Source organism: Zingiber officinale, chromosome 9B (assembly GCF_018446385.1).
Source record: "Zingiber officinale cultivar Zhangliang chromosome 9B, Zo_v1.1, whole genome shotgun sequence".
NCBI lineage: Eukaryota > Viridiplantae > Streptophyta > Magnoliopsida > Zingiberales > Zingiberaceae > Zingiber > Zingiber officinale.
Genome location: NC_056003.1, coordinates 51,373,665 through 51,445,753, shown reverse-complemented (window position 1 = coordinate 51,445,753; position 72,089 = coordinate 51,373,665). Strand labels below are relative to the sequence as shown.

The 72,089-nt window shown below is 38.5% G+C and overlaps 3 protein-coding genes across 4 annotated transcripts; 2 read left to right on the top strand and 1 right to left on the bottom strand.

The window, feature by feature from the left end:
- Positions 1 to 41,848: 41,848 nt before the first annotated feature.
- LOC122025053 (ribonuclease 3-like protein 2) lies at positions 41,849 to 43,028 on the top strand. The gene is made up of 3 exons (XM_042583807.1): positions 41,849 to 42,430; positions 42,520 to 42,687; positions 42,753 to 43,028. The coding sequence occupies exons 1-3, from the start codon at positions 42,053 to 42,055 to the stop codon at positions 43,026 to 43,028; spliced, it is 822 nt and encodes a 273-aa protein (XP_042439741.1). The 5' UTR covers positions 41,849 to 42,052.
- LOC122025052 (uncharacterized protein At2g34460, chloroplastic-like) lies at positions 42,915 to 46,485 on the top strand. Its single transcript, XM_042583806.1, has 6 exons — positions 42,915 to 43,053; positions 44,340 to 44,479; positions 44,547 to 44,735; positions 44,981 to 45,097; positions 45,721 to 45,993; positions 46,067 to 46,485. Exons 2-6 carry the CDS (start codon positions 44,363 to 44,365, stop codon positions 46,229 to 46,231), a joined length of 861 nt encoding a protein of 286 aa, XP_042439740.1. The 5' UTR covers positions 42,915 to 43,053; positions 44,340 to 44,362; the 3' UTR covers positions 46,232 to 46,485.
- Positions 46,486 to 48,296: 1,811 nt separating this feature from the next.
- Positions 48,297 to 54,262, bottom strand: LOC122025761 (DNA replication licensing factor MCM3-like). Of its 2 annotated transcripts, XM_042584635.1 has the most exons (17): positions 54,119 to 54,262; positions 53,919 to 54,022; positions 53,622 to 53,827; positions 52,514 to 52,644; positions 52,201 to 52,439; positions 51,885 to 52,121; positions 51,644 to 51,798; positions 51,359 to 51,567; positions 51,119 to 51,281; positions 50,838 to 51,046; positions 50,621 to 50,680; positions 49,470 to 49,562; positions 49,091 to 49,251; positions 48,951 to 49,016; positions 48,714 to 48,855; positions 48,542 to 48,630; positions 48,297 to 48,472 (listed from the first exon to the last, which is right to left on the bottom strand). In XM_042584635.1, exons 1-16 carry the CDS (start codon positions 54,182 to 54,184, stop codon positions 48,574 to 48,576), a joined length of 2,298 nt encoding a protein of 765 aa, XP_042440569.1. In that variant the 5' UTR covers positions 54,185 to 54,262; the 3' UTR covers positions 48,297 to 48,472; positions 48,542 to 48,573. The 2 variants fall into 2 exon arrangements, with proteins under 2 accessions (XP_042440569.1, XP_042440568.1); XM_042584634.1 differs by having other exon boundaries at positions 48,297 to 48,630.
- Positions 54,263 to 72,089: the final 17,827 nt, after the last annotated feature.

Sequence of the window (72,089 nt, the reverse complement as noted above, 5' to 3'; positions counted from 1 at the left end):
GCAACCTCATTAGCATATTGGCATGAGCCTAAGTAACAAATAAAGATCTAGTAGGATACTTCATACCCTACACTATGATATGATTTTACTGAAGTATAGGTTATGAGTCTACAAAATCAACAAGGTCTAAAAGGATACTCGATATCCTACCCTACCGTATCACTACGATAAAGGCACAAGTATAAATAGCATGGATATCAATGAGACTGCATGAATATCAAATAGATCAAACTAAGTTCAAGCAGTTAAGTATCAACTCAAAAATAACTAGAGTGGAGTCAATGTAAGCAAGCAAATGCTACCTAATCAATATATAGGTAAATATACTCATGTACTAAGATCAAAGATCTAAAGAATACAAAGTAAGAAGTACCCGCCTTCATTAGTAAATCGTCCAACCATCTTCAAGTCTGTGAGATCCCATCAAGTTCGAATCCCACAGCTTCTTCTCTAGTAATAGCCCACAACAGTTGGCAATAGTTGGATGGAAGCGGTAGAAATAACTAGATTGGGTGTGGCAGCAGTTGCTATTTGCAGGTGATTAGTCGGTCATCGATGATGGCAGTGGAAATCGGCTGGTGAATCCTTGCTCTTGACTAAAAAAAGGGAAAGCAGCAATGGCTCTCGCAATAGCAGCGTCTTACCTCACACGAAGAAGGGCAGCAACGATAGATTCGGTGATGAGAGGGTTGGTGGCATCAACTGTTGCTTCGGCACCTAGCTACGGCGTCGCTGAACTTTCCTCACGTGAAGAGAAGGGCAACAAGAAGGGAAATGGATGGTGGCATCCTGCACGCAACCACGTGACCATGGCTACTCCCCTATGCTCCGATGGTGAAAGAGGCAGCAGACGACAATCGCCATGGCGACGACCGGCGACAACCGATGATGGGCAATCAGTGTGGCATAGCAACAACATCAAGATCGGGTGAGGGGCGAAGCAGCAATGGGTTGATCAAGAGAAGAAAAGGGATTCAGCATAATAGGGGAGGAAACCTAGTTTCCTTATTTATATAGCTAGGTTAATTTGCCTTAATCTTAGGTTGATCAAATTAATTAACTCCCAACTTAAATGATATTCTTAAAAGGCTTTTAAACGTGTCATACGAACTCCGTTTAAATCTCAAAAAATTTATTTAAATTCTTAAAAAATTCTATAAGATTAATTCTCGAATATCACTTATATCAGAGGTCCCTTCATATAATTCTAGGAACTTCTCCCAAAGTTATTTCACCAAGTCGTAGGTACCAATCCGATTGACTTCTTATGGTGATAGAACACTCAACATATAAAACTCTGCTTTGTCATTTGCTACGAAATTAGCTTGCTCCTTTTTGTTCCATAAGTGTTTTTCTTTTTCAGCTCTGTGTTGATCTATGGGTGCTACAAAATCATATTATAGTGAGCAAAATATCAAAATCTGTTTTAAAGAATATCTCCATTTTCTTTTTCCAATATGTGAAATCTCCCTCGAACTTTGGTAGATGAATGATTGCTCCGACCATCTCTTTGTTGCTTCAGTTAGCTGTTAGTCCTTCTAATGTAGTTGGACTCTTATACCAATTGTTGGTCTGTGTTAGGACGACAAGAGGGAGGTGAATTACCTACAATAGAAGGTTGCACCTTTCTTGATCTTTGGACTTTAGTTAACACAGGCTAATTAAGCATAAATAATAACATAAAATGTAAAGGGGATAAAACGAGTTCTTGATTTGTAATCGGGGAGGTTGCTAATCCAAGGCAATAGAAAGCGCACTATCAAACTCCTTCAACAATGTCAAAGGAAGAGTAGCCCCTTACAATAATTAAGCGCAAGAACAGAGAAAGACAGAATTGAAATCAAAAGTACAGAGTGTGTTGTTCAAACTACAAGGATTAGGGTATTATTTATAACCCACTGATCAAAATAACAATTTGCTAACGTGGTAGCTCCCAGGCGCTTGGACCCGGTCTGGGCACCTAGATGTGGTCACACTGAACCACTCTGCAATGGCTCTTGGTCAACGGAGTTATCGGTGTCTTGATGAATGGACCTGGTCCAGGCGCCAGGAGTCTTGCCAACGTGGACTCTAAAGTTGATCCTCGCACAACAGCTTGAATAGGTGCCTAACTTGGCCTGAGCTGATCTCGGCCCCTGGACCTAGTTCGGGCGCCTGGATTTCAAGCGTCTGGACCTAGTCCGAGCACCTAGATTCTGAGCACCTAGATCTAGTCTAGGCGCTTGGACAAAATCAACTTCACGTTGACTTGTCCGGTTGCTTCTTTGGTCGCTTGGGTCATTCTACGGTTATCCAAAGTTCAACTCATCATAACCCAACTCTAGCATTCTTCTCGAGCAATCTTCTTCCCTGATTTCTTGTCCCTTGGAAGAATTGTGCGTGTCCTTCTTATCCGTCGGTATACTCTTCTGCAGCACCTTGTTCCTTGGGTACATCGAGCCCGTCGACTCTCTTTCCATGTCATTCTTCTCGCTAGCTGTGTCTTCTACTCGACTTATTGTATTCAAAGTCCTTGCACAGTTAGACACAAGATATCAAATACATAGAATCTAATCTAACATGGTTAATCGCATCAAAACCAACTCGGGATACTTACAGAAAGAGCACAATGGAACAGTTACATCTTCTCATGACCTAAGCCCTCTTTTATATACCTCAAAATTGAATCGTTTCTCTACTTTTTATTGCCAACAATTAATTGGTAGAAACACACCAATCAATTACTAACTATTTGACTATCCATTGAATAGTCACTAATTCTATATCAATGGCTGAGATTATTCCAGTTTAAATCACAATTGATTGGTGGGCAATGCTTAATCAATTGGATAATTGATTCAACATCATTCTGTTTCCTCGCAAAACTTCTATCAATCGATTGGTCAATAAACTTAGCAATCTTCTGTTTCCTCGTTAAACTTTTGTCAATCAATTGGTCCAATCGATTGACAATATTGAATTTATTAGTCAATCGATTTGGCAAGCTTCTGTTCACTCGAAAAACCTCTACCAATCGATCTGGCTAATCAATTTCGAAAGCTTCTGTATGCTCGGAATTGGTTATCAATCGATTAGCCATTTGTGCCAATTATTTAATACAACATTTGCTTAAACCCGAATTTCTAGGTTTACACCAATTGATTGGTGTTGTAAAATCCGAAATGGAGGTTTAGGTTTTCAAGTTTTAGCTCACCAATCGATTGGTATAACTCACCATTTGATTGGTGAACCCTATAATAGGATTTTTCATCCCTAAATCCTTAAGTTCACACTTTCCATCAATGTACTAATCGATCTCAATTACCTCATGCCAGATGAACCTCTTGTTGTCTGAACTTTGTGTCTATAGCTTCCTCATCTCCGGGTCTTATCTACCCTTGCATCCTATTTTGTAATTTGCTCGAGTTTGTTAGTGTAAGGAGCACAAGATGATCGAACCTGAGTTTTGATATTAGCAAAGGGTTCAAAGTTAAGTCTTACTATTGTACTAATAAGTTTGACTAAGTGTGCAGGAAAGTCCTAAGTGATCTTAGGCAAGATGAAAGTCCTAGTTGAGGTTAGGCAAAGAAGTCCTAGTGGACACTAGGTAGGTGAAAGTCCTAGTTACGGCTAGGCAAGAAGTCTTAGTCCATGGGACTGGGTAAAGTCTTGACAAGTCGAGAACGTCAAGCAAAACTCCTAGGGTCGAGGACACTAGGTGAAAGCTCTGGGGGTCACGAACACTAAGCAGAAGACTGGACGGGTCGAGGTACGGAGGTCCAGTAGAAAGTCCTAAAGTCTTATATGCTGAGAAAAAGTCCAAATGGTCTAGAGGACCAATTTGGCAAAAGGTAAACTCTCCTAAGAGAAGTAGGTGAGCCTTGTAGAGGGGACAGTAAGCATCAGTTCGACCTGGGGTTTCATAAAAAATCTAAAAATCAAAATTGGATAGTCTGAAGACTGTCAAATATTACTATGCTTTACATATTATTACTTGTTGGTGTCACGCTCCAGGGGAGTCATTGCTAGAGGAAATTCCGACAGCATCTCCCCTGTACGGATGATAATCTGAAACTTATCTATAAGCCCTCAGGGCCCCTCAATCCTCGACCAACACGGTCGGAACATATATAATAAAATAAACAAACATCCACGCAGTTTATATAGTACAACCTCCGGCTGATAATCACAACCACGTAGTTTAATAAAAACGTACACCACTATAATGAAAAACCTTAGCAATGGAAAATATGGGCAGCATACCTGAATCACGATATAAAATCCAAGAGTGCAAAACACACACATCACAAGTATGTAGTTCACTAACAAGGAAACACAAGTCCGAAAATAGATAACCATCTTGACTCCTAGTGGGGACTAGCGACTAGAACCTCCTGACAGCTTCAACCTAAACTAGGAAAATAAAGCAACGGTGTGAGTTCAACAACTCAGCGAGTATCAAGCTGATATGCATAGTAAAATATAACCAATAGTAACAATCATGCAGTACAGCCTCCTGGACAATAACTGGAAATGCAAAACTGAAAGACAGTAGAATAATTGTACTCATTTGGGCCTCCTATCCTGACATAAAGGTCGTCAGACCAAACCCATCATGCTTCCTATATGCATGGCAATCATATGCAACGACAGAAATACAGCATCCAATATGCAGCAATCATAAGCAATAAATGCAATCTATGCATATGATGCAAATGACATGGTCATCCCTGACGCCAATCAGTCATCTTACACACGATGGTGAGACCGAATGGGTAGGGCTATAACAACTGTGCACTCTACCATCACTACTCCTGAGTGACTGAGTAGATAGGATGTTGTCAGAGTACACCTATCCTCCTACCCCAAACATAGTAGGGGAGCTTAAGCTCTCATCTCCCTGTATCATAGTCAAGGGGAGGGATCCCTTCCCATTACACGCTGCAGTCATCGCTACCCATGAGCAGACAAGCGGAGCCCTGACAGAGCAAACTACACACACTCTGCTTGATGTACCATTAACCCATGAGTGGTTGTCTGTGCAGATCATGTAACTGGCGGCGCGCTCAACAATAATGGAGTCGACAATCGCTCAACATGTAATCATGCAAGATGGTGCATGACACTAAGCATGTAGATCCGACAGTATACATCTCCATATAATATGTACCAAAAAGGAAATAAATCCATAAAATGATCTAGGTATCATAAATCTAGGTACACAAATCAGATATGTCAAATAACTAGTCTATTCCACAGTAGGACAATATATGTCACTTCTATGAACAAGAGTACACATGGCAACAATCAAGAGTATATAAGTATGAATGCATAACAGATAACAATAAAGGCAGACTACAAGTACTAAGTAGTGACATACCAAAGCAGATGCAAACATAATCATTACTACTAGCTATAACCTTCTATGCATATCAAAATGACAATATCAAAAGAGATAAGTCAAAGGTACCTGCCTCAAAAATGGAAATCGTATCCAACAATCTCCAACGTCGAGACTCTCGTCTTGAATCAAAGTCTTGTGAATCAAACGTATAATTTAGCTACTCTAACATGTATCAAATAACTAAATCAAAATCCTAATTCAATTAAGAACCGCTCATTATTGATCAACCTTAACTAATCATCAATTAACTCTAAACTTACTAGATTAGGACTTACCACATATAAAATTTTGCCCATAAAATTGTAATGGAATGGTTTCAAGTTGGCATACGATAATCTCTTTGTAAGAAACTATCCCATCCACCTCCACCATTCCTTCCACTGTTCAAATTTCTACATGACTTAGCATCACCAACAGATCTACTCTACACAATTTGTAACTTGCATTGTTTTAACACTTAACCTACATATTCCCTTACCTCTACGGCATGTCGGTTGGCTTCCTCTTTGGAAAATTGTGAATCTGACCAACAACACTCAACACCAAAGGGATCGTCGGCTGCTGTGGTCGAAACCAAATATGTTTGCTCTTTTATCAGCCCTCTGCTGGAAACAAAGTTGGAGCTACTACTGGAAACAAGAAATGCCACTGCCCAACTATGTTTTTGACTATCCAATTCATCAACACAACACCCAAACATCTAAAATTAGATCTAGGAGGAAAACCTACCTCAATCTGGCCACCGGAAACCCTAGGTCAGCGTTGGCGGAGATAAAGACACGAGGGAGAAGGGTTCGGCAAGTCGGCCCAGAGATGATGCGGCATTTATGAAGAGAAGAGGATTAAGGTTTGGCAGATGTAATGGGAGGCTCGGCCGGAGGTGGATTGCACAGCGTCGGCGCGATGCAAAATCGGGAGGTCGGTGGCTGGAAATCAAGGAGAAGAGATGAGAGATTAGGAGAGGAAGAGGGGTGTTAGGGATTGGGGAAACGAAGAGGAGGTCAGTGGTTTTGTACCCGCAGGAGAAGAAGCACCGCGAGGGGAAGACGATCGGGTGGCGGTCGGAGGCTCGGCGTTGCGAGAGGGGAGAAGGAAATAGCGTCGGGTGAGGCTTAGGGCACGGATAAGAAACGCAAGGAAAATAAAAATGAAAGAAAAGAAATATTTAAAGAAATTAAACATTTCCTCGTTCAAATAGGGTAGTTTAAACAGGCTTTTTCTTGGCCCAATAATTTATCCCCTTAACATATGTCATATAAGCTCCGATTAAATCCCAAAAGATTTTTAAAAATTCCTAAAAAATTTGTTAAAGTTATTCCTCAAATAACCTTATTATTTAATTAGTATTTGGGTACCGTATTTTACATTCTCCCCTACTAATAAAAATTTGATCCCCAAATTTTGTTATTTACCATCAGCAAGTACTAGCAATCAATAAATCATATAAATACTGAACAAAAAACTAACCCACATACCTCAAGTTAAAAAATGGAGGTATCAAACTCGGATCGTATCCTCGAGCTCCCAGGTAGCCTCCTTGTCAGAATGATGCTGTCATCCGACTTTAACCAGTTGGATAGTCTTATTCCGCAGCTAACACTCTTTGTGGTCCAGAATCTGTATTGGAACCTCCTCGTAGGCTGAATAGGAACTGATATATCTGATAGAATATGTGTTGGGTCAGATACATATCTCCTCAGCATGGACATATGAAATACATCGTGAATGCCTGCAAGATCTAGAGGTAGCGCCAGATGGTAAGCTACCGCTCCAATCCTCTCCGAGATCTGGAAATACCCAATGTATTGTGGAGCTAGTTTACCTCGGAGACTAAATATCTTCACCCCTTTCATGAGTGAGACTCTCAAAAATACATGGTCGACTGTAAAGAACTCTAGGGATCTCCATCTCCGATCAACATAACTCTTCTGGCGGTCCTGCGCCTCTGACATCCTCCGTCCGATAGTATGGACCAACTCTGTCTCCTGCTGAGCTCTCTGAGGTCCTAGGAACTGGGCCTCCCCAACCTCCTCCCAAAGAGTGGGTGTCCGACAAGGCCTACCATACAACGCTTCAAACAGTGCCATCTGGATAGCCGAATGATAACTGTTGTTGTAAGCAAACTCTAATAATGGCAGGTGGTCCTCCCAGCTACCTACAAAATCCATAACGCAAGACCTCAACAAGTCCGCTAATGTCTGGATGGTCCGCTCTGACTGTCCATCTGTCTGCGGATGGAATGCTGTACTGAAACGAAGCTGTGTGCCCAAGGCCTGCTGCAAACTCTGCAGAACTAGGACGTGGACCCACACTATTCGATATAATGCCCAAAGGAACACCATGCAATCTAATGATCTCCCGACAATACAACTTTACCAATAGATCCAAAGAATCGATTTTCCGGATCACTAAGAAATGCGTAGATTTGGTTAATCGATCAACGATTACCCAAATCGCGTCATGGTCTCATCGTGTCCTAAGCAATCCCACCACAAAATCCATGGTAATGTGCTCCTATTTCCACTCTGAAATAGGAATCCTCTGAAGTAAACCAGCAGGTCTCTGGTGCTCAGCCTTCACCTGCTGACAAACTAGACATCTAGCTGCAAACTCCGCGACATCTTTCTTCATGTCGTTCCACCATAAAACACCTCAAATCTCGATACATGCGAGTCCCACCTGGGTGGATAGCAAATCGGGAGCGATGAGCCTCCTGAAGTAGCTCCTCCAAGACAGGGTGAGACTAAGGTACGCATAACCTACCTCAGAAATAAATAACACCCTCGTCATCTCGGGTGAACTCCATCTGCTGCCAGGAAGCTATTTGGCTGCCAATGAACTGTATGCGTTGATCACCGGCTTGGCCCTCTTGGATCCTCGTCTTGATCTACGACTGAGCAACCATGATAACCAGAATACCCTGCTCTATCTGTCCCTGCTCCTCAAGGCCCAACTCGGAGAAATCCTGAATCAAGTCCGTGACTAAAACTCGGTGGCAAGCTAAAGTCCCTCTGGACTTCCGGCTAAGTGAATCAGCAACCACATTAGCTTTCCCCGGGTGGTAGCTAATAATACAGTCATAATCCTTCAGGAACTTCATCCATCTCCTCTGTCGGAGATTGAGTTCCTTCTGAGTGAAAAGATATTTGAAACTCTTATGATCAGTGAGAATCTCAAATGTAATACCATAAAGATGATGCCGTCAAATATTCAAAGCAAAGATAATAGCGGCTAGCTCCAAATCATATACTGGGTTGTTCTTCTCATGCTCTTTCAACTGACGAAAAACATAGGAGACTACCCTGCCGTGCTGCATCAAAATAACATACAAATCCTGTAGAGAAGGTCGGTGTTGAGCATGAATCCGTCCTCTCCGGAGGGCAAAATCAGAACTGGTGCGGACACTAATCTCTGCTTCAGCTCCTGGAAGCTGGTCTCGCAGGCTTCTGACCACATAAACTTTACGCCTTTCCTGGTCAGGCGTGTCAGCGTCATAGCAATGTGAGAGAAACCCTCAACGAACCGTCTGTAATATACGGCTAATCCCAATAAACTGCGGATCTCCTGAACTGATTTCGGCTGCTCCTAATTGGTGACCGCCTCGATCTTCTGAGGGTCCATGGAAATACCTCGGCTAGAAACCACGTGTTCTAGAAAACCAACTGAGGATAACCAAAAAGCACACTTGCTTAACTTCGCATATGGACGATGTTGTCGAAGAGTCTCCAAGACTATGCGAAGATGCTGTGCATGTTCCTCCTCAGAACGCAAGTAGATCAAAATGTCGTCGATGAAAATAATAACAAACTGATCTAAATGCTCCAGAAAGATGTGGTTCATTAAATCCATAAATACCGTTGGAGCATTGGTAAGCCCAAATGGCATTAGCAAAAACTCATAATGTCCGTATCGGGTGCGGAATGATATATTCTGAATATCAGAGTCTTTTACTCTCAACTGATGATATCCGGGCCGCAGATCAATCTTAGAATACACTGATGTACCTCTTAGCTAATCAAACAAATCCTCGATCCATGGTCAGGGGTACTTATTTCTGATTGTCACTGCATTCAGCTGTCTATAATCGATGCACAACCTCAAAGTTGTTAGAGTGTATACTAAAAGCCTAGCTTTTGGTATAAACATTTATCTAGAAATAAGAATCACATTGGTCAAATGTCTACATTTATGATAAATGTAGTTGTTCAATTAATTTATATTGTAGATAACATGGTGTGTGGTGTCACACACAGAGGATCATGTTATCAGTACCTTATAAATTATAAACAGTAACTCACGACCATAATGGAAAGGAACAAACCATTGGAAGGTCGTAGTGTAATTAGGTATTAGTTTATCTTAACTATATAATTACACTAGTACACTTAGAGTGTATTGAGTAGGACCATTTGAGGTCGTTCCTTTTATACTGACTTTATGAAGGAACAAAGACCTCAGTTATTATGGAAGTGTGTGCTCTTAATCCTAATATAATAACAAGCACATATATTTGATATTTATTTCTTTAATTTATCAATGGGTGAGATTTAGTTCGATGAATCAATAAACCCGATAAGTTGGGAAATGATATCACTTATAGTGTGTGTTGTTGATTATAGAAGGAAACTGTGTCCTAGTAATCTAGGTTGAGAATGTCCCCAAGAGGAGCTCATAAGGATTGTCATGTTAAACCCTGCAGGTGGACTTAGTCCGACATGATGATGAAGTTGAGTGGTACTACTTTTGGAGCTAGATATTAATTAAGTGAGTTGTCAGTAACTTACTTAATTAGTGGACATTTGTTATCTTAAACACAGGGAGACTAACACACTCATAATAAGAAGGAGCCCAAAATGTAATTTGGGATTGGTGCGGTAGTTCAATAATAGTTCTCTAGTGGAATGAATTATTATTGATAAAATTAAGTTGTGTGTTCGGGGCGAACACGGGATGCTTAATTTTATCGGGAGACCAAAACCAATTCCTCCTCTCGGTCCCTATCGTAGCCTCTTATTTATAGAGTACTATACCCACCTATACCCACCTTCATACCCATATTATAGGGGCCGGCCAAGCTAGCTTGTGGATCAAGCTAGGCCGGCCAAACCTTGGGTCGGCCCTAGCTTGAACCCAAGCTTAGGTGGGCGGCCCTATTTAATTTAAAGGAATTTTAATTTTAAAATTTTCTTATGTGAAAGATATAATTTATTGAAGAGATTAAAAATTAAATGATCTCTATTATAAGTCTCTACAAAAGATTAAAGAAAGAGATTAAATCTCTTTCCTTATTTGTAGATTGGAAGGATATTTTATATTTCTTCTTTATAAATTATTCACATGTTGAAAAATTAAAATTATAGAAATTTCTTTTTATAAACCAATCATAAAAGGGATAAAAATTATTGGAGAAATTTTTTATAAAATTTCTGGAGACAAATTAGGAAGTTTTAATTAATTAAAACTCTCCTTGTTTTGTTTTTTAAAGTGGTCGGCCATTGTTTTTAAAAGAAGAAAATTGTTTTAATTAAAATAATTTTTCTTTACATGGCAAAAAAATTAAGGAAATTTTTTAATTAAATTTCCTTATTTGCCGAGACCAAGGATTATAAAAGAGGGAGTAGAGGTGCCTTCATGGGAGGGACTCTATTCTTTTTCTTCCTCTCTTTTCTTCTTAGGTGTGGCTGGCCCTTCCCTTTCTTTTCTTCTCCATCTTGTGGCCGAACCTCTTCATGCTCTTGGAGTTTTAATTGGTGGCCGGATTCTAGCTTGGAGAAGAAGGAGAGAAAGTTTGCATCCCTTGGAGCTTGATTGGTGGAAAAAGTTCTTCATCCTTTGGAAGTTTTTGCTTGGCCGAAACTTGAAGGAAGAAGAAGAAGGTGCTAGGTGGTTCTCGTCTCGGAAGATCATTGCCCACACAATGTCCGAGATTAGAAGAGGAATACGGTAGAAGATCAAGAGGTTTTTCTACAAGGTATAACTAGTAATTTTTCTTTCCGCATCATGCTAGTTATTTATGGAAATAATACCAAATACAAGAGGCTTACGTTCTAGAATTTCGAATATGTTTTTCGATGTTGTGTTCTTTTGTTTTTTTCTTTTCCTTGTGATTTGATTGTTCTTTTTGGTTAACCTAAAGTTATTTTAGGAAATTAAATATTAGATTTCTATAAAAGGTTTTGTCTAGTCGGTGGTGGTTGCTCCCATATCCAAGAAGGTCGTGTGCCTCGCCACGTCAGTACTGGGAACCAATTATGGAAATTAATATTTAATGGAATTAATAACTTAAGGTGATTTGGGTCGAACGTGTTAAGTTCCGCAGGAGATCCAAGTCAAAACCTAAAAGAACAAATAGATTAAGTTTTGGATCAAACGTGTTAAGTTCCGCAGGCGATCCAAAATTTAATTTAAAAGAACACATGGTAGCTAGGAAAAGGTTCAGACCTTTGTACAAAATTTTGTACAGTGGAACCTCTAGGTTTTCCGAGTAGCAACCAACAATGAGCTCGGATTTTGCCTCTGTGTATTTGGTATTAGTTTAATTATGCACATGTCATACATAATTTAGGCAGGTTAATAGTAGGATGTGCTAACTTTGTGGATGCAGGATCCAACTATTATGGCTTTTAGTTATTATGTGTGTGATTGGACCCTTGGACATGTCAAGGGCATTTATATGTGTAAAATACAGCAGGAGTGTATTTAGTTTTATTAGGATTTTATTTTGATCTAGATACATGTACATTCCTTTTATGGAATATAGGATTAAAATGTAAAATTCTATTTATGTCATGGATCGAATCTTGCAAAGCGTGGAACCTTCTAAGGACCAGAGGCGCAATGGAACTAGGAGCAAGATAGACCCGGTAGCGGTGGCCAAATATGGCAGCAGCTTGGGATGACAACACACGGAGGATAACTAGAGATAAAAGCCATAATAGTTGAAAATTAGATTTTCTATTTATTGCTTTTATATCGTGCTGTGTGCATGTTAGTATACATGACTAGTAGGCTAGCATAGTTAAAATTCCTCGCTTATAAATAACTAAGTGGGAGAGGGATTTTAAATAAATCCCATGGTCTCCATTACTGGTTGTAAGTGATGCAAACAAGCTTGCGCGTTGGCTCGAGTGCCTTCCTCCATAACGGATGAGCTTGTTTGTGGATCACTAGAACGGACTTCCATTTTGGATGACTATAGGAAGTTAATTAAGAGCGTGTGATCTTCCCCAACCAAGGGGCATAATCTTATTAATGGACTTAGTGTCAAGTAATGGTATACACTTAGACACATCTAATAGTATCCTCCCATCGGAGTCACTGCTATTATTTGTGTGACCAAATGAAACCAACTATTAATTTGTCATAAAACTAGGTTGACAAGATAATAAAATTAAAGGGTTAAAACCCTCTTACAAATGATTGATTTTACGTCCACACTAACGCGGCATACAAAATTAACGGTGTTGAGATAATTTTATTTGTCATAAAGATACGTTGACAAGATAGTTAATGGGTAAAACCTCCTTTACAAATGTTGAATTTGTATACGCCCACACTAATGTGGCATGCAAAATTCACGTGTTTGAGGTGTTGGTGAATTTAAATAATATTGTTTGAGGAATCAATATTTTATTTTAAATTCAAAAGTTTTGACCAAATATTTGATCAAAGACGATCAACTATTAATTTTATTCATAAAGTAAAGTTGACAAGATAATAAAATTAATGGATAAAATCTCCTCTTTGATTTTGTATACGTCCACACTATCGTGGCATACAAAATTCATGGGATTTTAAAGAATTGATCTTGACCAAATATTTTTGTGATTCTTAGGATTTAAAATGTTTGTCAATCCCCTAGTTGTTATACTATAGAAAAGACTTAGTAGTCCCAATTGTAATGATTGGAAATAGGACTTGGACATTAAGGTAGACTGTCTTCTTAGAACTAAGAACAATATAGGTGTATTTAATTCATTAGTTGAAACATGTTTAGTGGTGTTATCTACCAGAACCTGGAGTGTAGATACAGATGCCATCAATCATGTCCGCAATTCATTGCAGGGTTCCAGGAAATCCGGCAACTAAATGAAAATTAAAACACCGTCCATATGGGCACTATTGTAAAAATGGTAGTTGTTGCAGTGGGAGATGTTTATCTTTTGATAAGAATAAAACATGGATTTTTGAGTAATTGTCTTTACGCACCAAGTTTAGAAAGAACTAGTTTTCAGTTTCTAAACTATTCAAAGAACTTGATATTCTGCCTCTTTTAATAACAAAGTTGTTATTAAGAAAAAGAGGGAAATTATCTGTTCTGGTACGTTGGTTGGCAATTTATAAATCCAATAACTTCCACGATGCAACAAATGGAAATTAGTAACACATCTTCTAATTTTAAGAGAAAGCAACCTTCGGAAATGAACCATTAATATCTTTGGCATCTAAGGCTAGGTTATATTAACTTGAGTAGGATTCATTGGTAGCTGATGAACTTTTGGGTTCATTGGTAGTGGAAATCTTTCCAACCTGTGAGTCTTACTTGGAAGAAAAAATAACCAAGAAGCTTTTAAGTTTAAGGGGTATGGAGTCAAAGATATATTGAAATTGGTTCATTCTGATTTGTGTGATCCTATGACTATCCAGACAAGAGGTAGTATTGAATATTTCGTCTATTTTATAGACAACTATTCAAGATATAAATAAATTTACTTAATGTACCGCAAGACTAAGTACTTTGATTAGTTCAAATAGTACAAGGCTGATGCGGAGAAATGTTAAAGTAAAAGTCATTATGGTTAGAACATAGTGGCAAGTACCTCTTGGGAGAATTTAGGAGTCACTTATCGAAGTAGGATTCAATTCCAACTAATCGCACCGTACACCCCAATGTAATGGTGTATAAAAGGAAGGTATAGGACTCTTATGGAAATAAGTAGATTGATGAGTTATTTAGAATATTACCAAAATCATTTTAGGATATACTGAAACGGAAATGAATATAGTACCTTCCAAAGTCGAACTCTCTACTCATATAGAATTCTTGAATAGTAAGCCTATTTCAAGCATATTCGGATTCGGGTAGTCCAACATATATATGTCAAGAGAGACAATGATAAGTTGGACAGAATTCACTTGTTTGTGGGTTATCCTAGAGAAATGAAAGTAGGTTTATAGTCTTAAAAATCAGAAGGACATTGTTAGCATCAATGACCGATTTTTAGAAAAGGACTATGTAATAAACCACGTGCCCATAAGAAAATTTGTTCTTAAGAAAATAATAAAAGACATGTCTAATCTAGTACCAATTGTACAAGATGAGATACCACAAGGAAACTGCAACACGTATCACAAATGATACACAATTACAGAAAGTGCCTTGTCGTAGTGGGAGGGTTGTTAGGCAACCTAAAAAGATTCATGTTTTGGGAGAGTTTTTGGACTCGATCCCTGGAGGACATGAACCTGATCTCCGGACATATGACGAAGCACTCCAAGATAAAGATGCAATATCTTGGCAAAGAGTAATGAATAACAGAATTAGAATATATGTATTCTAATAAAATCTGGAAGCTTGTAGAATCACCAAAAGGTATAAAAGCCGTTGGGTGTAAAAGGTCTATAAAAGGGAAAGAGGGATAGACAGGAAGGTAGTAACTTTCAAAGCAAGGCTTGATGAAAAAGGAAACTTTTTCACTGGTAGCCATGCTTAAATCTATCCGGATTCTTTTATCTATTTGGCAAGTGGATGTCAAGACAGCATTCCTTAATGGAAGTCTTGAAGAAAGCATCCAAATAAAGCAACCAGAAGGGTTCATTGCAAAGGGCTAAGAGCATCTTGTGTGCAAGCTCAATCAGTCTATGGACTGAGGTAAAGCTTCAAGGTCTTGGAACATCCGGTTTATCAAAGTAATCCAGATCTATGGATTTAGTAACCGGATAAGTCTTGTGTATACAAAAGGTGTGATGAAAGCGTGGTGGTATTTTTTTTGTACTATACGTAGATAACATTTTTGGTAGTTGGAAACAATATCAAAATGTTGTCAGAAATAAGGGTATGGTTGTTCAAACAATTCGATATAAAGGACTTGGGAGAATGTATATATTCTTAAGATCAAAGTAATAAGTGATCGCAAGAAAAGAATATTTTACTTATCCCAAGCTTCATATATCAGAAAAATCCTTGCTCGTTTTAAGCATGACTCCAAGAAAGGTTTCTTACCTTTTCAGGATGGAGTAACTTTATCTAAAGATATGTCTCTATAGACATCAAAGGAGATAAAGGAAAAAAAGGCAGTTCTTTATGCTTCGACTGTCGGAAGCCTAATGTATGCTATGTACGAGATAAGAAATCTGTTTTGCCAAGGGCATAGTTAGCAGATATCAAAGTAACCCTGGACAAGGACAGTGGATTGCAGTAAAGCATATATTGAAGTACCTTAGAGGTACTAGAGATTATATGATAGCTTACAAGGCAGTTAATTTGGTCCTTGTGGGTTGCATGGATTTTGACTTCCAATCGGATAGGGACAATAATAAGTCAACCTCGGGGTTTTGTGTTTATTTTAGGAGGTAAAGTCATAACTATGGAAGAGTGATAAGCATAGGTGTTTTTCCGACTCCACCATAGAAGCTTAGTATATGACAAGCCAGTAGGAGTAAAAGTTTTATTAGTACATGATACTCGATTCAACATAGAGAAAGATATATGATTATTAGGTTGATATGAATGCTAATTTAGGCATCACTTACTTAAGCCAATTAATATGACTATACGTGATTTAGTAAAACATATTCAAATTCACATCCAAGCAAAAGGATACGGACAATTTCAGGGGATGACCTGCAATTAGATATTATTTCCTTAGGAAGAGCAATGAATCATATGCATAATCACTTTAAAATCTCGATTATAGACATGATTGTAGCCTTAGCAACAAAAGGGATATACTTTTTGTTAGAGTGTATACTAAAAGCCTAGCTTTTGTATAAATATTTATCTAGAAATAAGAATCACATTGGTCAAATGTCTACATTTATGATAAATGTAGTTGCTCAATTAATTTATATTGTAGATAACATGGTGTGTGGTGTCACACACAGAGGATCATGTTATCGCACCTTATAAATTATAAACAGTAACTCACGACCATAATGGAAAGGAACAAACCATTGGAAGGTCGTAGTGTAATTAGGTATTAGTTTATCTTAACTATATAATTACACTAGTACACTTAGAGTGTATTGAGTAGGACCATTTGAGGTCGTTCCTTTTATACTGACTTTATGAAGGAACAAAGACCTCAGTTATTATGGAAGTGTGTGCTCTTAATCCTAATATAATAACAAGCACATATATTTGATATTTATTTCTTTAATTTATCAATGGGTGAGATTTAGTTCGATGAATCAATAAACCCGATAAGTTGGGAAATGATATCACTTATAGTGTGTGTTGTTGATTAAAGAAGGAAACTGTGTCCTAGTAATCTAGGTTGAGAATGTCCCCAAGAGGAACTCATAAGGATTGTCATGTTAAACCCTGCAGGTGGACTTAGTCCGACATGATGATGAAGTTGAGTGGTACTACTCTTGGAGCTAGATATTAATTAAGTGAGTTGTCAGTGACTTACTTAATTAGTGGACATTTGATATCTTAAACATGTTAGGATCCTTCGTACGGCTAGAGAGGGGGGGTGTGAATAGCCGACCCCAAATCTTTGCTCGTTTCTTTCTACAAATTATGTTAGCAGCGGAAATAACAAAAGGAAACGAAAACAAAACAAACCAAACCTCAACTCGTCGATGTAACGAGGTTCGGAGATGAAACTCCTACTCCTCGGCGTGTCCGTAAGGTGGACGAAGCCTATCAATCCGTCGGTGGATGAGTCCCCGGAAAACCAGCTAATACAATATACTCCTTGTGGGTGGAGAAACCTCGCCACTATATTCTTGCAACAGCAAGAAAGGAATACAACAAGAAATACAAGAAGACAAGAACAATAAATGTAAAAACACAGGTTTTCTTGCCTCCTCGCCGACTGGATTCGTTGAAGCAGCAGCTCCTCAGAACACCTCCAACAGCAGGATATCCCAGTCGAGAAGCTCACGCGAAGCTTGTGAAGAAGAGCTCAACAAAGCTCAAGCACCAGAACAGCAGCTCTGTAGCAGAAGAGAAGAGGAAGAAGAAGTAGTGCAGCAGCAGCCCTCGACCCCTTTATACCTGCGAAGAAGACAGCGAAGAAACTAGCCGTTGCGTCGCAACGGCTAGAACTCGATCGGCCCGCACCGATCAGCCCAGCGCGAAGCTCGCGTCACCGACGTCTTCCGCATCGATCAGGTGTCGCGATCAAGCTCGCACGCGGCGTCGACCGATCAGGAACCTCCTCGACGGCCCAGACCGATCACCGTTCGGCCTCACGCCATCGATCTACGCCGATCGCCGATCGATCAAAGATGGGTGGATCGGCCGCAGACCGATCCACGGCTTTTTCTCGCAAGTTGCGTTGCCCCGATCGGTCTCCGCATCGATCGACACAACCGTGAGCCATCGATTGATTCGACGGTCACCGCACCGATCAGGCAACGCACATCACCGGATCGGCCACCATCCGATCCAACTCCTAGGTTTAGAGTGCCCTCTCTAACCTAGTTCGAGAACGAGCCACCGAGCCCTCTCCGACTCCATACGCCAAGCTTCACCACTGGACTTCTCAACACCGGATGTCCGATCACCCTTGATCCATCTGGATTTTCCTCGCCCGCTTTTACTCACGGGACTTTCCACCGCTTCACTCACTGTGATTTACACCGCCAACATCCCGCTAGGACTTTCCCACCGCCTCGCTTCACTCACCAGACTTTCCAACCGCCTAACATCCCAGTTAGGACTTTCCCACTGCCCGGCTTCACTCACGGGACTTTCCGTGCCAAGTCTCCATACTTGACTTTTCCCGTGCCAAGTCTCCATACTTGACTTTTGCCAAGTCTCCATACTTGACTTTTCGCGTGCCAAGCCCTGCTTGGACTTTTCCGTGCCAAGTCTCCATACTTGACTTTTCCCGAGCCAGGTCAACCAGGTCAACCCTGACCTATGGTTGCACCAATAATCTCCCAAACATCTATTCTTGTCCCACATCAAGAATAGAACTCTCTCACGAGTGTCAAACATCAACATGCAACATAACTAGGTCAACCTTGACCTAAGGTTGCACCGACAATCTTCCCAAGTCAAACATCAAAATACAACTCGAGTCACGTCAACTCGAGTCGGGTCAACCAGGTCAACCTTGACCTAAGGTTGCACCAACAATCTCCCCCTTTTTGATGTTTGACAAAACCATAATCAAGTTAGGTTAACCCGATAACCTAACTTAGGTTTTCAATCATCTTCCAATGTCCAATGTTCCTTCCTTGAACATTCTCTGGACATTCTCCCCTTAGGTTAACCTGATAACCTAACTTAGGTTTTCAATCATCTTCCAATGTCCAATGTTCCTTCCTTGAACATTCTCTGGACATTCTCCCCTTAGGTTAACCCGATAACCTAACTTGGGTTCTCCAATAATTCTCCCCCTTTTTGACACACATCAAAAAGAATTCCAATGTTCTTCCTTGAACATTCCTAGACATTCTTCCCCTAGCTTAGGTTAACCCGATAACCTAACTTGGGTTCTCCAATAATTCTCCAATGAACACTCTCCCCTTTTTGACACACATCAAAAAGAAAAAGGAGGGTATCAAGGTCAAGATTTTCTTCCTAATGAAAGTCCCATACCTTCCATTGAAACTCTTAATTTCCTCCTTGATACTAAACTCAACAATCAACTTAGTGATAATCCCATATCACTAATCCTCAAAAGTCTTAAGGAGTAAAAACTCCCCCTAAAAGTCAACTCCCCCTTGACCATTGCACCAACAATGTCTTTGAGAGTTCCAAACCTTTAGAAATCCGAAACACCACTTCCATAACTGAAATTTCGGACAACAACTGAGAAATCAGAAATTCGGCACGCCCTGATCGGTCCCCAGACCGATCAGCCCTTTGTTGCACTGTATACTGAGAGTCTATGCTCGATCCACAATACTCTGGATCAGTCCGCAGACCGATCAGATCTTCCCTGGATCGGTCCCCGGACCGATCCAGCTACTGAAATCAGAACTTCTGATTTTCTCCCCGGGAGAAGTTCAGAAACTCACAGAAAATTACAGAAAATTCTAAAAATTACGAAACTTTGAGGATACATTCCTCATATCATACACTATCATGGAAAAATAGTTTTAGATGAAAATAACTTCCATTTTCAAATCTTGATACAAAGTTCGAAAAGTTTTGAAATAGCTCAAAGTTTCAAAAACTTTGTATCACTTTGTTCAATGATGAATGCAATCACTAAGATGGCTTCATCAAGGTTTTCCAAATCAATTTTAAAATGATTTTAAACCTTTTAATTTAGGACCATAATCTTAGGGCTAGATGTACATGACTTGTACACAAGCTTTCCCTATGATCCTTAATTTCTTGAATTAGGGTCATCTAGGTACAAGGACTATGCACCTTGATCCTAACTCATGATCCTAATATCTCACACACATCTAAGGTGTATCAAACCACATTCAAGTCAATTTGATGTGAGACATGGATTAAGGTCAACTTAGGCTAAGTTCTCATGCATTTTCTAAACTACACTTTGATCTCAATATCAAAATGTGTTTTTATCCTTAAATCAATTTCATTGATTATTAATGCAAGAGATGATGACATGGCATAAAATGGTATCATAAATGAAAACATGTGCCAATGTCATGATGTCATGGCATAAAGTTTGAAACTTAAATAAACATGACATAAAAACTAGCCTAAGCATTATCATGACATTTCAAATGATAATAAAATAAATATGATGTCATGGCATGTCATATGGCAACCAATCATGGCAAGTTAGCACAAATAAAATACCTAAATTCCCTATCTAAGTATCCTTAGCCTTAGCTAACTTAAAATCTAACCCTAGACTGCCCATATATCCCTAAGAGAAAACCAAAATCCCAATTATGGTATTTCTCTAGGTTTTCTTAAATTGTGCCAAATAAGATTAAAATCGATATTTTCCAATTATGACACAATTTACTCTTCAAGGAGTAAATGATAATTCCATTTCATTTTCAAAAGTTCTCAAAACCTTGAAAATGCTCCTTGAGTGTCAATTTCCTGAAAGTTGGGTTAACTACCCTTCTAATTGGAGTTGACACTCTCTAACCCATCTATGGGGTAGAGAAGATGCTCCTAGGAACCCAATACCTATTTGAGCTCATTGGGTTCACTAAAAATTCACTAGGGATAACTTCCCTAGCAACTCTCCTAATGACCCTCTTAGGCTTTAAAGCCTTGGCCATTTGGGACTCATCAAGATCAACTCTAGGGGTGACTCCCCTTGTGACCTTGGCAATGGTCTTCCTAGCCCTAGGTTTTGTTCCATAATCGAATGGAACATTATGATAAGTGGGCTTGACCATTTGGGACTTAGGTTTGTGACCCAAACCTTTCTTGTCCTTGGACTTGGGTTTTTGACTCTTAAACCCTAGAGATGACTTCTCCATGTTTTTAAGAGCCTTTTCTAAATTATCAATTCTTGACCTCAAGACTTGATTTTCCCTCTCTAATACCTCAAGTTTTAATTTGTCATTTTCTCTTGAGATATTCCTAGGCATGTGTCTTGTTTTCTTGGGATTTCTACCTAGGTTTTCCTTAACTTTAGAAGCGTTAATCCTAGGGTTGGTATTTCTAGTGTTATCCTTACCTAGGCTAACATGTTTAGCTCCTAAGCACATGTATTGGTTCCTAAAGTTAACATGCTTATCATTATTAACAATTGCAACAAAACTACTAGCATGAGTTTTATTAGAATTGCAATAATGAACCTTAGAGATTACCTTAGGGTTTGCCTTAGCTCCCCCTATCGATGTGCTCGGTCTCTTGTCCTTGTGAGATTGCCTCCCCCTCGGACATTGGCTCCTATAGTGTCCCCTTCGCTTGCATTGGAAACACACCACGTGCTCCTTGCCCTTGCGTGTCGGGACTCCGGCTTCCTTGACTTTTGGCGCCGGTGGAGTCTTTCTAACCCTCTTTGGACACTTACTCTTGTAGTGCCCAAATTCCCTACACTCAAAACACATTATATGCAATTTACTTGAACTTAAAGTGTTTGAGTTACCTAGGGTTGAGGATGAATGGATGCTCTCTTCTTCATCCCTCCCGGAGGTAGAAGCTTCTTCTTCGTGCTCCGATCTTGAAGAAGAACTCACTTCCTCTTCTTCTTTAGATGTTGAGTAACCCTCAACTTCCAATTTGCTCCCTTCATGATGTGAGCTACTTGGCTCACTAGGCTCCTCTTCATGGCTTGAAGTGGAGCTCTCTTCATGGTACTTGGCCAAGTTATCCCATAATTCCTTGGCATTGTTGTAACCTATCTTACACAAGATGTTAGTAGGCAATGAAAATTCAATTATTTTCGTTACCTCTTCGTTGATTTCGGATTTGTGAATTTGTTCTCTTGTCCACTCCTTCTTCTCAAGTGGTTTTCCTTCCTTATCCACCGGAGGAGTAAATCCTTCTTGTACACAAAACCAATTCATTATGTTAGTCATAAGAAAATACTTCATCCTTACCTTCCAATACGCGAAGTCGCCGCATTCGTAGAAGGGTGGAATGGTGACGTCTTCTCCATAGAGATCCATTCTCTAGCTTTGCTCCCACGGGTGTTGATCCGATGAAGAGCGAACCTTCGCTCTGATACCACTTGTTAGGATCCTTCGTACGGCTAGAGAGGGGGGTGTGAATAGCCGACCCCAAATCTTTGCTCGTTTCTTTCTACAAATTAGGTTAGCAGCGGAAATAACAAAAGGAAACGAAAACAAAACAAACCAAACCTCAACTCGTCGATGTAACGAGGTTCGGAGATGAAACTCCTACTCCTCGGCGTGTCCGTAAGGTGGACGAAGCCTATCAATCCGTCGGTGGATGAGTCCCCGGAAAACCGGCTAATACAATATACTCCTTGTGGGTGGAGAAACCTCGCCACAATATTCTTGCAACAGCAAGAAAGGAATACAACAAGAAATACAAGAAGACAAGAACAATAAATGTAAAAACACAGGTTTTCTTGCCTCCTCGCCGACTGGATTCGTTGAAGCAGCAGCTCCTCAGAACACCTCCAACAGCAGGATATCCCAGTCGAGAAGCTCACGCGAAGCTTGTGAAGAAGAGCTCAACAAAGCTCAAGCACCAGAACAGCAGCTCTGTAGAAGAAGAGAAGAGGAAGAAGAAGTAGTGCAGCTACAGCTCTCGACCCCTTTATACCTGCGAAGAAGACAGCGAAGAAACTAGCCGTTGCGTCGCAACGGCTAGAACCCTGATCGGTCTGCAGACCGATCAGCCTAGGCGCGTGAAGCTTCTGTTTGTCACCTGATCGGTCCCCAGACCGATCAGGTGTCGCGATCGAAGCCCTGATCGGTCTGTGGACCGATCAGAACCTCCCTGATCGGTCCATGGACCGATCAGCTCGCTCCTCACGCCATCGATCTATGCCGATCGGTCCACCGATCGATCGACATGGGTGGATCGGTCGTGCCAGACCGATCCACGACTTCTTCGCAGTTGCGTTGCCCCGATCGATCTCCGCATCGATCGACACAATCGATGAGCCATCGATCGATTCGACGGTCACTGCACCGATCAGCAACGCATATCACCGGATCGGCCACGGTCCGATCCAACTCCTAGGTTTAGAGTGCCCTCTCTAACCTGGTTCTGAGAACGAGCCACCGAGCCCTCTCCGACTCCATATCCCTTCACCCACTTGACTTCTCAACACCGGATGTCCGATCACCCTTGATCCATCCTGGATTTTCCCTTGCCCGCTTTACTCACAGACTTTCCACCGGCTTCACTCACTGTGATTTCCACCGCCTAACATCCCGCTTAGGACTTTCCCACCGCCTGGCTTCACTCACCGGGACTTTCCAACCGCCTAACATCCCAGTTAGGACTTTCCCACGCTTCCTCACTGGGACTTTCCCCGTGCCAAGTCTCCATACTTGGACTTTTCCAGTGCCAAGTCTCCATACTTGGACTTTTCCAGTGCCAAGTCTCCATACTTGGACTTTTCGCGTGCCAAGCTCCCTGCTTGGACTTTTTCGTGCCAAGTCTCCATACTTGGACTTTTCCCGAATCAGGTCAACCAGGTCAACCCTGACCTATGGTTGCACCAATAATCTCCCAAACATCTATTCTTGTCCCACATCAAGAATAGAACTCTCTCACGAGTGTCAAACATCAACATGCAACATAACTAGGTCAACCTTGACCTAAGGTTGCACCGACAATCTTCCCAAGTCAAACATCAAAATACAACTCGAGTCACGTCAACTCGAGTCGGGTCAACCAGGTCAACCTTGACCTAAGGTTGCACCAACAAAACACAGGGAGACTAACATACTCATAATAAGAAGGAGCCCAAAATGTAATTTGGGATTGGTGCGGTAGTTCAATAATAGTTCTCTAGTGGAATGAATTATTATTGATAAAATTAAGTTGTGTGTTCGGGGCGAACACGGGATGCTTAATTTTATCGGGAGACCAAAACCAATTCCTCCTCTCGGTCCCTATCGTAGCCTCTTATTTATAGAGTACTATACCCACCTATACCCACCTTCATACCCATGTTATAGGGGTCGGCCAAGCTAGCTTGTGGATCAAGCTAGGGCCGGCCAAACCATTGGTTCATGGGTGGCCGGCCCTAGCTTGAACCCAAGCTTAGGTGGCCGGCCCTATTTAATTTAAAAGGAATTTTAATTTTAAAATTTTCTTATGTGAAAGATATAATTTATTGAAGAGATTAAAAATTAAATTATCTCTTTTATAAGTCTCTACAAAAGATTAAAGAAAGAGATTAAATCTCTTTCCTTATTTGTAGATTGGAAAGGATATTTTATTTCTCTTCTTTATAAATTATTCACATGTTGAAAAATTAAAATTATAGAAATTTCTTTTTATAAACCAATCATGGGATAAAAATTATTGGAGAAATTTTTTATAAAATTTCTGGAGACAAATTAGGAAGTTTTAATTAATTAAAACTCTCCTTGTTTTGTTTTTTAAAGTGGCCGGCCATTGTTTTTAAAAGAAGAAAAATTGTTTTAATTAAAATAATTTTTCTTTACATGGCAAAAGAATTAAGGAAATTTTTTAATTAAATTTCCTTATTTGCCGAGACCAAGGATTATAAAAGAGGGGGTAGAGGTGCCTTCAAGGGAACAACTCTATTCTTTTTCTTCCTCTCTTTTCTTCCTAGGTATGGCCGGCCCTTCCCTTTCTTTTCTTCTCCATCTTGTGGCCGAACCTCTTCATGCTCTTGGAGTTTTAATTGGTGGCCGGATTCTAGCTTGGAGAAGAAGGAGAGAAAGTTTGCATCCCTTGGAGCTTGATTGGTGGAAAAAGTTCTTCATCCTTTGGAAGTTTTTGCTTGGCCGAAACTTGAAGGAAGAAGAAGAAGGTGCTAGGTGGTTCTCGTCTCGGAAGATCATTGCCCACACAATGTCCGAGATTAGAAGAGGAATACGGTAGAAGATCAAGAGGTTTTTCTACAAGGTATAACTAGTAATTTTTTTTTCCGCATCATGCTAGTTATTTATGAAAATAATACCAAATACAAGAGGCTTACGTTCTAGAATTTCGAATATGTTTTTCGATGTTGTGTTCTTTTATTTTTTTTTCTTTTCCTTGTGATTTGATTGTTCTTTTTGGTTAACCTAAAGTTCTTTTAGGAAATTAAATATTAGATTTCTATAAAAGGTTTTGTCTAGTCGGTGGTGGTTGCTCCCATATCCAAGAAGGCCGTGTGCCTCGCCACGTCAGTACTGGGAACCAATTATGGAAATTAATATTTAATGGAATTAATAACTTAAGGTGATTTGGGTCGAACGTGTTAAGTTCCGCAGGAGATCCAAGTCAAAACCTAAAAGAACAAATAGATTAAGTTTTGGATCAAACGTGTTAAGTTCCGCAGGCGATCCAAAATTTAATTTAAAAGAACACATGGTAGCTAGGAAAAGGTTCAGACCTTTGTACAAAATTTTTGTACAGTGGAACCTCTAGGTTTTCCAAGTAGCAACCAACAAAAGTATCATCCTTTTTCTTGGCGAACAATACCGGAGAACCCCACGGAGATACGCTAGGGTTGATATTCATCTCCTAGAACTTTCATAAAATCTAGTTTCCTGCATTACCTTTCTATTTCTATTTTTTAATTTTGTCTTAGTTCGTGTAATTCTTACTTGGTTGTTTAGCTAATTCGCTTTGAGACATTTTTAGTGGTTATAACCAGTTCCTGTGGATACGATATCTTTTATATTACTGACGACATAATCATACACTTGCGGTAGCGTAACAAGCATTGATAAAGGGATTAGGCCAACCTTTTCCCTTTGCTCGTGGAGTCGGGAAGAGTTGTGGATCTTGCATCAGAGGAGTCCATGATCTCTTCCTCTTCACTGATCTGGATCAAGGTAAGTCATGATTCGATCTCATCTTCTGTTTGTGATATGATGATTGGTTGTTGACTAATCAATGTAGCTCCAACCAAAATCCTTGTTCTAGTTGGAATACTTGCAGGTATTAGCGATACGAGTAGAACCTAGAGATCAATCGAAGGTAGGGTTCTTGTTTAACGTTTGTGGATTTGGATTTAGAGTTAATGCTTAGATGTGAATGTGTTGATCTTTATCTAGGATGCTTGATTTGGAGATCATCAATTTTATCTAGCTCCGTCCACAGTTTCCAACAGCGGGTGCTCCATCGACAAATTAATGACAAAGTATACAGCTTGGGTGAGTTTGGTTTAAATCATGATGGTTATTTGCTAGTTGATTGATTTAGATGGATGCATGGTTGATGTTAGGATCATTGAATTGTTGTGGATGAATTAAGTGTGTATTGATCTTAGAAGATGACCATGATTAAATTTATTAACTCATGAGTAGGATTGAAGTGAAAGAATTGTAGATTGAGTTAAACCTAATTGGATTAATGAATTAGGTTAATTATTTTGATTAGGGTTTTTCCTAATTAGGTTGGGGATTTTATTTAACTATTTGATACATATATATTAACTAAATACATTATGTGATCGCAAGACTTTGATTCAAGGCGAGCATCTTGACATGGGATTGGTTTGACACGATCTACGTATAAAGGCAGGTACTTCTTGCTTTGTCTTTTAAGTACATTGATCTTAGTGCATGAGCTATATATTTGGATAGTTACTGTGTTTATCTTGACTCCACTCGTATTTTTCCTGTGCTTGATGTTTATCCACTCGATCTTTGAGCTACTCATTTCTATATTTATATAGTCTCACATTGTTATCTATGATATTTAGCAGATACTAGATACCATGCTTACTTGCTTTGACTACTATTTATTCATGTATCTTATTGAGCATGCGGGCTTTATGTAGCATACCTTATTTCTGTTTATATATATATGATGACTGTTGTTGGTGCAATCGACCTCGAAGGTTTTAATGTCAGACAAATATGTTTAAGTATGTTTAAGTATGGAGCTTGATCTAGGGAAGTCCTAGTTGGAGGCTAGGCAAGGAGAGAAATCTCGGTATATCGTGGAAGCCAGGTGGATAGGTCTGGAGGACTTGATCCCTGGGTAGCCGAATACTGAGTCCTAGTTGTAGTCTAGATAAGGGAAATTTCAGTATATCATGGAAGCCAGGTGGATAGGTCTGGAGGACTTGATCCCTGGGTAGCCGAATACTGAGTCTTGGTGAGTGAAGCCAAGTGGAGAAAATCCTAGGGGGTTGTAACCTTAGGTAACGAGAAGTCTTGGAGGAGTGAACTCCAAGCAAGGTTGATCGGATGGTTTCCGGTCGACCGCGCGCGGTCAACCGGACCAGCGGATCTCGGTAAATCTAGGTTTAGGTTTACCATTGTATTCTGTATTACTATTATTGTTGTTGGCTAATGTAGTATTGCAGAAAAAGTCTTAGTGGATCGGGCGATCAAACACTAAGCAGACAAAAGTCCAAACAGGTCTGGAGGACCAATGTTTGACAGGTAAGTTGAGGTATGCAACTGGAGGAGCGATAGTGAGGTCGGGTTCCTACAAGGAACAACCTTAGGTCGCTGATCCAACTAAAGAAACCGAGAAGATTTCCAAGTTGAGATCAAGACAGTTCTACTGTCTATATTACTCATGCATTATATTACTGTGCTAACATTTATTTTACAGGAATATTGTTTAACTCTGTTTTGCATATTCGGCCTAATCGGTCGACCGAACAGGAGGATCGGTCGACCGAACCAGCTTGGCTCAGACCAGAGATCAGTTCAGACGAAAGCGAGGCACAGTCCGATCAAAGCTTGATCGGTCGACCGAACCAGGGATCGGTCGACCGATCCAATCAGCATTAAACAACATTAAAAGAAGATCTCTGGCAGATTTCAACAAACAAGGAAAAGGCTTGTTCGGTCGACCAAAAAGATGGTTCGGTCGACCGAACCATTAAAGACCAGTAAATGCAAAAGATCGAGTTAGCTTCAAACTTCAGCCAGGAAGGAAGGGAGCGGGTTCGGTCGACCGAACAGTGGGATCGGTCGACCGAACCTCCAGTACACCTATAAAAAGTGCTTGAAGTCAGAAGCTCAAAAATATAATTCTGATTGACTCAAGTTCGTTTCTGCCTTGCTACTGTGCTATAAGTCTTCATCAGCTCAGCAAGCTACTTCGTCCAAAAGCACCGACCGAGCCTCAACCTTCATTTACTACTGTCGGTATATTTTGTATTGCACTTAAATTCATATAAGATAGTAAGGTTGTTACTATCTTATATCTTTGTATATATACGATTTTCTTCTTTCCGAAAGATTTCGGAAAGAAAGGTTTTAGTACTTTGCCCATCGGTGCGGTCAAGGACCGCGGGCCTTCAAGTAGGAGTCGAGCTAGGCTCCGAACGAAGTAAACAATCTATCTCCCTTTACTTTCCGTTGTGCACGACTTTAATTTACAAGATAAAGAAAAGTTTTAAAAAGACGCGATATTCACCCCCCTCCTCTATCGCTCTAAATCGATCTATCAATTTCAGATGCGAGCGATAGAGGGGGGTGAATATCGCTTCTTTTAAAAACTTTTCTTTTACTTTTAAATCAGATTCGTGCAGCGGAAATAAGAAAAGAGACAAAGTCGTTTACTTCGTTTAGAGCCTAGCTTGACTCCTACTCGAAGGGCCGCGGTCCTTGACCGCACCGATGGGTAAAGCACTAAAACCCTTCTTTCCAAAATCTTCGAAAAGAAGTAGATCGTACAAGTACAATGAAATAAAATAGTAACACTCCTACTATCTTATTTTAATTTAAGTGCAATATGAAAATAAATATACCGACAATATGTGAAAGTTGAAGCTCGGTCAGCACTTGCTTGCGTGTAGAAGATTTGTAGAGCAGTAGCACGAACAACATCAACTAGCACAGAGATTAACTTCGAACCCAAACAGTGTTGTTCAGCCCTGGACCTCGAGCTCTCTTTTATAAGAACCGTCGACGTTCGGTCGATTGATCCCTGGGTTTGGTCGACCGAACCCGCTCCATTCCTTCTGTGATGAGATTCATTGAGATCTGATCTTCGAGCATTAACTGATCTTTAATGGTTCAGTCGACCGATAACCTTGTTCGGTCGACCGAATGATGGACTTTCCTTCCCGCCGAGATTCGCACTTAATGCTCCATTAATGCTTTTACTGTTCGGTCGACCGAACCTCATTTTTGGTTGACCGATTATGCTGTGATAACATATTTGTGAGCCTGATCTATTTTGCCATTTTTGCCTGTTCGGTCGACCTAACCTTTGTTCGGTCAACTGATAAAATGCCTTTTTCGGTCAACTGAATCTCCTGTTCAGTCGACCGAACCCTTGGTCAAATGAAGCTTTCTAAGTGCTGGTTGTGTGGCCGCTGACAGAGTCTGATTCTGAGTTCTGAGTCAAAAGTTATGACCATTTGAAGTCCAAGGGGTCATATGATTCTGCAACACAAAGTTAGTTCGATATAACAATAATATTCCTGCAAAACAAAGTTAGCACAGTTATAATATATGAGTAGTAATATGCATGAGTATAACAGTTAGGACTGTCTTGATCTCAACTTGGAAACTTTCCCGGTTTCTTCAGTTGGATCAGCGACCTTAGGTTATTCCCTTCAGGAACCCGACCTCACTGTTGCTCCTTCAGTTATTTACCTCAACCTACCTGCCAAACGTTGGGTCCTCCAGACCTGTTTGGACTTTACTGTCTGGTCGTGACTAGGACTTTCTCGATTGAGTAAATAGCCTGCACACTTAGCCAAATCATCAGATAATAACAAGACTTAACTTGAACCTTTGACAACATCAAAACACAGGTTTGATTCTGGTGCACCTTACACCAACAATGTTGCATTTTACACATCATGTCATTGCATGCATGCCGACGACCATGTCTCCCTTGTGGTTGAGAGGGTTGTCGGTCAAGGTCGCACGCTTGGTCACTCATGGGTAGTGGTAGCTGCAGCAAATCCCACTTGTCCTGTTGTGCTCCCACTCGGTCACTCATGGGTAGTAACGGCTAGAGATGCGAGCAACAGAGACCCCGTGCTACGTAGCTATTCAGCTACTACGTAAACTGTCTACTCGGTCACTCGAGAGTAGTAGGAGCTGGAGTGTCGTACAGTTATCATCGATCCAGCCTCTCGACCATACAGGGGGTCGTGGTGCAGAGGGATGTGCTGGGTGACCATCCGTGCATACACTGTCATTATTATACCTATTGATGTTGTTGCTAGCTTATGCTGCTGTTGCATACTTATGCTGATATACTTACATATGTTGAGAAATACATATATCTGTTATATGCGTTTAGACACTGCTTACTTATTGGTAATATGTATATACCTTGCATATTACCCATGTAGTTATAAGTTGTACTGTAGCTGATCTTTGCTACTTCTGACCTTCTATTACTAGCCTAGGATATAGTTTCAGGTATGGACATTTATTATGTTATCATTGTAGTATCTGCTATTTTCCTTATGAGACTGTATACCTTTATATCTCTAGTTTTTTATTATGTTCATGCACTATCTGTCTATTACCCGCTGAGTCCCAGTACTCACCACCCCTTAAACTGGTTTATTTCACCAGGTAGCAGGTAAAGGATTTATGGAGTCGCGGGATGAAGATCATGTCCGTCAGTCTCATGTCACATCGAGCAACTTCTATTGTTATTGCTTTCACTTGCACTATTAGTTTTATACTTGTATTTGTATTATGTACCTTCTGTATGATTTTCTGAACTTATGGTGTCCTTTATTTCGGTTATGTATTTGTTGTGCCATGTTGGGTCGACTCGCAGGTAGTTGTATTATTTTTATGTTTTTCTTATGTCTTCCGCTGTGTTTCTAGTACAACCGTGTGGGTTGGTTATTATACAATTGCGTGGTTATGATCTTTTTGTTCCAGCCTTGTGGGCTGTATATATATAACTGTGTGGTTGTGTTCTATATCCAGTCGTGTGGGTTGTTATTAGCTTGTGAGTAGCCTTGGACAATGTATACTGGTTTCATTTGTCATTGCTACAGGGGAGGTGCTGTCCAATTTTCGTCGGACAACCTTACTCTCGGGGCGTGACACCAACACTTAAGCAATTGGAGTAATCACTTAAGGTTCAAAAATATAATCATTCTGAGCAAGTTCCTATCGTGGTAATCGCTTAAGAAATCCTTAAGCGATTATGGCCCCCGAAAAGCCCTAGAAAAAGGTCGATGTGAGCACTGTTTCAAAAGTTCTCCTCTCCACTTCTTCACAACAACTCATCGCCAGTTCTTGGGAGCTTAGGGTCGAAGTGTTGCTGCATTTCCAAGCTTACAAGAGACTTCTACATCAACAAGAGACTAAGCAAGAAGAGGTTTTTCACTTGTCATCTTGTATTTACTATTAGAGTGTATATTAAAAGCCTAGCTTTTGTAAACATTTATTTGTTGAAATAAAAGAATCACATTGGTCAATATATGCATTTATTTATTAAATGTAATTGTTCAATTAATTTATATAGTAGACAACATGGAGTGTGGTGTCACACTCAGAAGATCATGTTGTCGGTTCTCTATAAATTATAAACAGTTGCTCGCGACTAAGATGGAAAGGAACAAACCATCAGAATAGTCATAGTGTAATTAAGTATTAGTTTATCTTGACTAATAAATTACACTGATACACTTTAAGTGTATTTAGTAGGATCATTTAGGTAAGTTTTTTTTGTACTGACTTAGTAAAAGAACTAAACCTTAGTTATTATGGAAGTGTGTGCTCTTAATCATAATATAATAACAAGCACATATATTTAATATTTATTTCTTTGACTTATCAAAGGGTGAGGTTTAGCTCAATAAATCAATATGCCCGATAAGTTGGGAAATGATATTACTTATAGTGCGTCTTGTTGATTATAGAAGGAATCTGTGTCCTAGTTATCTAGGTTGAGAATGTCCCCAAGAGGAGCTCATAAGGATTGTCATGTTAAACCCTGCAGGTGGACCTAGCCTAACATGACAATAAAGTTGAGTGGTACTACTCTTGGAGCTAGATATTAATTAAGTGAGTTGTTAGTAACTTACTTAATTAGTGGGCATTCGTAATCTTAAACACAGGGAAACTAACACACTCATGATAAGAAGGAGCCCATAACATAATTTGGGATTGGTGCGGTAGTGCGGTAATAACTCTCTAGTGGAATGAGTTATTATCGATGAACTTGAGTTGTGTGTTCGGGGCGAACACGGGATACTCAAGCTCATCGGAAGGCCAAAACCAATTTCTCCTCTAGGTCCCTGTCGTAGCCTCATTATAGCCTCAAGTCCATTCAAATGTAAGGCTCTTCTTGGTGTCCAAGAAGTGGGTCGGTCCAATGCTTGGTGACCAAGCAAGGGTCGGCCACATCCTCTCCTATAGGGGTCGGCCCTTTGCTTGGTGACCAAGCATGTAGGGGCCGGCCACAATATTCAAACAAGGAGGGTTGTTTTTGAATTTTTAAAATCTTCTCTTTGTAGAAAACTATAAGTTTTAAAAGAGAGATTTTAATTTTTTTAAAAACTTTCCTTATTTGAATTTGGCCACATGTTTTAATAGAGGTTTTTAAAAGTTTTAAAACTTTCCTTTTTTAACCATCCTCATGGTTTAAGAAAAAAGGGAGATAAGTTTTAAAATTAAAATTTTCTATCATCATGTTAAAAAAGGAAATTTTATAAGAGAGTTTTAAATTTAAAACATGGTTTTAATTTTTAGAAACTTTCCTTTTTTAACTCCTACTTTAGGAAAGAGAGCTTGTAAAATTTTATAAAAGTTTTTTTTCTTGTAAAATTTTATAAAAAATTATTATTCCTTTCCTAAATATGGTGGTCGGCCACCTTGCTTGGTGCCCAAGCAAGGGGCCGGCACCAAGCAAGGGGCCGGCCAAACTTAATCCTAAACCATATAGGATTGATCACAACCATTGATTGGTGATTGATTCAATCAAGAGGAAAGAAAATGAAAAATAAAAAGGGAAAAGAAAAAACTCTTGGATGATTTTATTTTTTGTAAAAGGTTTTTCCTTATTTGCCTTGGGCAAGTAATACAAAAGAAGGGGTGAGGGGGCTTCATGAGACACAACTCTTATTCTATTGCTTGGAGGTCTTTTGGTGGTCGGCCCTCTCCCTTCTCCCTTTCCCTTTGCTCTCTTCTCCTTGGTGGTGGTGGTGGCCGAATCTTAGAGGAAGAGGAAGGTCTCTTTTGGGTGGTATTCATCTTGGAAGATCGTCGCCCACACGACGTCCAAGGCGAGGCGAGGAATACGGCAAAAGATCTCAAGGTCATTAGCTTACAAAGAGAAGGTATAACTAGTAATTTTCTTCCGCATCATACTAGTTATTTTCTTTGTAAGAATTCTAAATACAAGAGGCAATTAGATCTAGTTTATCGAATTTATTTTTCGATTTTGTGTTTTCTTCTTTTTTCGAATTTGTGATTCGATTGTTCTTTTTGGTTAACCTAGAGTTATTTAAGGAAATAAATATTAGCTTTCCTTAAAAGGCTTTGCCTAGGCGGTGGTGGTTGCTCCCATATCCAAGAAGGTCATGTGCCTCGCCATGCAGTCTTGGAAGCCAATTTTGGAAATTAATATTTATGGAATTAATAACTTAGGTAGATTTGAATCAATAGTGTTAAGTTTCGCTTGCGATTCAAATCTAAACCATTAAGAACAGATAAGTTAAATTTGGAATCAATGATGTTAAGTTCCGTCTGTGATTCCTTAATTAACTTCTAAATAACACAATAGGTTATTTAAGAAAAGGTTCGACACTTGTACAAAAAATTTTGTACAGTGGAACCGATACGTTTTCCTAGGATTAACCAACATTTACTTCTTGTATTGTATTGTATTCTTGTTGAGTTTGTTGAGAGTTTGTACGAGGTTTCTCTACCTCTGAAGTGTTTCCGAGAATGAGTTATTTCATAGTGGATGTGTGTGAGAGGGTCAGATCCTTAGATTAGTCACCTCATTGAGGTGAATGCCAAGTAAATCAAGGCGTTATAGCATATGCTTCGAGTTTTCCTCTGTAAATCATCATCGACAAAGCGAACGGAACTAATAATCCCCCCATGCCCCATGCCTCTATCTCCTAGAGTGTCCCAACAATATCGTTTATCCCAAGTGGCTAAGTATCATCATCCCCACGATAAGATACAGATAAATAAATCACGAAGGACATTTTGCTACATCTTGTGATGCAGGAACATTGATAGGAACCCGGGGGCCTATCACGTGGAAAAATCGAAAGAGAAAATGAAAAAAGGGATAGGGTGATCACTTCGAGGGGATCGGTCTCCAATAATCAAACGAAATTGATTAATTAAAAGGGAAATTACTTGTCTTCCAAAGTTACATAACGTCTCTTTAAATAGAGACCTAAACTACCTTTTCAAAAGAAAAGATCTAAAAGAAAAATAAAATAAAAATATATTTTCAAGAGAAAATGTCTTATTAAAACTTATCTAGAATAAAAAATAAAAAGTCTAAGGGGGCGTTTGGTTAAATGATGGGAATGACTATGGGTATAGGTTTGATAGTAGGGTAGAATGAGAATAGGAATGGAAATGAAACCCATCAAGTTATATGGGTTTGGTTGATTCCCATAAATCTAGTAATCATTCCCAAAATGTCATTCCCAAACCCACAATCTGAACACTATCTTTTACTATCATTCCATTCCCTCATTCCCAAACACATCAACCAAACACCTCCTAAAACTTATTTTAAAAAGGAAATAAAGTTAAAGGATTTAAAAAGAAATAAAGTTAAAGGATTTATTTGAATAGATCCATTAAAGGTTCTTATCATTCCACCGCCCTTCAAAACAACCTTTTCCTCAAGGTTGTTTATCAATTAACTTTGGAAATTTTTCTTGAATGGTATCATATAATTCCCATATTGCATCATCGATAGATAAATTGTCCCATTGAATTAATAGCTCAATCGTTACTTGATTGTTCTTTTTCACAACTCTCCTTTCTAAAATAACATAAGGTTGAAATTTAACTTCACCATTTGAATTCACTTTAGGAAGGTGTTGTTGAGGAGTAAATTTATCGCCTAGTTTCTTCTTTAAACAAGACACGTGAAATACAATGTGTATTTTAGAATCTTGTGGGAGCTCCAAGCGATAAGCAACAGGTCCAATACGCTCTATCACTTTATAAGGGCCATAAAATTTCAGTGACAACTTCATAGAGTTTGAAGGACGAATTGAAACTTGTTTGTATGGTTGTAGTTTTAGAAAAACCCAATCTCCTATTGCAAATTCTCTTTTTGAACGATGCTTGTCGGCCAATTGCTTCATTCTTGCTTGTGCATTGCATAAGTTGTTTTTCAAAAGTTGCAATATTTGGTCCCTTGTGCGTAGGTTTTGGTCGACTTGATGCACATTTGTTGATCCACGTGTGTATGAGCTAACTGAGGGTGGTATACATCCATAAATGGCCTCAAATGGAGTAATCTTAGTAGCTGAGTGGTAGGTCGTATTGTACCACCATTTTACCCATGGAAACCAACAACCCCACTACTTGGGTCTATCACCAGTTAAGCAACGTAAATAATTCTCTAAACATCGATTAACAACCTCTATTTGTCCATCAGACTGTGGGTGGTAGGATGTGCTAAAATTAAGTTTAGTGCCTTGCAATTGAAATAATTCTCTCCAAAATTTACTTGTGAAAACCGGATCTCTATCAATGACAATAGATCTTGGTAGACCATGTAGTTTGATTATATGGTCAACAAATGCTTTAGCAACACGGGCAGCTGTATAAAGATGCGATAATGTACAAAAATGGACATACTTTGTCAGACGATCAACGACCACCATGATAGTACTTTGTCCTTGTGAAGTGGGTAACTCATCTATGAAATCCATGAAAATATCTGTCCAAATTTGTTCAGGTATGGGAAGGGGTTGAAGAAGACATGGTCTTGCTACATTTTCTTCTTTGTTTCTTTGACATATATCACATTCAGTAACAAAGTTTTTGGTATCTTTCTTCATTCCCTTCCAATAGAAAGCTCTTGAAATCCGTTTATACGTGCGTAGGAAGCCAGAATGCCCTACAATTAGTGAACAATGAAATTCCTCCAGTATTACTTCCTTTTCAATTGAGTTTGTTGGAAGAAAGATTCTGTTTTTATATTGTAAAATTTCTCCATCCCAAGAATAGTGGGGTTCTGGCGATAAATTTTGTAATATGTTTTGGATGAGAGCGTGTGCTACTAAATTTTTCTTTTGCTCTTTTTTTATGTTCTCCAAGTTTTTGCAAGTTACTAAGGATATAGCAGCGAACTCTATTTGGTTAGGAAGGCGAAATAAAGCATCAGCTACTGTATTTTCTGTTCCCTTCTTGTAAACAATTTCATAATCATATCCTAAAAGTCTCTTGATCTATTTTTATTGATCCATATTTGAGATATGTTGATCCAAGATGAACTTAAGACTCTTATGGTCAGTTCGTATTTGAAAGCGTCGGCCAAGAAGATAGGGTCTCTATTTTGTAACGACATGTATGATAGCCAACATTTCCTTGTCATAAATTGACATCTGTTGATGTAGAGGAGATAGTGTCTTGCTAGTAAAAGCTAATGGTTGTCCTTCTTGCATAAGTACTGCTCCGATTCCAACTCCAGATACATCGGCTTCAATGACAAATTGCTTATTGAAATTAGGTAGTGCAAGAACTGATGTTGTCGCCATAGCCTCCTTTAAATTTTGAAATGTGTTTTCTGCTTCAGGACACCATCTAAATACATCTTTATTTAACAAAGCCGTTAGTGGAGCGCTAATCTTTCCATAATTTTTTACAAATTTACGATAATAACCTGTGAGACCCAGAAAACCACGTAATGCCTTAATATTCTTTGGGTGGGCCACTCCTTCATAACTAGCACCTTTGAGGGATTAGTAGCTACTCCTTTTTGGCTTACAATATGACCAAGGTATTCCACCTTAGTCGTCTCAAAGCTGCACTTAGATCTTTTCACAAAAAGAGAATGTTCACGTAAAAGAGTGAGTACTTTATAAAGATGATGCAAATGATCTTCGAATAATAAACTATAAACAAGGATATCATCAAAGAAAATCAAAACAAACTTGCGGAGATAAGACCTGAAGATATCGTTCATCAAACTTTGGAATGTAGAAGGTGCATTAGTTAAACCGAAAGACATGACTAAAAATTCATAATAACCTTCTTGAGTCCGAAAGGCTGTTTTTGAGAAGAATGAGGAACCTCCTAAGTCATCAAGTAATTCATCAATGATGGGGATGGGGTACTTATCTTTCACTGTAATTTTATTGAGTGCCCGATAATCTACACACATTCACCAACTTCCATCTTTCTTTCGCACAAGCAGTACTGGAGAAGAATATGGGCTTACACTTGGGCGAACAATACCATCTTGAAGCATCTCTTGTACAATATTCTCAATTACCTCCTTCTGTATGTAAGGGTAGCGATAAGGCCTAACATTTGCTGGTGCACTCCCCGGTATTAGAGGTATACGATGATCATGTGAACGTGATGGAGGAAGTCCCTTTGGCTCAGCAAATATCATAGAAAATTTAGAAAGAAGTGCCTCTAATTCTGGAGGGGTATATGGCGTACCTTTAGGATCCTTTTTGATGAAGAGTTGCATGAGAAAAATGGAACAATCTTTCTTTAATAACCGTTCTGCCTGATAACTACTGATTAATGTGATAGTATCTTGTCTCTTGCCTCTGATGCAAACTTCTTTTCCTTGATCTTGGAAGTACATTGTTAGTTGAGAGAAATTCTATATTATGTCTCCTAATGTTTTCAACCATTATGCTCCAAGTACAACATCGCATCCATCCAGGGGTAGAAGAAAGAGATCTGTGATTAATTCATAATTTGGTAAGAAAATTTTAATACCTTCGCATTTTCCTGGACTTGTAAGTGATCTTCCATCCACCATCTTAACATCAAATGAAGATGCTCGCTCTATTTTTTGTTTAAGCCTTCTTGCTAAGGTTGAGTCTAGAAAATTGTTGGTACTTCCTGAATCTATAAGTATCATTACTGGTTAATTTTTAATGAATCCTTTTACCTTCATTGTTTGCGGAGTTTGTAGTCCTTCTAAGGCATGCACTGATATTGCCATGGAGTCATCTTGTACTTCGTTGATATTATCTTGTGTTTCACCTTCATCGAAATCATCTTCTTCCTCAGAGTTCTCTATTGGTTCAATCATTAGTATCCTCTTTTACTTGCATTGATGACCACGATGCCACTTTTCATCGCAATGCCAGCATAATCCCTTTGTCATCCTTTCCTTGATCTCTTCTTTTGTCAATCTACGGGGTGTTGAATAATGTGATGGGTTTTCACGAATTACCTTGTTATTTCTTCTTCCTTCCTCATTGATCTTCTCTTCTTGTAGTCGTGCAAAGGATAAGGCAGCCTTCATGGTGCGGGGTTGATTCATTTTTACTTCTCATCATATATCAAGGCGAAGTCCTTCAATAAAAGTGTCCAGTAGTTGCTTTTCTGACCAATCACGAGTTCGATTAGAGAGTCGCTCGAATCATCCTTGGTACTCTAGTACGGTTGAAGTCTATCGAATTTTGGTCAATTCTCCATCAACATTCTCATAACCGGAGGGACCAAATCAATTGATGAGTTCTTTTTTGAATTCCTCCCATTTTGGAGGCCCATAGCATGCTTCAAGCCAGTCATACCATTGGATGACATCGCCTTCAAGATTTATATATGCTAGTTCTACCTTTGCATTGTCCGATGTGCTGCGGAAGCGAAAATATTTTTCAGCCCTTGAAATCCATCCAATCGGATCGTTGTTCTCCCAACGAGGAAATTCCACCTTCATACGTGGATGGTTGTGCTCTCGATCTTCATTTGAGTTTGCTCCTTGGTCATATTGTTGTTGTCGAGACTACTGATTTATTCCCCTTTTGATTAGTATGCTTGAGCTGGAATCTGCTTCTAAACTATCCTTCAATTCTTGTACTATTGTGACCAACGATGCCATTATTTTTTCGAGTTTATCCATCCTTGTCTCATGCTTAGCTTCAAATTCCAGAGCTCATTTAGCGTCAGGATGAGATCCTCCGGTCGTCATGTCAGAGTGAATTTTCTTTTCTTAAAGTTGGGTTAAGACCATGCGCTTGTTGAAGTTGCTGCGAGATACTATAGAACGAAGATGAAGTGAATGTGCTCTGATACCAAGTTGATAGGAACCTGGGGCCTATCACGTGGAAAAATTGAAAGAGAAAATGAAAAGAGGGATAGGGTGATCGCTTCGAGGGGATCGACCTCCAATAATCAAACGAAATTGATAAACTAAAAGGGAAATTACTTGTCTTCCAAAGTTGCATAACGTCTCTTTAAATAGAGACCTAAACTATATTTTCAAAAGAAAAGGTCTAAAAGAAAAATAAAATAAAAATACATTTTCAAGAGAAAATGTCTTATTAAAACTTATCTAGAATAAAAAATAAAAAGTCTAAAACTTATTTTAAAAAGGAAAAAAAAGTTAAAGGATTTAAAATGAAATAAAGTTAAAGGATTTATTTGAATAGATCATTAAAGGACCTTATCAAACATAAGAGTACTTTTAATCTATTTTATTAATTTTTATCAAATTTGGTATTTAAGATATTTTTATAAATTTCTAAGTTTGGTGTTAGAGTTAGGTTGATCTTGAGGAGTCATGTCGCCCAGAAGACTACAACGCGTTGACGAAATCAACAATGTATACAAACATAATATGGAGCAATACGTTCGAGTTATTGGCAAATCAATGGAATGGATGGTGCGATTTGTGGAATAATTGGCTGAAAGGAGGACAACGAGATTTGAAAATCCAAATGCAAACTCAGATGTCGAAACGGATGATGGAGAGGAGAAGAACGTTTATAAAGAGGATGTTCTTGATAAATAAAGAAAAAGTTTTTATTTATAAAGAAATATTTAGTTATCCAGTCTACGAGAATTACCAAGTGGATAAAGTTGTAGATAAAAACTTTATTAAAATATTCTCCAAAAAGGTAAGCCATGACACTGTGATTTTGATGGTTGCTAGAGCCTCGAGGATCGAAAATCAAGATGCTAAAAACACTTGTATTTGTTGGGATGGTTGCTGATCTGAGGGAGGCACATGTTGGCATTCAAGAGATTCATTTTCTGTCTTTTAATTAGACTGACGAGAGAATTGCTTTAACTTATATTGATACTGAGAAGAAAACATATCGAGTTAATTAATTAGTAAAGATGTATCAGAACAGCTTTTAAATCTTATGCACAATAAATCAGTCTGAGATAGCAAGAGCGAAGAGCCCGTGCTGTTATTGATAAGTTTGTTAAACATGGATTACTGCCACTTGTTGATGCATACAAGAAAGTTCCAAATGGAAGAGAAGAGAGCTCACGAGGCCTGTGGTAATTCATTAGTCTCATACTATTTTTTAATTCTCCGACACATGGTAAAACAGAAATAATTCTAGAATACTGAATTTTTTTTCTATCTTAAAAAGAATGATACGAGAAGATAAAAGAATTTATAATCTATTTTATTGATATATTTTTTTAATTAATTCATTTAGGATATTTTATATTTTTTATTTATTTAGAATTTTTATTTTTATCAGTATTTTTTCCAAGAGCACCATGGCAACACGAAATGAATACAACATGTAACAAGCAATTAATGCACACTTATCCATTTCCCAATTAAATGCCTCCGCGTCCACATGATTGTGATGTATAAAAATAAAAGAATGTCAGAAACCAACACGTGTCGTCTTAATGAGATCCTACGTTGGTGCATTATATACGACTGGCGAGGACAATTTCACCCCGGTAAAAGTAGTTTTTTTCTTGGTAAAATATTTATCTGATAGATAGAATTGCTCAATAAGGACTTACTTTTGAATTGATAAAACAGAGAGATTGATCCTGAGGGCGTCAACAATAAAGTAATTCTAGGATGCAAAATCTTATATTTAAAATTGATCCGAGCGCAATGCAATGTTGTTGTGTTTTTATATAACTCAGGTATCCGGACTTGGCCAGATTAACTTATAATGGCCATCTTAAAAATATTCATCACTATTATTAGAATTTAGAAATTTAAATTTGTGTTTTTCTGCTTTGGAAGATTTTTTGAGTTTCAACCGTTATAATTTTTTGGACCGAGAGAAGTGTTAGTTAGGGCAACATACGAATCGAACTGGCTCGTGAGTTTTTTGAGCCGGCTCGAAAAATATTCGATTCGTATTTGAATTTATCGAATTCGAGCCGAACTCGAATATGTTCGAATTTTTTTCGAACCGAACTCGAGTCCAAATTATATTATTCGAGTCGTTCGCGAGCCGCTCGCGAACCTTAATATTTATTAATATAAATTAAATATATATTAAATAAATAAATTTCAAGTTTTTCAAATTTATTTTCAAGTAATAATTTAAATAGTTCGCGAACATGTTCGAATATTTCGAACCAAACTCAAGCCCTAATTCGAACCGAACTCGAACCAGATATTTTAAATTTTTCAAACTTCGAATCAAGCTCGAACTCAAATATATCTATTTCGATTCGAATTCAAACCTTATATTTTTTTATATATTCGGCTCGATCCAATTCGTTTGCATCCTAATATTAGCCTACTTACAGTTTTAACTCGGAACTTATTTTAATTTATTTTTTTTATATGCAATTAATTGTTCATCCGACTAGCTCAAAATCATCTAACCAAATTCCGCAATCAAGCTCGGATGGAGCCACTAGGCATGGAATAGAAGCCCGCCAAACTCTGCCCAACTGCGCCATCCCCTCCACATTCTGCAGCTCTCCGGCGAACGCCTCCGCCGTCCAAAAACGACAGCCTGTGCTGGATTTTTTGGTGGGCCACGCGCCGCGGCAGTCAGACACGTTTTCTTTGCTGACGTATGCAGCTGCGTGTGATGGGCGAGGGTAAGAAGGGGAGGACGCCCGCCGCCTCCACCCTCCAAAACCATGGAGAACGATGGGGCAGCGGCGGAGGCGGCGGAGGCGGCGGTGGCAGGGGAAGAGCACTGCGGGCCGCTCTCCTCCGTCGCGGAGATCGAGGGCCTCCTCGGCTACACTTTCCGCGACCCGTCGCTCCTAACGGAGGCGCTCACACACGGCTCCCACCCCGACCGCCCCTCCTACCAGCGCCTCGAGTTCGTCGGCGACGCCGTCCTCGGCCTCGCCTTCACCAAGTTCCTCTACTTCTCCGACCCCTCGCTCGGCTCCGGAAAGCTCACCGTCCTCCGGAGCGCTAACCTCTCGACCGAGAAGCTCGCCCGAGTCGCCGTGCGCCACCAACTCTACCGCTATCTCCGCCGCCACTCCACCGCCCTCGATCAATTGGTGCGTCAGCCCTCAAAATCCCAACTTCGACATGATAAAATCAGATCTGCGAGCATCTCTAATGGTTCCCCCCTTTCGATTCCGATCAGGTCGTGGAGTTCACAGATTCCGTAATGGCGGAGCGGGAGGAAGAGATCGGAGAGCTCTCCTACGGCGGCAGCAACAACAAAGCCCGGAAAGTACTGGCCGACATGGTCGAGTCCATCGCCGCTGCCGTCTACATCGACTGCAATTTCGACCTCGAACTCGTTTGGAAGGTCTGAAAAATCTCATTTTTCTCTGTTGGATCTCTTCCTATCGATCGTCGTTCCTCCGTTCGCAGATCTTTCGGGTGATTATGGAGCCGATCATAACGATGGAGAACATGAACGAGCACCCAGTGACGATCCTGTACGAGTTCTACCAAAAGCAGAAACAGGGGAAGCGGCCGGAGTTCGAGTACTCCACCGACGGATTGTTGCACACGGCGAATGCGGTGGTCGACGGGGTTGTTATCGGTACCGGCGTCTCGCCGCAGAAGAGGATAGCGAAGCTGAATGCGGCGAGGGATGCGCTTCAGAAGATGTCGGAGATGGAGGCGGATTTGAGCTCCATCTAGGAGCAACAAACAAGGAGAGAAATAGGTGAGGACAACTCCAGTTCAAATCCTCGGTCCCCAAATTTTTCTATCTTCTTATCTCCTTGTCGATCGGACGGATCAGATTATATCTCAAGATATCATGGTATTCTTAAAATGTGTGTAATATCCTAGTGATGTGTAAGACATGATGTAATCTGATCCGTTCGATCAGTGAGGGGATACGAGGACAGAGAAATTTGGAGACAGAATTTGAACTCGGACAACTCTGCCCATTTGTTTTATCAACTCTTATAATACATGAAGATGAAGATCTAGCTAGCTACATCGTTTATCAAATTTTATATTGTTCGTGAGTTATGTCGTTAAAATAAAATCAAATCGTTAGAATAATTAGTTTGGTTTGATATTTTTTTTTTTGTCTGAATTTTAGTTTTGTATTTGAAGTTATTTATTATTTAAGAATTTCACATTTTAAACTTGTTTAATTGGTTAATTAAGGGGCATTTATAAGTTTTGTCACACTTAATAATTGTATTCATTAATATTATTAGTTTAAAGTACTAACTAAAAAACAATCTTGCTTAATTAAATTCGAAGTTTATTTACAAATGTTTGGTTCATCAATCCTACTCATCTACTGATGAGTTATCAATCTGAACTTTAAGGTGACCCGATGAGTCCTTTAGATTTTTAAATTTATCTTGTAGCTGATCTGATGAAGTTTTTTTATAAGATTAGATCAGTCACCTTGAAGAATTGAATATTTAGATTATTAAAAAAAATTAAAACAAAAAGTGATGGCGTAACTTGCATATATCATCATTGAAATATGTCGTCTAATCTATCACGAGCTCTCTTAGCAACTTATAAATCAAGTACGAAGACTTGAGCTAGTTCAAACTCAATCCATTTGATAAAATAATTTGCTATGATCCATTCGATCAAGGTGGCATCATCGTTGTTTACTCTTTAGAAATGTCCAACCTTGAATACTTTGAAAATTCATGGCATTTCCTCCATTTACTATAGAGGAAAGAAAGATGATTATATATAGGAATGTCAAGATTTTTAAATTGTGTTATGATCAGATTAGATTCACATTAATCTAGGTTAATCTGAATTGACCTTAATTTAGTGAAAGATTTTTTTAGATCAGACTAAATTTTATTTTAAAAATGTATAGATGGTTAATATAATAATAATAATATTATTATTATTATTATTATTATTATTAATTGAGTCGGTCATACGAATTTAAGATTTTGACACTCCTAATCTAATTACATACTGTTATTTTATTTTATTTTTAAATTTTTAAAAAATATACAGAAATCGATAACTGGAGTGTGGCTATGGCGACGACGATGACGCTGCTTCGAAGCCTTCCGTTTGGATCCTCTCTCCCGCTCAAATCCCTCTCAGATCTTCGCTCGATCCCCAGGAATCTCTCCCCTTCCATGGCTGCCAGCGTATGCTTCTCGTTCTCTCCGTCCCTTCATCTGTTTTGCTGGCTCACGTTCGCATCTCGTGGATCAGATGGAGGCGACGTCCGAGCAAATCGAAGAGAAGACGACGAGGAAGAAGGTCTTTGTCGCCGGATCGACAGGCAGGACCGGGAGGAGGATAGTGGAGCAGCTGCTCTCGCGTGGGTACGGCGTGCGCGCCGGCGCGCTGGACTTGGATAAAGCGAGGGGCAGCCTTCCTAAGGATTCCAATGTGGAGTTTGTGAGTAGCTCGAACTGGGATTTGCAAAACCCTAATTTGATTTCTTCTTCTTCATTCCTTCATTCTGTTTTCCCCCAAATAATCTGCTTCCTAGGTTTTGGCCACCGTTAGGGATTTGGCTGAAGCTCGAAACCCTAACTTGGACGGGCTTAATGTTGAATTCCTCCGGGCCTGTTTAGCATTTGATGGAATTTCTGTTTAAAAGATGAGACATGGGCATCTTGATTGCTCCTTTTGTTATACAGGTCAGGGCCGATGTGACCGGAGGCTCAGAGCAGCTAGCCGAAGCAATTGGTGATGCCGATGCAGTGATTTGTGCAACAGGGTTTCGTTATTCTTGGGATATCTTTGCTCCCTGGAAGGTAACCTACTGAAATGCATTGAACCCTCTTGTCTTTCTCTACATGGAGCCATATTTGTCTTTGTTTCCTTACCTTAGCTTCATTTAGGGCAAAATTATACGATGACATGATTCATTTTTTGGTATTCCTGACTAACATTTTGAAGCTATTGCCCTTTGTTCCTAGGACGATAAAAGATAGATATGGTCAGTGTAGTGCAGTGGTAAAGCACTCAAGAGAATAAAAAGGATATTAGGGTTTGAATCCCATTAGGAATGAATATTCTGAAGGTCAACCTCTGAGTGTGCATAAGTTATACTCTGGATTTACCCAATAGATGAATCAAGAGGAAGACCATCTATCTTCAAGATTAGTCGGACGATATGATTTTGGTGTAGTTCTTCTAGGTCTGGTTAAATTCTCTTGTAAAAATCCTACTATTTTTACAATGTTCAACCATCAATGTTCGCTAACTTAAAACTTCAGTTAAATCAATTTGTTAGTAGCTTTGAACAATGATCTTAGGCAATCATGATTTCGCTGTTGTTTGGTTAGTAGTTCTCAAAGTACATAGTTGCTTAGCTTTCTAGTGGACTTAAAAGTTAGCCTAATTTTTGATATGTTATTCGATAAACACATTGCAGGTTGACAACTTTGGCACGGTCAATCTAGTGGAAGCTTGTCGGAAAATAGGGGTTAATAGATTCATCCTTGTCAGTTCCATTTTAGTCAATGGAGCTGCGATGGGCCAAGTCCTTAATCCAGCTTATATTGTACTAAATGTATTTGGACTGACTTTGATAGCGAAACTCCAAGCAGAACAATACATCCGACGATCTGGAATAAACTACACGATCATAAGGCCAGGAGGGTTGAGGGACGAACCTTCATCTGGTAACATCGTTATGGAACCAGAGGTAGTATACACATTAGAACTTCGAGATATTAGCTATATAATAGGCAAATTGCTTATCCGAACATGATTTGCAGGATACGCTTTATGAAGGTTCGATCTCCAGAGAGCAGGTTGCTGAAGTTGCTGTAGAAGCACTGTTCTGTCCTGACGCCTTCTTCAAAGTGGTGGAGATCGTCGCCCGAGCTGAATCCCCAAAGCGATCTTTAAAAGATCAGTTCAGTGCAATTAGACAGAAATGACAAATACTTGTAAGGTAATGTGTAAATGGGGTTATTCTATCCACACTATATATTTGCTCCTATTCAGCCTTGTCGGTTCATTAGTGTCTTCGTTTAAAGTATTTATCCACGTTCTTGCCTTATAGTTTGTACCCCAAAACTCCAAAAGCAAGAAGAAAGCTTTTGACATATTGAGATAATTGATTCATGAATCTATATATTGATTTTGACAAGATACAGTGAAACTATTGCTTCATTTGTGAACTTTGATTTCAGTAGGGGCAATCCATTTTGGTTTAGTTGTAGGGTAATGTGTAAATGGGGTATTCAGCTTTGTTGGTACATTCTCCTCTTCGTTTTAAAGTATTTTATACACGATCTTGCCGTATAATTTGTACCTGGAAACGCCAAAAGCAAGAAGATTACTAACATGAGAACTCCTTTGATAGTGGCCTTTGCGAACTCCTTCGCCATCAATAGGGGCAATTCATTTTGGTTTTCGATACATGTTTACCTATTTGTTAACTAACATGAGTTTGAATATGATATTTGAGCATTTATAAATTTAAAATAATTCTATCGAAAAACTTATCCATACTTAGTATAAATTTCTAGGATTTTATAATTACATACTACATCGAAAAGCATGATCGAAATACAGTATTAAATATACTTTTTGAGATCCATTGGAAAACTTGGTGATCTTATAAATTGGAGATGAGAATGACATTAGAGGGGAGTAAAAGATCCATTAAATTTAATTAACTAATTGAATCAAATGAATTTAAAATTTTAATTTGGTTGATTTGAAAATTTAGTTTCCAAAAAAATTATTAATTTATTTATTTATTTAGTTTAATTTGGATTTTAAATTTCACAAGTCCAATAAATCTGAACATTATCGTCAATTAATATACTTGAATTGAACAACACACAACTAGCCTAACAAATTAAATTAATCCATGCTCGATATTAATCAATTGATTAAAAAATTTAATAACAGATTGAATTAATTAATTTTATATAATGTATTTATTCAATTTTATTTTTTTAAAAATAAATTTTAATTTATTTTGTTTTTGAATCAATTCTTTCCAAGGTGCAATAATGGTGCAACTAAGTAATACTAGGCTTCTCAGTCGTCCGCCGTAAATGTTTTCCGATTTACCCTGATGATCGATGAAAATTTTTTATAAAATCTAACCGATCACTCAGGCTCGACGTTACCTAACTTGGTCAATCAATAATAATTTGAAGATCATAGTTAAAGAGTTAAATATCTACTACCAACTAAATAATAATAATAGTTTCAAGGTCTTTTCCATGCAAAGAACTGTTATGCTAGATAAAATGCTTCCCAAGATTTATCTATCTGTACATTGCCATAGGACCGACAATACTAGACCGCTTAAAATGAATGATATCAACTTTTGCTCCAATAATGATGACAAACAGACAAATACGTTCGCCCCCAGCGCTCCCGCAACCCGTCCCAAGGCCAACACAAAAAATAAATCATAAATGACTACTAACTTTTGAAATAATGATTAACACATAAAACATTTATCTCAACTTTGTCAAGATTCAAACCCCAAATCTAATAATGATAATATCTCATACGCTAACCACTAGACTCATCCGAGCTAACAACTTTTGCTCCAATAATGATTTAAAAGCTCATGGACAATTTGAAAGCTCATGGACAATGATACATCATCATAAAATCTTAGTTTTCTACACCTAAAAATCAAATTCCAACTTACATAAATTAACAGATATTTTTTCTTAATAGATAGTTGATCTAAGAATAATAAATTGATGAATTGATGGACCTTGATAGCTTATAAAAAATTTATATAAAACTACAATCACCCAAGACTAGTCGATATTAACTAAATATCTAATCTCAAGAAAAAAATATTAATTTAAATATATTCCCACGAATATTCAATTGGCACTCAAATTGTAAATTACCACAATAATAATTTTAAATGACCAAGGAGCATAATCAATACTAAATCGCCTGAAATGAACATTATAGTAACCCACAAACTCCCAAGAACCTGCATTTCAATGAAAACTTTAGGACCAAATCAATCATCGATTAGTGCCAGCTAAAAATACAAAACAATGTGTTTTGAAGGAGAAGCAACCTATAAAAGTTAAGTAGCAATATTAGAATTTGGAGATTACTCCATTACTAACAAATCCATTACAAATCTTCTACTCGAACTTGATGGTCAGTTGTGCCGCATTACATTTCTGTTCATATAAAAATTTCCACATGATTAAGCTTCACAATCGGAGTCTCCTCAAACATGATTCATATACCTTAATGCGATTTCTCAAACTGCAGTTCATATTTAAATGATTCGAACCACTCCCTCCATGATCATAATTCTGTTGGAGTCCTGCATTCTCTGTGAAGAAAAATAAAGCAAGAAATATATCTGAAAAATCCATGTTCAGATACCATGTTAGAGTCAGTTTAATTTTTGAATACCTCCAAGATGAATGATATCTGGCGTCTTGTGTAGCGGTTTGTTGTTTCCCGGTTGACTAATCCTTCGATTTCGTCTATGGAAATTTGATCCAAGTGGTTGAGCATAACATGCTGGCCTAAGATCGCTTCAAATGCTTCAATTCTACATGAGAAAAGGAGGTTTTAAGTTTGCTTGTGAACAATTCTTCAAAACATGAACATCTTTCAGTTGAGTTGCACAAAGAATTTGGTTGGAACCTGTCAGGAGGTAACTCGACTTCATTCACACCGTGATCAGCATCGACATCCATTGGCTCCACCATACTGTTCATGAAATGACAAACTATTAATATGTAAACTGGAAAAATGAAATAAAGAGCAAAGATAAATGAAATCACCTTCTGCTGCCATCAGGATACTCATTCTGGTCAGTGTCATGATCAGTTTTTTGCTTCATTTCTAGTTCTCTTTGTTCACGCTCTTCCATGTCAGTTAGTTCTTTGTGATATATGGCGAAGTTGAGGACTTGCAATGCAGCCTCAACATCAGCTTTCAAAACCTTTGCCAGTGGGGAGAAAGGTCAGCAAGTTTGTAGAGAAATGTTAAACTGATTCATTTCTTCTCTTGCAAAGAGGTTTTGCTTGGAAGTTGCCATTCAAGAATAGAAATTAACAAATAAACACTCGAGAAGAAAAAACAAATAGAAGCAAGCGAACTTTGCCTGGATAATTTATGCTCTTGTTCATATAAAAATCATGAAGTGATTGGATAAAGTACCTCGGTCCTCAGTTTCATTTTGCTATGAGCAGTTGAGAGACGAATTATGGTCTCTAGGGTTCTTGCAGTAATTGGAAGTGTACCTCCACCATGCTAGAGAAAAGAAAAAAGGAACACAAACTTCATGAGACAGCTTTTAGTATGAAATAGAGCAAACCTTCACAAATTATGTACAAATTCATCGAAATGTTTACTAGAAACTTTTTTTTTCACACCTACTTGGTCTCACCTTAAATTTCAAAATTCCAATCTTCAATCCAAGTCACATAACTTCATAATCTCAACTAACAATCTAAGTTAGAGTGTGTAGACAAACTTAAAGGAAAAAAAACATATAAAATTTAACTGCATTATAATCTCAGTTATACGAAATCAACTATATGGAACTCAAACCTCCATGCAATATTACACCACTAGTAATATTCAAATGGATTATTTTCTTATTGCATTAATTAACTTTTTCTAATCTCCTTCATTTTGCAACTTCCACTCTAATTAACTTAAATTTTCTTAAAGTTACCTTATGATCATGTTCATAACTAACCTATTTCTCTCATTTTATGATCATCGGATCATCTTTGCTCACAAATGTTATAGTTCCTTAGTTCATCTTAGCATTCTCATTTTTTGACCTCATTTTTTCTAAGTTGCTTGTTAACATTCCACCACTTTGATCCATGAAGTATGAATGATTATAGCAAAATTTTAGAAAAATCACAACATTAGGGAACTTCTCTCCTTCAACTATTAATTTTTATCTCAATAACAATATGTTCATCTTATATCTTTATCTTTGAATAATAGATACAAAATATTTAGAACAATTATGCATAATAATTATAATTCCATTTTCCTTTAAAATTATTCCCATGATTCTTTTTTCTTATAAATGAAATTACAATACATGCATTTACTTCTGCTTAATATTTTTTAGTTTCAAATTTATTCTTCACAATTGAAACTTTGAATTTAAGTAATTTACAGTCTCACAAATTAGTAGAATATCATCTACAAAAGCGTGCATCAAAGAGATATATTTTGAACATATAGATGAGTTAACCTAGTACTTAAATAAAAGATACAAACTTAGAATTGATCCTCAAGTATGAGGACAAATTGAATTAAATTTGTTTGTTTTGCATGTAGCATACCTTTGCATTTGCGCCAGCATCCCTAAGCTCCGCATAAGATGTCGCTATATGCTCGGATGCCTGTGTAATAACGATGGGCTTATCAAAAATGTCTAAAAGCAAAGAAAATTCAAATGCAACATAGCATGGGGCATCAATTAAATTTGCTCAAAATCAATATTAATTGAGATTTATAATTAAGTTGCAACGGAAATATGAATGTTGTTTTCGATATGACCTCATCAGTAAGCTTTGGTTGATAAATGTTCTTTGCATAGTAGATGTACTTCTTGAGGAAATTGATAGTTAGTCTCTCATGTTTTTGCTTTTTCCCCTTTTTCCTTTCTTGTCCATGGAGAGCTCGATTGTACTTAACAAAGATAGATGTATCAACATCACCATCATCATCTTCAGTATATCTCACAGATTTTTCATGCCCTCCAATGCCTGTCCATTCTAGAGTTGCTAAGACCACGAGAAGATGAAAAATGCAAGAATTTGATGCAACATATTGGTTACCTCTGTCATCTGCACAATATCTGTGCATTCTAGAGACATGCTCTGAAATTTGACGGTCGATCTCAGGATCCATTTGATCAAGGACAATGAAAAGCAAATCAAAACGAGAAAGCAGTGAATCAGGAAGTCCAATGTTCTTCGTGGGTGTCAATGACCGATCATACTGTTCAAGTAAGTATTCATAAATGTTGGAATGGAGTCTCAGATGAAGTTAAAAAAAGAAGTAAAGATACAACTTACAGTTCCATAAATAGGATTTGCAGCAGCTACTACACTGCATCTAGCATTTAGTGATGCATGAATGCCTGCCTTGGCAATTGTCACTGTCTGTTGTTCCATAACTTCATGTATGGAAACGCGATCTAGATCATTCATCTTATCAAACTCATCAATACAGATAACTCCTCTATCAGCTAGAACCATTGCACCAGCTTCAAGCCTTCTCTCACCTGAGTATATGATTCGTTAAAAGATTTCTATTGGTATCATTCGACAAGAAAATTGTAAAACAGCCAGATAAATTACCAGTTTCTTGATCAGAAGTGACAGCAGCTGTCAAGCCAACACCTGAGGAGCCTCGACCAGACGTCGAGATAGCAAGTGGTGCAATATTCATGATAGCTCTTAGCAGTTGGGATTTGGCAACTGATGGATCGCCAACCATCATCATGTTTATGTCACTGCAGTAGAAAAAGGAATAACTAGTCACATTATGCTACTACCAAAAACAATAAGGTGATTGTGCTCGAGGATTGTGATAACCTACCCTCTTAAATGAGTTCCATTTTTCAAATTCTTTTCAACGCCACCAAGCATCAGTAAGATGACTGCCTTTTTGATCCACAGATGACCATATATTGAGGGTGCAAGCGAATTCCCGAGCAGATCAAATGCATCACTTCTCTTTGCTATTTCTTTTATTTTCTTTGCCTCTTGAATAGAAATATTTGGCGCATGTGCACCTTTGTTTAAAAGAGAAACATGGTTGGCTATGAGAATAGTCCTGTAGTAATGAAGTTTTTCCTTTGTTAAGAATTCAGGACCAAAATAAGTTAAAAGAACTACAGCAATAGTAAATTCACCTGAAGACTCCATTCAAGCTGCCTTTGCTTTTCCCAGGGAATGCTTTATAAACCCCTACGATTGCTACTCGATCACCGGGTTTGCAAGAATCAACAAGATCATCTTCAACAATTACATCCACAGTCCTTGGAAGCTGGCCAGGGGCAGAATTTTCAGGCATTTCTTGCATGGACAAAGTTTGATGATCCTTATACTCACAGAGCCCGTGTTCAGTTACCAATAGATTGCCATTTTCATCCTGATAAAGTTATCAAGAGAAGCGGATGCATTAGGAAACACACCATTCGAGAGTCGTTGAGTTAATTTCCTTACCCTGGTTGGATGAGCAGAACCTGTAGGCAAGCCAGCAGTTGACGTAATGTCCCTGTACTCACGAAATGTGAATTGTTTTGTGGCGGGACAATAGTGAACACTTTTGACTACCTTTGGCTTTACAAGAGAACCTTCACACAGATAAAGGAGCATGATTAGAAACAAAGAACTATGGCAGTTCAAAAGCTAGAATGAGCATGCATTCAAAGATAAGACTAGTAAGAGACATAAATAGCATATAAGTCAGAAAGCAATAAAATCTTCAAACTATGAAACTCAGAGAAACTAAAACTCATCATTCAATTCAATTAGCAATTCAAAACATTAGTTAAATTGCTTGACGCTATTTTAGATAGTCAAGTTCTGACAATGTTAAATTTCCTGTTTTTTTATGGAAGTAGAATGCAAATAAAAAAAGTTGTATGTTGACGCACTAGACTTAAATCGTCAACCTGAATTTCCTTTTATCTGAAAGAAGATAGAAAGTAGCAATAATTGGAACCGTCCATTAAATAAACACCAACAACAAGATTTATCAAACTGTCAACAAGGGATGAAGAATCACTATTACTAAAACAAAAACAATTTCTTATTAGAGACATCAATGATCATAAAACGTAGAAAATGGGTACGGATGAGAGTTTAATTGAAGTACATTTAGTGGTGATGCCTTCCACGCAGATAAAGGAACATGATTAGACACAAAGAACTATGGCAGTGTGAATGCTAGAATGAGCATTCAATCAAAGATTAAACTAGTAAGAGACACAAATAGTATATAAGACAGTAAGCCATAAAATTTTCAAACTATGACTCAAAGAAACTAAAACTAATCATTCAATTCAATTAGCAGTTTGAAAAACTAGTTAAATTGTTCGATGCTATTTTAGATAATCTGAGTTCCAACAATTTCAAGCTTTTTGATGGAAGTAGAATGCAAATAAAAAAATATTATGTTAATGCACTAGACTTAAATCATCAACCTGAATTTCCTTTTATCTAAAAGATGATTGAAAGTATCAATAATTGAAAGTAGCAGTATGTTAACAGAGACATCAAAAATCAAATAACATAGAAATGGGTACGGCTGAGAGTTTGATTTTAGTACATTTAGTGACGATGCCTTCCACACAAACCATGGAGCCGATGAAGGAGGACATCAGATCCCTAGGTGTGACCCTATGGAAACCAAAGGGTCCTTTAAAGCCCACTTGCACGCGATACCGTTCTTTCAACTTAGGGTTTACCCTGCGCGCTTCCTCCGTCACCGCGTCGGAGATCGGCTGGATATACTCCGCCGGACTACGGATCAACCTACAAATGAACGAAAATCTAAGGAATCTACAAGCAAGACGTAATTTTTAGGGCAAAGAGAGTGATGATTTGGCTTTTAATCTTCCATTACCTTCGAGCGAAATCGAGACTATAACTACGAAGGTCGTCTGTGGCGATGATGAGACGCCGGCCATTACACTCGGCTAATTGCCTCACGGAATCCATGTAAGAACCCTTGCGAACCCCAAAAAAACACACAAAAAAGTGAAATTTAATCCAACAAAAAAGGTATCTGTTCGTGAGGCCAGAACGGAAGATCAAAAAGCTTACATGTTGCTCCAAGAAATCGCGAAACGTAGACTTGTGAGCGGCCATCGCCTCCTCGTTCACGTCCATCGTGCGCCGATTTCGTTCTGTGAAATTTCTTTCCGTTTTTGGGTGAAAATGGGAGCCTGAGGCCGCTGAGAACTGTTCTTAATCGAGAAGAAGGAATGCTTTTGGCGGGAAATGGAGCTAGCACGGTCGCATTGGCGGGAAAGAAGATTGGATCCAGTGATCTTGGCCGTCCAAAATTTGATGCTCGATCTCGAGCGTTCATATGGCGATGAAACGCGTATCGATAATCGCGTTTTGCACGAATCTTAAAGTTAAGGTAGGTTGCGAATAGGATGAGATCATACATGTTCTCATAGTTGAATTTTTTTTATATAAAATAGAAAAGTATAAATATATTTTTAAAAAATATTAATTAATTTTAATTTTGCATTCTGACTTGTATATTTTATATTTATATTTGTGTCTAAATCAAATAATTTTAAAGATTTTCATCTGCATAAAATATAAAAGTAAAGGCTAAAAATCGAAGGAAAACATTTGATCCAAATCATTATAAATAAATTTTATCAAATTGTTTTATTTTATAATAATTTTGATACAAACTATTACAATCCATCATGACTAAAGTATAGCAATTTAGATATATTGGAGTAATTTTCATTAAAAAAACACATATTTTCATATAACAATATTTATGGTAATATATGAGTTATTTTCAAAATAAAAAAACATTATTAATTCTTTATATATGTTCGATCAATATTTGATTTTCTTAAACATTACATCAACTTTAATAATAATAATAATAATAATAATAATATTATTATTATTATTATTATTAATTGAATAAAAAAACATAAATGGACACAAATGAAATATAAATAATATTTTTTTAAAAAAATATTAAATTTTTAAAATTAAAAAGATAAATGACAGAGCTTTGTAAGGTCATATGAAACAACTCAAGATAATTAAAATTTTATTTTATTTTATTTTATTCGATTCATTCAGTTTTTTCAATTGTTTTTAAAATATTTTTTTTTTATTTAAATTTAGCACTGAGAGATGAGAAAAATATTTTAGAAATTAAATGTATCTTCAAAAAATTAAAAAAATTAAGTAATAAAATATTATTATTATTATTATTATTATTATATATATATATATATATATATAATAAAACATAATAAAAATATTTGGATCAGTAGTGCTTTACGGTGGTCCATGTTTACGCACTGGGGCAAAAAGTCATTGAATTATAAAATGGCAAAAACATAAATTGACAGAAATGGAATATAAATAATATGTTTTTTTAAAAAAATAGTTTTTTTTATTATAACTTCAAAATTTAATAAATAAATTTAAAAGATAAGTTTAATGATTTAAATTTTTTAAAAATTAAGTTTTTTTAACACCATCAATAATTTTAACATGAAATATTTTGATAAAATAATTAAATTTTAATTTTTTTTATTTGACAAAGTATAATGCATTTTTGAACAAATTTATAAATCAAGTATATCTTTTAATAAAATATTATTTTTGTTATTATATATATATATAAAGGATATATATATAATAAAATATTAATTGGAGGTCGATACCACTTTTGTGATATATAAAGAAAATTAGATGTGTCTTTCATAAAAATCAAAATACGATGTGCTTTTGATAAATTTAAAAAATTGAATGTATCCTTACATAAAATATCATTTTTGTTATTATATATAATGACTATTTGTAATAATAATAAAAAAAATAATGGGAAGTCATTACCTGCTTTGTGGTGGTCCAAACATGTGCTAGGACAAAAGTCTGATTCCTATCCGGAAAAAAAAAATCATTTTTTAATTAAAGTGTCGATTCGTGCTATCCGATTAATCTTAGGATTGATGGTCCGACAGATTAATTATTAGTTAAATTTAGAAAATATTGATGGATTTTGATAATTGACACTTGATATAATTAAAAAAGACAGTTTTGAATTATGATTTTGATAATTTTGACTGATAATCTATATTACTGGTCAAAATTATTGGATTACCGGTTATTTTATTTTACTAGTAAATTAAATTTTTTCCATAGTGATAGTTCAATCAGCACGAACATTTAATATGTCGATGTGGTATGTGAGAATCAAACTCTCATTATATATGCATATATCATCCAAATATTTACCCTCTCGCCAAGCACAGAAGTCTGATTCCTTCAAGTAATTGAAGTGGTCCTTGCTACTTTGAAAGTATATACAGGTCATGCTTTGAATACTTTGCTAGATTTTGAAGGGGGCCTTTCTACTTATACTTCCTACCAATTATGAATGCGAACGTACACATATGTCTTTTCCATTTTTATTCTTTGAAAGAAAATGACAGAAAATGTCATGGCCCATAATTTAAACTTGTAAAAATAAATAAATCAAAGCAATCAAAACGACCGCTCACCAATGTATCTGCCAGCTAGAATTATTATCATGATTACTATAACGTATTAAAATAATTAGCTCAACCTAATCAAAATTATCATATCATATTTTTATATCAAAATACTATTTATCAACTTAATAAAATTATTTAAAATTGAACAAGATTGTTTTAACTTGATCAAGCACTTCAAAAGTATTGTAGCAACAATAACATCATTGTCACAACTGTTCATGAGATTAGTGTGTTAATAGGTTGATTGGTAATTGAGTTAGTAGAGGAGAATAATAGGATAATGATTGTAATATGATAATAGTATTATGTAACTGCAAGTTCTAAGAGTCGTTCAAGAGTTGATTGACTTAGGACATATTGATTCATATTTCATTAATAAAAGGTAATAGTTATTATATTTACTTTAAATCTGTATCGGATGAATAAGTATAATAATGTTCAAGGATAGTCGGTTCTAGTTTACAGCATATTAATTAGTTGAATTGATAGTGAGAGGCTGTAGATATATATAAAACATTACTCTTAACTATTTTAGTCAAACATTAATATACAAGGGTAATATTAATGTGTTAAGACTAGCATGTAAGTCAATTGATGACTAATTTCATAAGTAATGGGTACAAGATATCAAGTTGACACATGGTATATATTAGAGAATATGTACTGAATTGACCCGCTATGAGAATGTTTCATGAATTGTTATATAAGTGTCACAAACATTCTCATGTGACTATTGGTATGAATAGTCCTTGGATCTGAAGTCGCTACGATTCCCTACATAAAGAGTTGTGTACTTTGGTATCGGCAAACATCATCTGTAACAAGGTGGACTATAAAGTCGATCACTGGATATGCAATAAGTTATGTGGGCAGATGTGAGTGATGTAGATGGGACCTATCTCTTCCATATGACAGAAGTAATATCTATGGGCCTCTTGATTAAGTAGGACACAAGAATGCATGATCATGCTCAAATTAGTCAATATGAAATATTGAGCTTATTTTATTGAGTGTGTCTACTTAGGTATTAAGAAAAAAAAATTATAAGAGGATGGCATGGTCTATATCTAATAGATCAGTCTAAATATCAAGGATATATTAGGGGGTGAATTGCCTACATAAGAAATAACCCCCTTTTTAGGTGGTTGTTAATCCAAGGTGTTGAAAAGTACTAGAAGATCTCCTTCATTAAAGGCGGAGAAGCCTTTTACACACATTGATAGCTCAAGAATGACTAGGAAAGTTAATACTAAAGTTGTTCTATATTTTCTAGGTCCAGGAGTCTTTTTATAACCCCTAGAAAATCTTATCCGAGACTAGAAGACATCTCCAACAAGGTAGAAGGCGCCTCCAGCAAAGTAAGCGAAGATAAGGTTCTATCTTCACTGACGGTTACATTTTGCCCAATCTAAAGCACATTCAAAGGGTTGAAGGCACCTTCCCACATAAAGGCGCGAAGGCGCCTCTACCAGCTCTGCAACTCCCCGTTGCCTCTTCTGCTGCTTTGATCGCTTGGGTGATTTCGTCCATCCGAAATTGGGCTCACCCGGACTCATTTTCGGCCTTCTCTTCGAGCAGGCTTCCTCCTTAAATTCTCGTCCCTCAAACGTCACGCATGTCCTTCTCATCCACCAGTATACTCTTCCGCAGCACCTCGTCTCTTCGAGCAGGCTTCCTCCTTAAATTCTCGTCCCTCAAACGTCACGCATGTCCTTCTCATCCACCAGTGTACTCTTCCGCAGCACCTCGTCTCTCGGATGCACCGAGCTCGTCGACTCTTTTCCCATGCAATCCTTCTCGCTAGCTGCATCTTCCGCTCGACTTCTTGTGTTCCTAAGCTCCTATACACTTAGACACAAAGGATCAAACAAACACAGAACCTAACTTAACTTGGTTGACCACATCAAAACTGCCACAAGGTACTTATAAGATAGAAGGACTGAGTCATACAAGATAATAGACACAAAAATATTAGGTCAGATCTCGACATTTTCATCACTTGGGTAGTAACGATACATTGCTAGATGTCACTCATTGCTTATATTTCTAAAATAATTTTAGATATATTGCTAATGTTACGAGAGTCTATTGGATCACATACAAAAAACATGTTGATTTGGAGATGAGTTTATTTTAGTTTGACCAAAATGTGATAAACCTTAATATTATTGGATTGAATTGAGTTAGACTCAAATGAATCTAATCATTAGATTGAGTCCAATACAAGTTAGACTCATTGGGTTGGATGGAGTCTAATCCGAGTTACACTCAATTGAATCCACTCATTAAAGAAGAAAAATGATGATTAATTTGGATTAATCATGCAATGAAAGAGGATGACCAAAAGGCAAAAACCCTTAGTATTCATTGGATCAATATAAGAGAATTTTTACAATGCATTTTTGTATAGAGACCTTTAGTCTTCTTCTTCTTCCTCCTTTTTCTCTTGGCCGAAACTTCCTTGCTTTGTTGCTAGAATAACAAAGGTTGTTTCTTCTTCAAGTCGTGAGTTTGTGAGACGGAAGGAGAACATGTTCGTGTGAATACCGTAGAGGTACGAGCACTTGATCGTGCTGAGATCTACATCCAAAGACAACTTGCTGCTAGGATTGCTTTGAGCACGCAACAAAGGTAACAATTTGTTGGGTCGATCAAAGTATCAAATCACATAGATTTAATTAAAATATCATCAACATACACCTCAATATTTCTTCCAATTTGGTGCTTGAAAACTCGATTCATGAGCCATTGATAAGTTGCCCCTGTATTCTTCAATCCGAACAGCAAAATATCATAACAAAAGGTTTCATTTGTAGTTATGAAACTAACTTTTTCTTGATCTTCAAGAGCCAAGGGAATCTGATGATATCTTTGAGAAACATCCGGCATGCATATAAGTTCACAACCGGAGGTAGAATATACTAATTGATCGATATTGTTGGTCCATTTGGAGGCTGGCAAGAGGGGAGGAGTGAATTGCCCTACAAAATAAAACTCGAACCTTTCTCGGATTTCAACTATATAATGAACACTCATAATAAATAAATAAAAGAGACTAAGTAAAGAAAAGCAGACACCAGAGTTTTACTTGGTTTGCAATCAGGGGATTGCTAATCCAAGGAATGTAAGAGCACTATCTGATTCTCCTTTGGGCGGAGTAGCCTCTTTACAACGTTGACAGCACAAATGAAAAGAACAGAATTGAAAGCACAGAAGGAATTGATTACAAGTGAGTTATTTGATCTGTGCAAACCAGTGCTATATTTATAGCACTGGTCGAGGCGCCCCGAAGGGGTTCCGGGCGCCCTGGGGGGATAAAACTTTATCCCCCAACGTTCAGATCGAGTTTGACTCGATCTGGTCAAAAACTTCGGTCCGGGCGCCCCGGACCCCAAAAGTCAACTCTGGTTGACTTTTTCTGTCCGGTCGCTCCGCTTCGGTTCAGCTCGTCTCGGTCCGGGTCTTCTGTTCCGGCTCCACTAGCTTGGGTGATCTCGGCCATCCGGAATAGGGCTCACCCGAACCCATGTTCCGGCCTTCTCCTCGAGCAGCCTTCCTTCCCGGTTTCTCGTCCCTCGAACGCCGCGCACGTTCTTCTCGTCCACCGGTGTACTCTTCCGCGGTCACCTCGTCCCTCGGACTCACCGAGCCCATCGGCTCTCTCCCGTGCCATCCTTCTCGCTAGCCGCGTCTTCCGCTCGACTTCCTGTGTTCCTAAGCTCCTGCACACTTAGACACAAGGGTTAAACAAACGCAGGACCTAACTTAGCTTGCTTGATCACATCAAAACACCTTGGGGTTCCAACAATCTTCCCCTTTTTGATGTGAGTAACCCAAGTTAAGTTAGGGTAAACATATGCAATAAAAATAATTTATATTCAAATAAGTCCAAATATTTTTCAATTGAAAAATTATATTACCTCCCCCTAGACTTAACATACTTATCCCCCTTTGATCACATAAAAATTGGGGTTATAAACAAGTCTAAGGTAAATTTCAAACAAAACTTTGAGTGTAAAAAAAAATATCTAAGTAAAGACACTCTTCAGAATTTTTCTTTCGAGAAAAATTTAAGTAAAACATTTTTTAGATAAAAATAGTCATAAGTGTTAAAAAAAATTTTAAGTTTGAAACTTAACATTCCCAAAAAAATTCTAAGTTAATATTCATAAGAAACAATTCTAAGTCAATTTTAAGAAAAATTATAAGGCAATATTATCATAAAAAAAAATTCTAAGATAACTTTCAAAAAAAAATTTCTAAGTCAAGTTAAAAATTTTAAATATTTTCTAACACAAATTGAATAACTCTTTTAAAGCATTAAGTAATTTAAATTAATGCTTTTTCAGTTAGTCAATTAAACTTTTCATTTCGATACTTGGCTTCCAGGTCGTGGTGAGGCACTAGGCCTTCTTGGTTATTGGAGCAACAACCACTTCCTTAGACAAAGCCTCATAAAGAAATTAGTTGTTTAATTTCCTTGCTGAAAATGCTAAATCTGGCTTTAATTTTAAATTAAACAGGTTTTTGGAACCCAGTAGAGGTTCCTACCTACAGGATTAACCAAGTATTTTCTAGGTATATAGATTTTTGATATATTTCTAATTTGACTTTGATGAAATCTATAATACCAATTTAAACCTCTATACTTCCTAAAAGTAGAAATATTTGAACCATTAGATTTTTTCAATCTTTCTATTTCTTCTTTTAGTTTTTCATTTTCAATTTTCAATTTTTCAAAATCCTCTATAAGACATGATTTTGCCAAAATTCTCTTTGTTTCTAAAATTTCATTTTCTAATTTGGCATTTTTATTTTCTAATTTATACATGGATTTAGTCATAGCTTTGATACCAAAGTAAAGTTCATCAGGGGGTAAGAGGCATACCTCACTTACCATATCAGACTTGAAGCCTGAATCTCCCCCTGCTTCGCTACTTCCATCTGAGGTCGCTCCCCCTTCATCGATGCTGGGTTCTGATGTACTTTGTCCTTCGTAGCTTGTCATCAGTGCTATCCCGGCATATTCTTGAGCTTCTGATTCGGTTGAAGAAGTGTCGTCCCAAGTTGCTTTTAGGTTGTGTTTCTTAGGTGCCTTCATTTTGACCTTCTTGAGTTTTGGGCAGTCTTCCCTTAGGTGTCCCTCCTTCTGACACTGGTAGCACCGTACCTTTCTTCTACCTTTTTGATTCTTTTGATTCTGCATTTTAAATTTATTAGATCTAAAAAACTTTTTAAAGTTTCTTACCATGTACGCTTCTTGATCGTCTTCGGAGTCTGACTCGGGTTCATCCTTGTTGGTTGCGTTTAGCGCCATAGTCTGGGTTGTGTCCTTTGATATCTCTGCATATCTAGTTTCGTGTAATTCAAGGGTAGAAAACAACTCTTCTAAAGTACTTACCTCCAGGTCTTTTGAGATGTAGTAAGCATCGACGATTGATGTCCACTCCGGAGTTCTTGGAAACGCGTTGAGCGCGTAGCGTATAGTGTCTCGGTTTGTTACCGTTTCACCAAGGTTTTCGAGACCAGTAACTAGTTCTTTTACCTTTGCATGTAGACCGACTACTTTCTCACCTTTCTCCAGACGGATGTTCATCAGTTTGTTGCGGAGGATGTCCCTTCTAGCGAGCTTTACTTCGGACGTGCCTTCGTGGAGTTCCAAGAACTTCTCCCAAAGTTCTTTAGCAGATAAATAGTTTCCGATGCGGTTGACCTCTTGAGGCGGTAACACGCTCAGCAGGTGATGTTCCGCACGGCTGTTTGCTACCGACTCATTCTGCTCCTTCTTTGTCCAATCGCTCTCTTCTTTTTCTTTTCCATCTTTATCTATTGGAGCTACAAAACCATATTTCATAATAAACCGAATTTCAAAATCTGTTTTTAGGAATACCTCCATACGACACTTCCAGTCTGCAAAGTTCCCCTCAAATTTTGGTGGAACAATGCTCGGTCTGGCCATCTTTGTTGCTTCGATCGACGGTTAGTCCTCCTGAAGCGCCTTGGCTCTGATACCACTTGTTGGTCCCTTTGGAGGCCGGCAAGAGGGGAGGGATGAATTGCCCTACAAAATAAAACTCGAACCTTTCTCGGATTTCAACTATATAATGAACACTCGTAATAAATAAATAAAAGAGACTAAGTAAAGAAAAACAGACACCAGAGTTTTACTTGGTTTGCAATCAGGGGATTGCTAATCCAAGGAATGTAAGCGCACTATCTGATTCTCCTTTGGGCGGAGTAGCCTCTTTACAACGTTGACAGCACAAATGAAAAGAACAGAATTGAAAGCACAGAAGGAATTGATTACAAGTGAGTTATTTGATCTGTGCAAACCAGTGCTATATTTATAGCACTGGTCGGGGCGCCCGAAGGGGTTCCGGGCGCCCTGGGGGGATAAAACTTTATCCCCCAACGTTCAGATCGAATTTGACTCGATCTGGTCAAAAACTTCGGTCCGGGGGTTCCGGGCGCCCCGGACCCCAAAAGTCAACTCTGGTTGACTTTTTCTGTCCGGTCGCTCCGCTTCGGTTCAGCTCGTCTCGGTCCGGGTCTTCTGTTCCGGCTCCACTAGTTTGGGTGATCTCGGCCATCCGGAATAGGGCTCACCCGAACCCATGTTCCGACCTTCTCCTTGAGCAGCCTTCCTTCCCGGTTTCTCGTCCCTCGAACGTCGCGCACGTTCTTCTCATCCACCGGTGTACTCTTCTGCGGTCACTTCGTCCCTCAGACGCACCGAGCCCGTCGGCTCTCTCCCGTGCCGTCCTTTTCGCTAGCCGCGTCTTCCGCTCGACTTCCTGTGTTCCTAAGCTCCTGCACACTTAGACACAAGGGTTAAACAAACGTAGGACCTAACTTAGCTTACTTGATCACATCAAAACACCTTGGGGTTCCAACAGATATGAGGTAGGGGGTAACAATCTTTTGGACAGACTTTGTTGAGGTTACTTTTGGTTACTTGGTTCGGAGTCTGTAATTACTTCTACTCCAAAGCTCGCAATTGTTGATCGATTTCGTTAGACAATCACTATCAAGTCAAATAAGTTACAAAAGCGAAGATATAATTGAGTACAACTTTGCAATTTAAACAATACCAATGACTTTCAGATACGGATCTTGAATGTAGTCATCGTCGGATATGTTGAAATTGTCTTTATACCTTATGACTTGTGATCATATATGCTTTACGGTTTTTTTTGTGAGTAGGAAAGGAACTTACTGAGTCATGAGTGCTCATAGCTTACTTTCTTGTACCACAGATAAAGGCAAGGAATGGATGTACTAGGGGAGTAGCAGGAGGGCTTGAAGGATGTGTGCGATAGTGGACTGGCTAAAAGAAATGACCTGCTTCCATTTAATAAGAAATTTGCCATGTTGATGTTTTTACTTTACGACTCCATGACTTTAAGTATGTGTTTGGTATTAAGATCCAAAATTTATGATAAGTATGCTATGTGGACCTTTTATGTCTATTGTGATTTTTAAGTAAGAAAAGGGTTTTTAAATTCTCTAAGTAAGACTTCCGCTGTGTTAAGTATGCAAGAGTCGTCAAGTAACCCCCGTCGCCTTAGCAGGAGGGGCGAGGCGTTACAGTTTGGTATCAGAGCCAAGTTAGCCTTTCCACTACACACATGTCAAGCCTCTATCCTGCCGCTCCAAGTAAGATTTTATATACTTAATGTAAAATTTTGTTTTATATGTTTTAATATTCTGCATGTTTACTTATTCTTTGATTTAGTTTAATTTAATTTTTGTTAATGTCTTAATATTATGCTTGTTTACTTATTCATTGATTTAGTTAATTTAATTTTTGTTAATATGTTAATATTTTGCATGTTTACTTATTTTTTGATTTAGTTTAATTTAATTTTTGTTAATGTCTTAATATTATGCTTGTTTACTTATTCATTGATTTAGTTAATTTAATTTTGTTAATGTGTTAATATTTTGCATGTTTACTTATTCTTTGATTTAGTTAATTTAATTTTTTTTTATGCTCTAATATTCTGCATGTTTACTTATACTTTGAATTAGGATAGGTATGCATGATGGTAGGATAGGAATAGTAATAACCTTATGACGGCGAATAGGGATAACAATAATTTGTTGTTGTTTAATGAAGATAAGCATGGCTAGGAGACGTACTAACTGAGCAGAGGAGACAGTAACTCCACAAGATCTGACTCAGGTAGTCACCGACCTTCAACGCCAGATCACGGAACAACAGCAGTTGATCACGACTTTGATGGGTCAACAAGGAACCCCTACCACCCCACCAGTAGTTCAGAATGCAGTGCCCGTTGTGCCATTAGTTGCACCAGTACCACCGGTAGCCCCTGCCCCAGTGGTTCGACAGGAGACCTATTTGATTCAGTGGTTGAGACTTAAACCAGAGAACTTCTCGGGTACTTGCGAGCCGTGGGATGCCCAGGCCTGGTTCAAGACAGTAGAAAGCACCGTGGAACTTTTGGACTGGCCTAAATCAGAGAAGATCAAATGTGTATCTTTCTGCTTCTCCGGAGATGCGAGAATGTGGTGGGAAAGAGTTAAAGCAAAGAGGCAAATTAATCTGATGAATTGGACGGACTTCGAGACAGAGTTCTTCGAAGAATTCTTCCATACGCAAGTGACGAACCGGCATTACGACGAGTTTACCGAGTTCCGGCAAGGTGACTTATCAGTGAACGAAGCAGTAAAGCGCTTCAACCGTCTAGCACGCCTTTGTCCTGAATTAGTGCGTACAGAGAGAGAAAGGGTCAGATTGATGCTGAAGATGCTTCGACCCGAGATAGCACTGAACGTGGCCGGCGGAGTTAATAGGCCGCAGACCACAGAGGAATTAGTTAGCAGTGCACTGATTACGGAGCATTATCAGAAAGCAATGAAGGAGAATAAAGGACAGACACGAGCCGAGGGACAGAAACCTCAGAATACCAAAACAGGCTGGAAAGGAACTCCTACCAGAAAAAGGAAGCAGTGGGACAATGTAAAAGGTGGGTCGGTAAATAAGCAACCGAGATACCCCCAGTGTGTTAGTTAGAGCCCTAGAGCCAATCATTTGATGATTGTATGGACTCATGTATATCATATTCATGTATATATCTTAAGGCATTTGGTTTTTGGTTATTATGCTTATTTGTATTAGTACCAGATAAAATAAGTATAGTAACATCCTAGAGTAGAAGGTTCATACCTATATCAATCGATTAGTTGAATCGATAGTGAGATGATATAGGGAACACTACTCTAAATCATTCCTAGTCGAGTATTAACATTCAGGGACAATGTTAATGCAATAAGACTAGCATGTAGGTCAGCTCGATTACTTGATCTCACAAGTCATGGATATAGAGATATCATGCTGACACATGGGTATACATTGGAGAATGTATACTGAATGACCCGCCATGAGAAAGTATCATGGATCGTTATATGAGTGTCATATACTTTCTCATGTGGCTATTAGTATGACTATTAGTCCTTAGACCTGAAGTCACCATGGATCCCTACATAAGGAGTTATGTACTTTGGTTTCGTCAAACGTCACCCATAACTGGGTGGACTATAAAGGCGATTACTGGGTATATAACGAATTATGTAGAGGGATGTGAGTGATGTAGATGAGATCTATCCCTCCCATATGACGGGAGCGACATCGGTATTCTTGATAGAGTGAGACCACTAAGTGCATGGCCATGCCCAAATGAGTCAACATGAGATGTTGAGCTCATTTGATCAAGTGAGTCTACTTGGAGTTCAAGATTTAGATTGATTAGAGGATGACACGGTCTATGCCTCATATTGATCAATCTAGATGTCAAGGATAGAAGGACAATTGACATATTTTGTGAGGAGTCACAATTGCTAGTCACAAGGTGATGTCGGATCTCGACATTCTTGTAACTTGGGTAGTAATGATGTGTAGCTAGATACCGCTCATTACTTATGCTCCTAAATGGGTTTAGGGCATTGCCAACGTTACAAGAACCTATAGGGTCACACACTAAGGACAATTAGATGGAGATTTGGTTCATATGATGAACCAAGAGGATTAGATTCATTTGATGAATCATATTGGATTAAGAGTAATCCAAATTAGGCTAATTGAATTGGACTCAAGTTGATTCATGTATTCAATGAGTCTAATTTAGATTATGACTCATTAAATCAACTTAATTTAATGAATTAGATTCATTATATTAAGTTAGCTTGAATCATATGGTTGGATTAGATCAACCATGAGAGAGATTTGATCAAGTTTGACTTGATTTGAGAGGAAGAGAAAAAGTCATGTTTGACTTGACTTTTTGACACATCACTAGTGAGTTGGCAAGATGTGGACCAATAGGATTGCTCCACATCATCAATGTGTGTCACCTCATGGAGGTTACAAGCCTCCATAGCATTTAATGTGGCCGACCCACATTAAATGAGGAGGTTACACTTGTTGCCATGTCATTTAGTGAGGTGGCAAGATGTGGACCAATAGTGTTGATCCACATCATCCTAGAGTGCCACCTCATGGGGGTTACAACTCTTAATGGTCTCTACATTAATTGGAATTAATGTGGGGGTTTTACACCTCCTAGAGTGGCCGGCCACTTGATGGCTAAGGTGTTTTTTGATTTTCCTCTAATTGATTCATTCACTCTTCTTCTCCCTTGGGTGCTCTCTCTTCTCCTCCTCCCATTCCTTGGCCGAACACTCCATTGGTGCTAGCACACCTTGTGTTTTGGTCATCTCCTTCTACTTGTGTCCGTGTGGATACATATAGAGGTTGTCTACTTTGACAACTAGAGATCCGGCGACATCTTGGACAAGCGGGAACGCGAAGGGCTTCGCTACAAGGGTAATGATCTTAACTTTAGTGTAGATCTAAAGTTCATACAAACTCGTACAAGAAAAGGTTTTTCGATAATTTTGTTTACGAATCTTTGCACGAGATCCATGGCTTTGGGTGACTCGGGGTTTCCGCGACGTGAAAAAGCGGTTTTCGCGGCCCAAAGAACCCGACAGTGGTATCAGAGCCACGTGTAAAGACTTGTACGAGTTCGTTTGTATTTTTATGAAAAATATACCTTCTGTGATTTTCTGTAAAAATTGAGTTTTTAGAGTTTTTATGAGTAATTTTTCCGTAGAAGCGAAGCACAAGTGTCTCGGCACTTGTAGGCTTCGGCTAAACGGCTTCGTTTTGCCCCAAATCCGTTTGGGACAGCGGGGTCGGGTGCCATTAGATCGCAAAGGAGCAACTCACGATGGTTAGATCGTGGGTAGGGGCATTGCCCCTAACCCCGCAAGGGAATTTGCTCCGCGATTGCACCCGAAATCGCTAAAAACGAACCCGCTGGGAAGATTTTTCCGAAACGGCAATGTCTCGACCCAAATCGTTTTGGGACAGCGGGTTTAGGCGCTGTTGGATCGCAAAGGAACCCTCGCGATGGTTAGATCGCGGGTAGGGGCGCTGCCCCTGGGCCCCGCAAGGGGATCCGTTCCGCGATTGCGCCCGAAACCGCTAAACGGGACCGCCGGGAAATTTTACTCATAAAAATTGTAAAAATTATTTTTAAAATTAAAGAAAAATTATGAAAAATATATAATTTTGAATTATATATTAATTTGTGATAGTCATGGCCCAAAATACCCAATAAGATTGGATTTGTGTTGTAATTCATAATACGGCCTGCGTGTCGTCATATGATTGTGTGTGGTGTATTTTTATTTTATTTTTATTTTTTTTTCACGGCCTGCGCGTCGTGCCTTTCTCTTATTCTGGTTGTAAATTAGATTTAGACTCGAATGTAACTCGAGTTTCAAATTGTAATGTACAAATTGGAGCGGTGGAGGGTCCACACGAGACGGAGTTCGGAGGCAGGCACGAGCAACACAAGGTGGTCAAAGGGAGGAGCTTGGAGAAGCTGTTGACCCTAGGTTGACCATTTGATCTTCTCATTGGCTTGAGAAGATCGTAGTAGGGCCATGACTAAATCACAAATAGATTAATTAATTAATTGTTATGTATCTGATGCATGTTTAATAATTAATTAATTAATTAGTGTCTTAACGATTAGATTAGATCTAAGTCGTGCACATGATGCACCCTTGCGATTAGATTAGATCTAAGTCGTGCACAAGATGCATCCTTCTCGATTAGATTAGATCTAGATCGAACCAACTCTAAATGTCTAACCGTGCCGTGATACCTATCACTACCTCGATCACATGTATTGTTGAATCTGCCAAAGCAGAGCAATACATATTATCTTGGTAGGGTACGGAGGGACAATCTTGGTCCCGCCTATCAACGCATGGGTGAATACAAACTCAATTAGATTGAGTATTCCTAGTTACTCGGTTGGATCGAGTCAACTATAGGCATTCTTCCAATAGTTGGAAAGGTAGGACAAAATCACGTTTATATTAACTCTCGGGCGTATTAGCCAAAGCTAACTCGAGTTTTAATATAAATGCGGATATTGATTCTATAAACAAGAGTTGCATAGAGATGTAATTGGTAATCGTTACCTACCGATCATACTAAGCCTTGGGCGTATTAGCCAAAGCTAACTCAAGGGTTAGTATGATGTGGATCTTGTCCCACAAGAATTATAGAATTCAGTGGGAGTATCATTTAATTAAAGGCCTAATTAAATGATTTTTAAAGAATATGATATTTATTTTTGCAAATTTTCTATTGTAGATAACCATGACGTCGAACACGAATTCCTTCTCCCTGCGATCTGTCCTTGAGAAGGACAAGCTCAACGGAGCGAATTTTCTGGACTGGTACAGGAACTTGAGAATAGTTCTCACTCAGGAATGTAAACTGTACGTTCTGGAGCAGCCCATTTCGGAGGCTCCTCCTACCACTGCCACGCGAGCTGACCGGGATGCTTACAAGAAGCATCAAGATGTGTCCTGTCTAATGCTCGCGACCATGAACTCTGAGCTTCAGAAGCAACATGAGTTGATGGGTGCTTACGATATGGTTGCACATCTTCGTCAACTATATCAAGGACAAGCAGGGCACTGGAAGAGGAACTTCACAGGACACCTGGAAGATCTTAACAAGAAGAGAAATAAGATTTCTACTTCAGGTATAAATGTTATAGAAGTCAACCTCTCTATTTCTTCGTCGTGGGTATTAGATACCGGATGTGCTTCGCACATTTGTACTAATGTACAAGCACTGAGAAATAGCAGAGCATTGACAAAGGGCGAGATAGACCTACGAGTAGGCAATAGAGCACGGGTTGCTGCTGTTGCTGTAGGGACTTATTTTCTATCTCTGCCCTCTGGGCTTATACTAGATTTAGACGATTGTTGTTATGTGCCTGCATTGACTAAGAACATTATATCAGTTTCTTGTTTGGACAAGAAAGGATTCTCGTTTATAATAAAGAACAAATGTTGTTCTGTCTATTTGAACGATATGTTCTATTGTAGTGCACCTCTGATGAACGGACTCTATATTCTAGAGCTTGAGAGCTCTATCTATAACGTTAGTACCAAGAGGTTCAAATCGAATGATATGAACCACACCTATCTCTGGCACTGTCGCTTAGGTCATATAAATGCCCAGCTCCATAAGGATGGTTTGCTGGACTCATTTGATTTTGAATCATATGAGATATGCGAGTCATGCCTACGAGGCAAGATGACCAAGACTCCCTTTAGTGGGCACAGCGAGAGAGCGACTGATTTGTTAGGACTCATACATAGTGATGTATGTGGCCCTTTCAATGTCGCTGCTAGAGGCGGTTATAGGTACTTCATCACGTTTACTGATGACTTCAGTAGATATGGTTATGTGTATTTGATGACACATAAGTCTGAATCTTTTGAAAAGTTCAAAGAATTCAAGAATGAAGTACAAAACCAGCTTGGCAAGAGTATTAAGATACTTCGATCCGATCGAGGTGGAGAATACCTTAGCCTTGAGTTCCGTGACTATCTAGCTGAGTGTGGGATTCTATCCCAACTCACTCCTCCTGGAACACCACAGTGGAATGGTGTATCCGAACGGAGGAATCGTACCTTATTAGATATGGTACGATCTATGATGAGTCACACAGATCTTCCGACATACCTTTGGGGTTATGCTCTAGACACGGCAGCTTTTATACTCAACCGAGTTCCATCCAAGGCCGTGATAAAGACACCATATAGGATATGGACTGGGAGAGATGCCCAGGTGTCTTTCATGAGAATTTGGGGTTGTGAGGCTTACGTTCGACGTCAAGTCTCAGACAAATTAGGACTCAAATCTGACAAGCGCTACTTTATTGGATATCCCAAGGAAACTAAGGGATATTACTTCTACATTCCCAGTCAGCACAAGGTAGTTGTGGCAAAGACTGGGGTCTTTCTAGAAAGGGACTTTGTTTCTTTAAAGACTAGTGGGAGCGCATTCGATCTTGAAGAAGTTCAAGATGCGAACAATAGCACTGAAGCCTCGATGGAAGTTGAACTGGAACCACAAAGTGTTGTGGATGATGTTGTTCCACAAGGAGTTGAGGAACAACAACCAGTTCAAGTAGACATACCTCTTCGCAGATCTGATAGGGTACGTCGTCAGCCTGAGAGATACTCATTTCTCTTGTCTGATGACATTGTGCTCATAGAGGATGAGCCTACCACCTATCAGGAAGCTGTGATGAGACCAGATTCCGAGAAATGGCTAGAAGCCATGAGATCCGAAATGGAATCCATGTACACCAACCAAGTATGGACTTTGGTTGATCCACCTGAAGGGGTAAAACCCATAGGGTGTAAGTGGGTCTTTAAGAGAAAGACTGACATGGATGGACTTATCTATAAGGGTCGCTTGGTAGCTAAAGGTTTCAAGCAGATTCATGGTATTGACTATGATGAAACATTTTCTCCAGTAGCGATGTTTAAGTCCATTCGGATCATGCTTGCTATTGCAGCCTACCATGACTATGAGATATGGCAGATGGATGTCAAAACCGCGTTTCTGAATGGAAACCTACTCGAGGATGTGTACATGACACAACCTGAGGGTTTTGTAGATCCACAGCATACTAGTAGAGAATGCAAGTTGCATAGGTCTATTTATGGACTAAAGCAAGCTTCTCAGAGCTGGAATCTTCGATTCGATGATGCGATCAAACAGTTTGGTTTCATCAAGAACGAAGATGAGCCTTGTGTCTACAAGAAGGTTGTAGGGGACATAGTTGTCTTCCTCATATTGTATGTGGATGACATACTACTCATTGGGAAGGACATCCCTATGCTTCAGTCTGTCAAGACCTGGCTAGGGAGTTGTTCTCAATGAAGGACTTAGGTGAGACATCCCGCATTCTAGGTATACAGATCTATAGAGATAGATCTAAGAGATTGCTTAGCCTAAGTCAGAGTACATACATTGACAAGGTACTCCTTCGGTTTGCCATGCAGAATTCCAAGAAGGGATTTCTGCCGATGTCACATGGCGTGAGTCTTTCGAAGACTCAAGGTTCCTCTTCTAGAGAGGAGAGAGTGTTGGTGCAGTAAGCATCCGACGATCGAAC

Coding starts and splice junctions, on each gene's coding strand:
- LOC122025053 (XM_042583807.1), top strand. CDS start 42,053: ATGGAGAACGATGGGGCAGCGGCGGAGGCGGCGGAGGCGGCGGTGGCA. Junction 42,431..42,519: donor CCACCGCCCTCGATCAATTG/GTGCGTCAGCCC, acceptor GATTCCGATCAG/GTCGTGGAGTTCACAGATTC. Junction 42,688..42,752: donor ACCTCGAACTCGTTTGGAAG/GTCTGAAAAATC, acceptor CTCCGTTCGCAG/ATCTTTCGGGTGATTATGGA.
- LOC122025052 (XM_042583806.1), top strand. CDS start 44,363: ATGGCGACGACGATGACGCTGCTTCGAAGCCTTCCGTTTGGATCCTCT. Junction 44,736..44,980: donor AGGATTCCAATGTGGAGTTT/GTGAGTAGCTCG, acceptor TTTGTTATACAG/GTCAGGGCCGATGTGACCGG. Junction 45,098..45,720: donor ATATCTTTGCTCCCTGGAAG/GTAACCTACTGA, acceptor AACACATTGCAG/GTTGACAACTTTGGCACGGT.
- LOC122025761 (XM_042584634.1), bottom strand. CDS start 54,184: ATGGACGTGAACGAGGAGGCGATGGCCGCTCACAAGTCTACGTTTCGC. Junction 49,252..49,469: donor AAATGAAACTGAGGACCGAG/GTACTTTATCCA, acceptor CCACTGGCAAAG/GTTTTGAAAGCTGATGTTGA. Junction 48,631..48,713: donor AGATATCATTCATCTTGGAG/GTATTCAAAAAT, acceptor TTTTCTTCACAG/AGAATGCAGGACTCCAACAG.